General features: G+C 48.5%; 1 protein-coding gene across 1 annotated transcript; it reads right to left on the reverse strand.

Annotated features, from left to right (window-relative positions):
- Positions 1-10,268: 10,268 nt before the first annotated feature.
- Positions 10,269-29,182, reverse strand: Nr2e1 (nuclear receptor subfamily 2 group E member 1). Its single transcript, XM_051175633.1, has 9 exons — positions 28,871-29,182; positions 24,148-24,293; positions 20,879-20,966; positions 19,379-19,620; positions 18,087-18,233; positions 15,809-15,905; positions 15,267-15,416; positions 14,883-14,988; positions 10,269-10,505 (listed from the first exon to the last, which is right to left on the reverse strand). Exons 1-9 carry the CDS (start codon positions 28,893-28,895, stop codon positions 10,343-10,345), a joined length of 1,164 nt encoding a protein of 387 aa, XP_051031590.1. The 5' UTR covers positions 28,896-29,182; the 3' UTR covers positions 10,269-10,342.
- Positions 29,183-68,720: the final 39,538 nt, after the last annotated feature.

Genomic DNA, 68,720 nt, shown 5'->3' on the forward strand with positions numbered 1-68,720 from the left:
GCAAAAATCTTCACATAGGGTTTAATGCAATCAATGGGAAATGAGGCAGATATTTTGCTCCTCAAGATCTATTACTGAGGCAAGGCCTTGGTTCTGGTTTCTATTGCTGTGACGAAACACCATGACTGAAGAAACTTGTGGAGGATAGGGTTTATTTGGCTTACATATCCTGAATTATAGTCCACTGAGGGAAGCCAAGGCAGAAACCCAAACAAGGCAGGAACTGTTGTAGAGGCCACGGAAGAGTGATGCTTACTGGCTTACTCCTTAAGGCTTGCTCAACCTGCTTTCTTATAGAAAGGGATGGCCCCGTCCACAATGGGAGCCCTCCTCCCACCAATCACTAATTAGGAAAATGCTCTGTAGGCTTGTCTACAGCCTGATCTTATGGAGGCATTTTCTCAGTTGGGGTTCTCTTATCTTAAGATAACTCTAGCCTGTGTCAAGTTGACATAAAACTAGCCAGATCAGGAGACCCTCATGGTGTGGTGAGAGAGAGAGAGAGAGAGAGAGAGAGAGAGAGAGAGAGAGAGAGAGAGAGAGAGAGAGAGAGAGGAAGCTGGAAGCTGACGTGAAGAGCTTGTGTAGACATGGAAAGTGCTATGCCTCCAGGAGCCATAATGTCTTAAATAACTTTTCTATCACTGTGGCAAGATACCATGATCAAGGTCACTTACAGGAGGAAGGTTTTGAAGATGTTTGTGCTGTCAGAGGTTTAGAGCCCACAGTGGGGTGAAGGCAGCAGGCAGCTCCAACAGCAACTGCGATCTCACATCTGCCGGCAGGCAGGGAACAGAGCACACTGGGAGGCAGTCTTCTTAAACCCCAGAGCCCACCCCCAGAGCCACGCCTCCTCCCACAGGACTACACTTCCTGGTCTCCCTAAATAGCCCCACCAATCGAGTCCCAACCATCAAACGTATGAGTCTGTGGAGGCGGTCTCATCATGCACGGTTGAGCCACACCCTTCTTCACTGACCCTTTGGCTGGGTGAGCTCTTACTTCCCCCTGGTAGACCAGATGGAAGGAAAACCGATATCATCCACCAGCCCATCACAGGAACGCTGAGTTCCTGCAACCGTGCACCGGGAACAATGTTCTTGGCTTCTGCTGAGGAGGACCTGATCAATGTCAACACACCCTCGGGTTACACTGCCTGCCAGGAGAACCCATGTACGGCAGATACACAAACAGCCAGTGATGGAGGAGTTCCAACATGGCCCACTCTCTGTTTCCTTCTTGTTCTTTTGAGGCAGGGTCTCATGTAGGCCTGACTAGACCTCCAATTCCTGATTTTCTCACTTCCATCTCCCAAGAGCTGGGATTACAGTCTGCACACCAGCACCCAGCGTGGTTCCCATTCTTTTTCATGGCTGTATGGGTGTACATGTGTTATACCAAGTGTGTGAGGTTAGAAGGCAAGTTTTGAAGGTGGTTCTTAGCTTCTACCATGTGGATCCTGGGGTGGGGGTCACACTCAGGTGGTCAGACTTCAGGCTTCAGGGCAAGCATCTTTACCCTCTGAGCTATCTCACCAGCCATGACCCATCTCTTCAAAGAGTCGTTCCCTGCCCGATCTTGTCACCAATGGGAAGAGCTCGAAAGTGAAAGCAATGTGTCTTGGTGATGGGAGATGTCATTCTGTAAATATGTTTCTCATACTGGTTAATGAGTAAAGCACTGTTGGCCAATAGGAAAGGAAGATAGGAGGGACTAGGAGACAAGGAGGAAAGAGGCAGTAGGGAGGAGAGTCAAGATGGAGAGTCTGGAAAGAGCAGGAGGAACAGCGGGCTCTCGGTAAGATGAAAGCACGTGGAAATACGTAGATCAACAGAAATGGGTTAATACTTAAGACAAAGCTAGCTGATAAGAAACTAGTACCTGGCCAACAGCATTATATCAAATACAGAGTCTTCGTGTATTATATTGGGGCTGGCGCGGTCTCGGGACCAGACCAGCGGCGGAGGAAAAACGGTACTCCTTACATCTTGGTGTTTGTGGCTCCAGAAGAAACTCAGATGAAGCATCAAACAGTGTTTCGGGGAGGCGTGGGACCGAGGACAGCTGTTGGAGGGTTGCTAAATGCACATCCCCAGAGCCTGCTTTCCACTTGAGTCCTCATTTCAGGAAGGGAGAGCCAGGAAACCTCAGTTTTGTTTTGTTTAAGATTTTATTTGTTAAACTACATCACGTGCATTGGTGTTTTCTGTGGGTGATGGGTTCCCTGGAACCGGAGTCACAGACGGTTGTGAGCTGCCATGTGGTGCTGGAATCGAACCTGAGTCCTCTGGAAGAGCAGCCAGTGCTCTTAAACACCGAGCCATCTCTCCAGCCCTGAAATGTTTTTATTTTTATATTATGGGTGTGGCTGTTTTGCCTGTGTGTGTGTCTATGTGCCACTTGTATACCTGGTGCCTCCCTGGTACTGGGGTCACGCTGTGGACTACCAGCTGGGTACGGAAAATTGAACCCAAGTCCTCTGGAGGGCAGGATACAGAACGAGTCCACAATTTACACACCATCCAGGGTAGGCTTTGTGCATGTCATTTCAAATGCTCTGCATTTGTTTTATTAAGCAGTGGCAAATGCATCCTGGCACACACCGATAACAGACTCATTGTGCAAACAGCAGCAGGAGCTCTGAAAGCCTGTAAACTGCAAGTGGGCAATGTAAGGGCTAGGACAGCGAGGGCATAGGAATGCCAAGTGTGTTCGCTGGTTGCAGCTATGGTAACGTATGTAGGTGTGTGTGCAGCAGTGGCAAATGAAGCAACCACTGTGTTGTGCCTAAAGAGGGGGATTAGAAGGAGAAGGAAAAAGGTGTTTCATGCTCTCGGGGTGATGCATTTGATTTCTTATTGCTGTCGTCGTTTCTTGTTTGTTTTGAGTCAGGGCCCTCTGTAGCCCAGGCTGCCCTTGAACTTGTGTAGCTGAGGATGGCCTTGAACTCTGGATCTTCTTGCCACTACTTCCCTATTACCGCACAGTGTATCTGAAATAGCTGGCCCACATGCCGCTTACGTATCATGCCATGTATGTATCGAGTGTTCTGCAAGGCACTGCACAGGTTTAGAATTGAAACCAGACACCCAAGCCCTCCCAGGAAGAACTCAGCTCTTCTGATCCACAGTTTCCCATACACAGAGGCAGCCTGGAGTTACCTGGGTCAGGAGGAAGAGGCCCAACACATGTTGCCATTGCTTTGGGCTCAGCTGTAGTGTCTGGGGTCCTGAGGTAGCAGGGGCAAGACCGTGCCAGCCTTTTGGATCTGACAGCCTCAACCCCACTTTGAACTGTGGGTAATCTGGACTCACTGCTCCTCCCAAGCCAGGCTGGAGTTGTCCATTTTGTATGAAGAATGTATTCATCTTCCTTATCTCAGGGTGCTAGAGACCAGCTACACTTCCTAGAGGCGTGGCGGGCGGGAAGACCTGACTCCTTCGTTTCAGCACCCATAGAAGATGGAGAGCACAGCTCCCTAGCTCCAAGGGGGAAGCAAGCTCTGGGAGTCAGTTCAGGGGTGCAGCTCTATTCTACATACCAGCTCCCCCTTCCTCCAACCTCCCCACAGACCATGAATGCTGTGCTCAGGATCCCAGGCTGCTGCCAATTACAAAAGGACTCTTAACTCCGTTCCGCAGCCCCTTGATTGATAGCACTGGTGAGTGAAATTATAAGCCTTAATGATCACGTTAATTTTGGGGGAAAGGGAATCGGTCAGAAGAGGCCCTCAATCACAAGCTCGGCAATCAGCTGGGTGAACTCTGTGACAGGCGGGAGCAGAGAAGACAGGGAGAATTAACTTTTTAAAAGGTCACCAGAGAAAGGGGAGCAACCAGGAACAAGGGTGAGACTCCCCACAACCCTGGAGGAAGATGCACCTCTCCCCCGGGCTGGGCATCTGGCCTTAGCTGCAGCCCAGTCACTTGGTAGTTTCACACTTGTATCAGGCTGGGGTCTGTCTAGATCAATGGCTAGGTACCCGGCATAAGGTCCTGGGTTACACACACACACACACCATACACACACACACACCATACACACATACCACACATATACACACATCACACACACAGCATACACATCACACACAGCACACACACACACACACACAGCATATACACACACCATACACACATATCACACACATACCATACACATCACACATCATACACATCACACACACACCATACACATCACACACACAGTATACACACATATACCATACACACATATCACACCATACACACACATACCATACACACCACAAACTACACACACACCACATACACACATATCACACACACAGTATACACACACACACCATACACGCACACATCATACACACATACCACACATACACACACATCACACACACACCATACACATCACGCGCGCACACACACACCATACACAACACACACACAGCATACACATCACACACACACACATCATACATACCACACATATATACACATCACACACACATACCATACACATCACACATCATACACACCATACACATCACACACAGCATACACACACATATATCACACACACAGCATACACACACACACCATACACACCACAAACTACATACACACACATACCACATACACACATATTACACACACAGTATACGCACACACACACACACATACACACACCTGATGCCTGGGCGCTCCCTCCAGGGGCTGATGTATGATTGGCCTGGGCTGCAGCCAGAGTACTGAGATTTTCAAAGCTCCCAGATGTTCCTATGAGCAGCTAAAATAGAGGCCGACTTGTCTAAATGGAAGGATTTGGGAGGCCGGTAACCAAGGTTAAGCACATTTGGAAACGGGCTTAACACGATTGGTGTTCTTTTGGCCACTTGAAGATAATGACCATGGGACATCAGAGTAGAAGGAGGCCAATTAGGCCTTGCTCAGCTGAATGCTCCTTTCACAGATGGAACCCAGAGGATGGAGAAGGCAGCTGATGTGCCCAGCATCACATGGACATAACTAGAAGCCCAGCCTCTTGACCTTGGCCCATGCTCCTTCCCCAGGCTCGTGGCTGAGGAGACATCTAGACTGACTGTTGGTGGAGACAAGGACTCTGCCTGTCTTCCAGCCTTCCTGAAGAAGGGGCCTGCATCTCCCTGACTCTGGCTCAGTGTGCTGGGACACAGAAATCAAGATATTAGTGACAGCAGTACCATGGAAGTAGGCCACCCTGCTGGTCTAAAGAGCAAAGCTAGGACCTTGGTGTCCTGATGACATTGACTGCACTGGCCGTTTCCAATTAGAGCATTGTAGCACTCCGGCGTTACAGAGATGTGGCAGCACTCGGTCTGAGTGTGTGTCTGATGCCACACTCCTGATGGGCCAGCTGGCTGTGTGTAGCTGGGTACTGAGGGCCTCCCCAGCAGGCCCTGTGGAGGTTAGCAGTATTTGGAGACAAAGACTCAGCACAGGTTCCCGAAACCTACAAGCACCGCTAAAAATGCACACCGTGTGGGGAATAAGCCATTTGTCACTTGTGATAAGGGTACTGGAGTTAACTCAGTTTAAGGAGAGTTACTGCCCAGCCTGCTGTCGCTAAAGTCTACTCAACAATTTCATTCCCTCCCTCCCTCTTCTGTTCCTCTCCCCTGCAAGAAAGAGAGTACTTCAGAAGTGATTACGTTTTTAGTGTTCTTTTTTCAGTTGTTTCAAGATACACTTTTTATGCACACAGGTGCTCTATCTGCACTCATTGCCCACAGACTAGAAGAAGGCATCGGATTGTGAGCTGCCATGTGGGTGCTGGGAACTGAACTCCTGTCTTCTGCAGGAGCACTCAGTGAGTGCTCTTAACCACTGAACCGTCTCTCCAGCTCCTTAAACGCTCTTTCTAAATGAGAATCTGTTCTTTTGGCGTTCTCTGGGGGATTGTTTGTTGCAATGCTGAGGATTGAACCCAGGGCCTTTCATACAGTATATTTTTCCACTAAGTGACGTTCCAGCCCCACGTAGCTTGGCTTGTGTAGCAAGACCCGAGCCTTCATCTTTACTCACCCACTGTCTCCCGGCCTTTATTGTGACATGGGAAGTGGCCTAGCAATGCAGCTCTGGCCGTGGGGGCCAGGCAGGGTCCACTTCCCCAGGCAACGGCATCACATCAGAAGCATATTCATGATGGGAACATATGCATTTTCTGTATTTTTCTAACAGCTTCTGAAGTGTTCATCAAGCCTTTGTCTGATTAAGCACTTTTAAATTCTGAGCAGAGAAATGGGCCCTCTCAGACCCTCTTGGCAGGAGTGCAAATTGATACAACCCTTTGGAGAGCCATTTGGCTGGATCCATCAAAATTAAAAATGCATATAATCTTTGACCCAGAAACACCACTCAAAGACTTTATCCTGCGGGAATACCCTGCAAGGCCACAAAAAGTATGCATAGAAATTTGGTTCTTTGCAGTTTAGTTTGGTGTAAATCTGCAAACAACCCAGGGCAGTGGACAAAGAGGGAGGCGGAGAGCCATCAGCGATATGGGATACGCAGTTTGCTTGCTGTCTTAGGTCAGCATGACACAAGCTACAGTCACTTGGGGAGAGGGAACCCCATTTGGAAAAATGCCCCCACCCGATGGCCGGTGGGACATTCTTGATTGGTGATGGCACTGAAGGGCCCTGCTCACTGTGGCCGGTGCTGCCCTTGGGCAGGTAATCCTGGTCCCTTCATGGCATCTGCTTCAGTTCCTGCCTTGAGTTCCTGCTCTGCCTTCCTTCAGTGATGGAGTTGTAACCTGGGAGTCCTAAGATGAAGTAAGCCCTTTCCTTTCCTCTGCAGGTTGCTCTTGGTGATGGTGTTTCATCACAGCCATAGAAACCCAAGACACCGAAGCATCTACACTGAGTGAGCTCCAACTAGGTGGATAGTCAGAGGGCAGCCAGGGGACAGTGAGACATGAGAAAGAAAGGTGTTCCTGTTTCAATAAAGATTATGACGGGCCAGGCATGGCAGGGCGGGCCTGCAATCCCAGCGTTCAAGAAGGTGAGAAAGGAGGATCAGAGGTCTGAGGCCAGCCTGGGCTACATGGGAAGTTGTTTGAGGCCAGCCTGGGCTACATGGGAAGTTTGAGGCCAGCCTGGGCTATATAGAAAGCCCCTCTTGAAAATGAAGAAAAGGAGCTCAAGGGAGACAGTAATGGGTTCCATTCATATCTTCTTAAATTAGACTTAAAACCTCGAGCTATCAATGAAATAATCTGAGAATCTTGGGCCAGTTTACTTTCCATGGGCCAAAGCTAGACCTGTGGTCAAATCTAAGCTCGGGGGAGAATGAGCTTCCTCCCAGGTGGGTGGGAGTAACATTAAAGAGAAACAGCGTTTAAAACAGGAACAAAATCTGTGTGACAAGCCACAGAACACCGGTCCTCACTGGAATGTCTTTGTTTCAGTCACCTCTGCTATTACAAATGAGAATCAAACCGGACTTCTGCAAAAGTCCTGAGCTAAAACGTCAGTACGGAGAGCAGCGTCTCTTCTTTCGCTTTGGAATGTCTGTGGGGACAGCCTCAAGATGGGAAGAGAACACTGGCCTCTTTATATACTTCCTTTCTCACAGAGCCCGGAATGGCCTCCAACCTGCTGTGTAGTGGAGAATTGCCCCCCCCCCTTTCCTCCTGCATCCACCTCCCAGGGCTGGAGTTTTCATGTACTAGAAGACTTCTGCCCTATGCAGGGCTGGGGACCACACCCAGGGATCTGTGCATGCTAGGCAAGCAGCGTATGAACTGAGATCGATCCAGACCCAACGCCCTCTGCTTTCGTGCCTGAAAGCACAGACTTGGGGAGGCCGAGGCAGGAGGATTGTGAGTTCAAGGCTAGCCAGGGCTTCACAGAAAGGCCTCACCTCGAATAAACATAGTAACAACAAAAACCCAGCTCAAGTCAAATCTGCAGTGCCTCTCACCCAACACATAGTATTTTTAAAATCTGTGATGGTTATTTTTGTCTTCAGACCTATCACTTACATCCGATGACAAAGGTTGGACCTTTGATTTATTTGTGCTTTGGGAATTGTCACCTAGCTGCACTGAAGCAAAAACTGACCAAGTCATGAATGAACAACCCAGACCCATCCGCCAGTCTTGTAGCGTCTTGTCTTTGACCTCACAGCTGTTTCTGATTTTGTTTCTTAATAATTAAGCAATTACACAGATGTTTTGAAGGTTCTCTTGTTACTCCTTACCCATCTTATCCCTTCCCAAGCCTGACCTCTGTCTACAAATAGTATTTAATCTGCCCATGCTTGCATTAAATGTTCACTCTCACATTTAAACCGTTACAAAGAATATCTGGTCTGGAGGTTGCAAAGTTATATAAATGACACCAAGTCACATGTGTCCCATGCAATTAATTTCTTTCTACTCTATAATTTTTTGATCATTTACCCCCAATGAAACATGGGCCCTAGCCACTCCCTGTCTGCCACAGCATGTCTATTCTGTTGATGGACACTTGAGTTGTGAAGCATAAAGAGAGTCAAAGGAATGTTCTTACATACTTATTTGAGGACCTTTGTCCTTGTATGGTCCTGAGACTAAAACCAGAGCCGCGCGCACAATAGGCAAATCCAACTGCTCAAGATAGACTTCCCAGTCTCTGAAGAATCAGAAGACAAGGTGTGGATGGTTGAGCTTCCAAGCATTCTCTCTGCACGGCCACTTGAGCCAGGAACAGAGGCACACCTACTCTTGCTTGGCTTGCCCCCGAAAAGTGCATGCTGCTCACGCTGGGGACTTCCTATTGTTCTCTCCTGGTCAGGATTGGCGAGAGCCTGAAACCGAGCAGGGAATGAAGGCGCTTCATCCTCAGGCAGCCATTTTCCTAACAGATGCAATTACATCTGAGTGTCATAGAGAATGAGACCTTGTGTTTTATTTCTTTATTCATCATTCTACAAATGGGCTTCACTGTAAAAAGGAAATTGCCTTTGTAGCTCAGTTCTTTCTGCTCCATGCTGGAGGGCTCCGAGCTTTGGATTTGATACCAGCTGGGGCCTCCGCCATCTTATTGCTGATGGGAAGGAATGAGCCAGGGAAATGGGAAGGAAATCAGGCAGAGTTTACTTAAATTCAATATATTTTTATTCTTTGTAAATACAATGAGTACAACCTTTTGACTTCACAAATCAGTTAATTCACTTTGTACAAGAGAAGTTTGACTCATCCTACGCTAGTCCAAGTGCTGAATTCTGCGCCCCCCCCCCCTTGGTGCTAGTACCTAATAAATCAAAATGTGGAAAGTACGGCAGCTATTTAAAAATGTTTGCATCTACATTTTCATAAGTATAGATTCATACCCAAGGAGCAGCTTAGAGTATAGGACGGTGTGTGTGTGTGTGTGTGTGTGTGTGTGCGCATTCAAGGCTTTATTTATTAGAGTTCTCTGAAAGGCATTCGAGAGCCCCAGGCTGTTAGCAACGGAAGGATCAGGGTCCTGTTGAGCATGCATCTCCTTGAACTTCCTGCTGGCTTGCATATTCATGTACCATCGGGTGTGACCCGCTGACCATACGGCCTTTGGCTTCAGCACTGTGATGAGGGACAGCGATCAGCATCCTGCGGTCAAGGGTTCCACTTTATTTGGTTTTGCTGTTTGGATTCATCTTCTCGACATCTTCCAGCAGAGCTCTTGTGGTTTGAGATGCTATCCAACCCGAAGTCTTGGCGAGAAATTCCTTTTTGTCATCAGCTCCTTTGATGAGGTTGCCTGGCCTGTGGTGCTAAGAGAAAGAAGAACGGAAAAAAAAAAAAAAAAAAATGGGGGGGGGGATTACACAGCATAAACTACATTTCACTTACTTGGTTCTGAAGGCCACTTAATGAAGTATTATGATAGAAGGGAAACTTTTGATAATAATACTTTTGATTTAAGAACCTAAGCATTATTTTTGAAGTTAATGCTCCAACCCGACCGAGCTCCGACGGCTTCAGTATGATGGATGATACACAAAGCTATGGTTGATCAACTGACTTGTGCTAAAAAAGGGACAGAAAGTGGGACTTGGCTTGCAACTTTGAATGGTTCAGCCGGATCTTCCAGGCCAGGGGCCGAATGGCTGGCTCGGCCTGTGGTGGCCCCAGATCACCTATCCCAGAGCAGGGCGACGATGACAGTTATACCATCTGACTTTCCAGCCGTGGAGCAGTGGGTCATCGCTATGGTTGAATGCCCACTGGCATTTTTCCTGAAGGCAACTCATTCCCAGGATTCTCTTTCCAGGAGGGTTTGTTAGTTGAGGCTCTGTCCTGCGTGGTAGAAGTCTGTCCGCTACTGCCCCGTTTTGGAGCGTGGGCGCTGGGGACCTTAGATGTCACTGGATTTGTACATATCTGAAAGCAGTCTTGTAATCGGCACGTTGCCAATGGTTTTTTTGAAAAACACTTCTTCTATGGTGGATGGGCTAATTGAACGTAAAGCTGGTAAAAGCAACAGGAGTTTCCCAAACCGGCAGGGTTGAGTGGGGTATCTGCAACAGGAGAAGCCATGAAAGCAATGTCAGAGCCCCACAAGCACAGACTAACACCTTACACTTGGACCCACATCAGCCCCAAGGCAACGTGCTATAGACTGCTGCGGTAACCTCCCGGGCAGGTGCCTCTGCCCCTGCCTCATGGGGTAACGACTGGAATCCCTGAAAACGGGGAAGTCGCACACACATGCCTCTCTCCCTCTCAGTAGCGGCAAGGGGAGTACATTTTTACTTCTAGACAAATCAGCTTTAAGACACCTGACGCTAATTTTAAACCAGAGAACAAATGTAACATTATCACTGTGGGGGAGTGGCCATGGGGATAGATTATGAAGCTGGCACTGGAATTCACAGTTTTAAATTCTCAACGCTCTTGAACAGACCATTCCTCTCAAATAAAACGGCTTCTTTCTCTCAGCCGTTCTCCCGATTATTATTCAGGCATTATACTTTGTCACTCTCGGGAATAATTCCACCCTTATTACACTGCAAATTAAGACTAAGTCCTGTTGGGCGGCAGTGCTACCCAGCTTTCATGTCAATGAAATTGGCACATAATTAAAGATGGGAGAAATTGCTTAACAATTTCCTTACTTGATGCCCAACACACACTTGTACTCAGATGTACGTGTTCAGGCCTTCTGTCTTTGGATGCTGTACCCCACCTCTCCTCCAGCCAATGACTTGGAGTTGGGCATCCATACCCTCTGCAGGAAAGCAACCCTGCACCTAGAAAAAGCCACCCATGCGTGTGACTGTGCATTGTTCTACCTAGGCCACAGGTGCCAGAAACTGAGAGACACCAAATTCCTCCGCAGGAAGTTAACTGTGTTTAACTGCCCGATAGCCCCACTCTACAGAGAGAGCCTAGCAGAACAACTTCCATGTTTGTGTCTCAGCTCTGGATGAAGATCTACCCTGTTTGACTCCCACATAATCAAGTCTCATAGGAACTCTTGGACAGGGCACCAGGCGACACTTAATAAGGTGGGGTGGAAATGATGATGCTTATCTACAGTAAAAATAAAGAATGTTGGATGTGGCGATTCATACCTATAATCCTAGGACTCAGGAAGTTGAGACAGGAGGGTTGCCATGAGTTCAGAATTAGCTTGGACTACATAGTAATAGTGGATCCAGGCCAGCTTGGCGTATAGAATGAGACTCTCTCAAACAAACATCAAAAACAACCAGACAGAAACACCAGCCAATCACATTAACAGATAGAAAAGCAAAACACCTAAATGTCACCTCTTGTTCTCTGTGCTGAGTGATAAGCCAGACCTCCTTTAGCTTCAGCCACCCTCTCTCCAGTGGCTGTTTCCCTTCCCAGGACTGGACACAGAGCGCTCTGTAGGGCTCAGGGAGTGAGGAAAGCCTACACAGTCTCTACTGTGTCTGTCGCATCCAGCCAGCATGCTAAACCTTTCCCATGATGAGAAGCTGTTGTAGGAAATGACCTGTGCTGGAAAGGTTGGATTTGGGAGAGTCCAGAAACCACAGACAATTTAACCGCCTTGTGTGAGTTCTGGGATGAACTCGGGGTATTGTGCACTCGAGGCAATCAAGGACTTTGCCACTAAGCTGTACCCAAGCCCAAGAGTTAACTTCTGATTGTCTGCAAGTGGATTATCCACTCGTCTCTCCTACCTCTTTTATTCTCCAGTTGGGAAAGAACTGTTCACTCAGTCAACAAGAACGGCTTATTATTCGTGGAGTAGTGTGCCACCCGGGAACAATAACAACATGTTGTGTCAGTGTGTCTGACTGCTCAAGGTTATTCTGTAGTGGATTTAAGGGCGGCTCCACAAGATGAACTTATGCCCGGTGCTGTTTACTGGGGCTAAGAACCTGTGGCTGAGACTGAGTAGGTCACAGGCCTTAAGGGAGCACCTACTAGCATTATGCTGTGAATGGCACAGTGTCAAATGGCTTTGTAAATACTTATCTGTGTAGCCGTAGAGTAGGGTAGCTCCCACCCTCATCAGGGAGCCTGCTTTTTTCAGTATGTGATACTTAATGCAGAGACCCTCACAACTGATCACACTGTAGCAAGTCAGAGGCTGTGGAGCAGTCAAGCCACCAACAGGGCAGCTGTGACACACACACACACACACACACACACACACACACACACACACACACACCACACGCTCAGAGCTCAGTTTAGGTGTGGGGTGGAATGATAAAAAGTGGAGGTTTCGGGAGACCGCTCTGAAACTGCGTTCTAGACACACAGGCCCACTGAACACATGAACTCAGAGACTGGGCTGCACAAGCAAGACCTGCATCAATTCAAATCGATCGAAATTCCAGCATGAATGAGGAGGGGCTCATGAAGTCTCAGCCCTAGATGAAGAGGCTTTGGGAGGCAGTGAGCATCAGTTTCCTACAGGGATGCAGGCCCAGGTAGGTTGTCTATTGCTCTAGTAGATGGCCTTGGTACATGCAGGGAGCACCAATTGGACTCGGTGGGTTGGGCTTTTTTTTTTTTTTTTAAGTATACACAAAGTTGGGATGGAGATGTGGGTGGGGATGGGGATGAAATTCATAAGGAATAAAGATATATTTTTAATTATTTTGTAGGACATGTACTCCTGACTTTATCTATTAGCATGAATAATTAGAAATTTCTTCTTCGGTTCTAAATGTTTTGTGCCTGCCTATCACAGATTCATGAGCGTCAGCTCTAACATAGCACTGTGACATGCCAGTTCCTAGCCAGCTCCATATATCCTAGATGACTAGAGAAGTCAATTACAGGGCACTAACAGATGCATGTTAGCTTTTCAGCTCACTTTCACATTTTGTTTTTCCAGACCAGGACACACTTAGAGTGTCCACTGATTTGAAAGAGCTAAGACAAAAAGTAATAGTTATTTTGTCACATACCTGACTCTAGAGCATTAAGCTATAATTCCAGCTGATATGAGCTAGGGCATGACAAAGCAGACATCTGCCAGCCATTTCCAGAGTCTAGGGAGTAGGAAGAGATGCAGTGCCCTTACCATGTCTCCAAAATAGACTGTGGTCATCTGTCCTGGGATCCTCCCAGACCACCCTGTCAGCAGCTCCTGGAGTGCCAGGCCGTCTCAGAGCCCCCCTGTGCATCTCTGCACAGCTTCACAGACACCTCCAGCAGCCCACACACGCAGGAACTTCACCCACCCTTCCCTACTGAAACCCCTCCAGGGTGTAAGACCCTTCTCACGCCACCCCTGTCATTGGTCAGTCGTCCTGGACTGTTCTCACTCTTTCCCAATTAGAATTTATTTCTCCCACTTCCCGCCCGTCCTGTGTGAAGTGACGTTCCCGCCCGTCCTGGTCACACAAGAGCAAGTGCAGTCCCTTCTTCTTTCTGATGCTTTGCCCGGCCTGCCTGGACTTGGTGACTGCCTAGCAAAGGGCTGGCTGAGTCAGTAACTGGGTTCCATGTTCTCCATTTAGTGTTCTGAATGTTCTCCTGGCTCTGAGCGACAAAGTTTAGCTGTGGCACGCAGTCAGCTTTCGTGGGGGAAATGTGTCCAGAGTATACGTGGTTCCATTCTGTAACTTCGAGCTACAAAACTAAGTGCCTACAGTTTATATTCCATAGTTCAATGTGGGTTTTAAATTCCCCCACCATTGCAGTTTTGGGAAAGCATACTTACATGGCAATGCCATTCCAGTGACATTTTATAAACACAGAGCAGTTTTACTCATTCAGCATCCAAAGGGTGATTTATGACAGAAATAAGGAGCTCCTAACACCCATGGGTACTGCTGACTTGGGACTTCTCTGACCCCTCAGGCGAGGGGTGGCCTCTGTCCGTATAGTTAACTCCACCATGGTGTCTATGGCTAACTCTGAGGTAGGCGATGGAGACAGGGCTCCCTGGGTCCCTCTTGATTCTATTCCAACCTCAGGTCCATCACAGAAGCTAGAGAGGTCTCGTTACTCTTTTAAAAGCCCGCCTTGCTGCTTCTGTAAATAGAGTCAGATAGTCCACACTGGGGAACTTCACTTGAGCTCCTGCTTTGGAGTTTCTACCAAAATCCAGTGTCAGTCAGAAGACCCCAGACAGCCCAGCAGACAGCAGTCACCAAACCCAAACAACAGTCATGGCCAGCGTAAAGATGGCCCGGTGCTTCATGAACTTGGGGCTGGCCTCTGAAGAAGGACACCTGCCCAGGGATAGTCTGGTTCACCCTACTCACCTAATTCCATTTGCCCTTCCCGCCCTCCCCCCAGAGACAGGTGAGAACACGGATTCTGACTAAATTAACTGGCAGGATAATTAGCCAGGACGTCTGATCTGGCTTCTCACTGCCTGCTGGAGCATTCACAAAGGAGGCAATTTTCTAAAGTACGTGATCACAGCAAACAGCGGTCACCTGGTGTGGATGTAGCTGTTGAGAGTTAGCTGGGCTTCATCCTGAAGAGCTGCGATGGCCGCGGCGTTCCGGAAACTTCTCAGTTCAGAACCGCTGTGAGTGGGAACTAGAAATGAAGATCCACCGAGAAACCATGAGAGTCAGGAAAGGGAGGACTGGGGGCTCACAGGGTACCGGAAGTGGATGGCAACCTGGAAACCATGCAAGCCTGCACAGCTATGGAAGCCCAGGCCGAGCTCAGAGTACCAGCCCCATGGAAACGCCACTGCCCCCCCCCAGCCCTCCACAGGCCACTCTAGAGCTAAACATTCAAGTAGCTGACCTAAGGGTGTGGCAAAAGGAGACGGGGAAGGCACTGAGGTCTGTCTGTCTGTGTCTGCTTACCAGCTTTGAAAGTGACGATGCATTTCAGACAGGCAAATTCAGTGGCATCTAATCGGAGCTGTCTGAACCCAGCCACCGCCTCCCGCAAAGCCTGTATTTCAGATATGATCTTGTTCAGCTTCTGGGAGTCTGTGTTGTCGCTGTTCATGCCTAGAATTGAAAAATATGGGATAAATACTCTAATATAAAGAAGGCATTTTCATGTTTTAATATTGATTTTTGACAAAATTCTGCATATCAATATCTACTCAATTGTCACTCTGAGATATCTGATTCCATGTAAACTGGCTATATTGTATGAAAGTTAATATAAAATCTTCTCTTGGATGATAACAAACACAGTAATTTGCATTTAAATAACAATGCAAGCAGTCATGAATACAACAAAACAACATTATTTGCATTTAAATATAGATTTATAAATGACAGGTATACTCTATTGTTCAGTAGGAATTTGTTATTCTTTACATGTTGTTCTTTTTTCAGTAATGTATTTTTATGGTAATTTCTACAACAAAGTCATTAAATTGTGCAATTCTTACCAGATACAGCCAGTAGAGTGTTAGCATCAACCGGAATGGCCCATTGTGCTATTCCTAGAACAAACAGTTCTCTCCAAGCATCTTCCAAAAGCATCAGCTGTCATACAATAGATGTATAATATAATATAGTGTGTAATTTATAAATTTATAAACAATTTCCATATGTAAATTTCCTTTAAAGTGTTTTAAATGCCTGTCTTGGTTTAAAAAAAAAAAATCCAAATAATCTATTTCCCCCTTATTTCCCACATTTTCTCTTTCTGAAGCTGTGCCTATAGACACATACATTTCACACTCAGCCATTCCAGTTCCACAAAGTGCCCTTCCCTCAGGAAAGGTTTACCTCTCAGGTCCTTGCCATGCCCTTGCCTGGTCACCTAGAAACTTCTCTAGAGATCCAAAATCCATAAAATGCCACCAGCAACTGAGCAGGTGGTACCCTCTGCTGTAAAGCACTGGAGACTCTGACTAAGCTTGTAGGTCAGGGTCCCCATCTTCCTGGAGAGTTGAGGGGGCTGGGAGATGGGGGGGAGGGAGAGGGAGAGATCACTAATTCCCAAGAGGCATGAGGGAAAATCAGGGTGTAATTATGTTAATCGGGTTTTGCTGAGTTTACCTCATCTCCCAGCCTGATTTTTCTGCGACTCATAAGTGGACAGCATCAAGGTGCTTGTCATTTTCATCCTAATAAAATGTGCTATTGAATATTTAAAATGAAAATCTAGCTCCTTTTTCCAAATTAATATACTGGATTCCACTTCACTGTAGTTTGCTTATTGTTGAAGGGTTTCCAGCAAAAGGCTAAGTGGCAGACAGAAAGTGAATTTTATTTGGATTAGAGTCTACAAATTCTTGTTTTCAGGAAAAAAAACCCAGCAAATTTATACATATATATGCATGTGAGAGAGAGTGAGTGGGTGTATGTGCATACAGAGAGGGGAAGTGAGAGAGAGAGAGAGAGAGAGAGAGAGAGAGAGAGAGCACAGAAAAGATTAAAGGGCGTCCAGTAACTCTAGTCAAAGACATTGCCTATTACCTTGAAGACAGTTCTCTATGCTTAAAAAAATTTTCAAATCCGGCAATGCTGGCTGGCTTGTATGAGATAATTTACTTAGAAAAGCTAAGAATGATGAGGGTTTGCAACTAAATTCACAATTAGGCTAAAATGTATAATTTTTAAAATGCTTCATTTTTTTATTTCAAGCTAGGATCTCAATGTGTGTTTGTCCCCTGTAGGGAGCATCTGGAAGGATGCTCTTATGATTAGTTAGGGATGAAAAGACTCAAACCCTTTGCTTTTAGAACTCTGTGTGGAATGCATACTCTCTGAGCATATGACCACCACTATCCAAATAAGAAAAAGAAGCAAAAAATTGCTTATTAGGCTTTTGAAAAAAATCATTAATTTCTGTGAGTGTCCTTAGCAGCCAGTAGCCATGGCTTCTCTGTTTCTTCCTTCCTCTTAAGATTAAAAAAAAAAAAAAATACATTGACAAGGACAACTTTTAATATTCCTAGCAAGACATTTTATGAGGTTTTTTGATGCACATGGTTTTCTTACTTCTGAACATCATTTATAACTAAAGAATTGTATAAAATCACTTTTTGTTGTTGTTGCCATTTCCAAAAGGTCTAAAAGAGGAAAGAATTGAGGGATGTCACATGGTGTCAGCATACTCTCCTCACATGTGAGGTCCTGGATCCAATTCCCCAGCAGACCAACAAGACACTAGTCCACAAGACATTGAGCCTCTTGGGTCTTCATGGTGATTAGCCACTAGCCCAAGCTGTGCACATCACAGTGGAGAATACAAATAAAATCTCACATGTAAACCCACTTTTCCTCAGCTTGAATGTCGTAAGAAAGCATCATTTTATCAATAGTTTTCCTTGTAGCCCAGGCTGACTTCACACTCCAGGTTCCCCTGTCTCAGCCTCCTAAATACTAGGGTTACAGCTGTGCATCCTTCCTCATACCTGGCTTATCTCCAGATTTTTAAAATTTTGATGCTTCAACTAAACTTTAAAAAGAGATAATGTACTTCCATACATGGTTTACATACAGCACATACAGCTACCCTGAAACAACATGGTTACGTTTCTAACAAATGACTCATTGGTAGATATTTTGAACCCCTAAAATGATGTTGACAAAGATAAATGGTTTCCCCGGGCTCAGAAAGTACTCCTGCATTGCCTATACCTACAGGCGACGTCCAACCTACATCGCTTGCTTCCTTTACAGCCCCCCCCCCCCCCCGTGCGCCATTGGTCATACCTGGTCTTGCAGAGACAATGTGGAAAAGGCCGGCACACTCTTAGCCCACTTGATGCTCATAAAGAGAAGCCTGGCAGCCGATTCGCACACTGACTCAGTGGCCACTTCATAGAGATACATTGGGGTCCCATTCACTTCGTGGGGATACTGGGAGGAGGGAGAAAAAATGTACACATGAGGGGAACTTAGCTCCGCCCGAACAGCTGACATCGCAGCCATTGCAGCGCTCCGCTCTGGCCAAACAGGGTGGGGGTGAAGGGAATCTGAGCTCCGCTTAGGATTCATTCGCCTCCAAACATCTCTATTTACAGGCTCTAGGTAGGGATTGCTGTTTACTGAGGGAGGCACGTTTCTGCTCTTTGGGGGTTCCTGGCTATTCTGTCCCCTGTGGTAAACTTTCCTTGGACCAAACCAAGTCCCAGGCCTGGCTCCCAATTTAGACAAGAAGTGCTTGCATTTGTGTAAATAAAAATAGAAGTGAAAAAAGTATAAATTAATAGGCATCCCAAACACAAATATGCATATGAGTATTTTTAGAAAGGATTAGTATATTATGGAAATATTTCAATTAGACATCTTAATCATTCACAGAGCTTTCCCATTCATAACTGACAACATATTCATAACACTACTTTCCAGAGCTTATTATACACATCAAGGGTAAGAAAGCAATATTAAATATTGTGCCTGTGCATGTGCCCAGGTGTTTGGCTTCCCTGCAGTGTGAGTGGCAGCTGGCCTCCTCTGGAGGGGAAATCCTAGCTTCTCCTTCAGTGGGGGCCTTGGGAGGAATCAGCTCCAGGGCCTAGGTGGCAACCTTCCCAGGTACTTGAGGCTGTGCTCCTGCTGGTAGGGCCAATCCTCCTGGGGGGGTCAGCCCCCCTAAGAGTGATCTCTACATTTTTCTCTCTCACTGAAATCGTCCAAGATTATAGATCCCAGGCACCTTGGGAGGCCCCTTCCCCCAGGTGGAAATAACTATTGTTCTGTTCAGTTCTGGCTTCTGGAAGCGTCTAAGGCTGCACTCTGGGATTAGACACCAAATCTGACCAGTTCGGCCTTCCCTAAAGGTGAGGTTTCTGGCCTCCACCCAGTGTTCTCGGGAGTGCGCGTTTGTAGCGGCCTGGAGTGTGATCTAGTGTGCTCCTTCGACTCAACAAGGAGCAGGAGACTTGGGGCATCTGGGAATGACTCCACCGTGCCTGCCTCAGCTCAGAACAGAGTGGGTCTGCTCCCTCCCCCGCATTGCTCAAGGAACAGTTTCTTTGGATCCGGCAAAGCCACTGACTGACCTTGGGCGTGGGTTGAGCCAGGCTCACGAGGGCCTGCCGTTCAGGGGTGGCAGATACAGCGGCCAACTCCAGGCTGTGGGGTTCCAGCTGTGTGACCGCAGTGAAGAAAGCGGGAGCCGGCAGCGGCAGAGCTGCGGAGGGAAAGTGTGCATTGGCCCCGTTGTCTTCCTTGTGCCCACGGAAGTAGAGGGCCACCTGCTTGCGGATGGTCGATGTCCGAGGCCCCCGCTCGTGCTGCACAGCTATGGAGACAAACATGGACACGGACCAGGGATCAGAGGCGCAGTGACACCTGGATGCAGCCCACAAGGTCACCCAGGAGCGAGAGGACAGAGCGCTTAGGCACTTCCTCCCCCTCCCCCCCACACCGGCACGGGTGGGAAGCAGGCATCCTTTCCACCCAGGGACCCCAGGGAAACCAGCGACCCTACAGACCTCTGAAGGAACAAGCCACCCTCGCTCCCACCACCAAAGAAAGAGAACATCATACACAACCAGGTCCTCAGAGATGGACTCCCTCCACCTCCAAGTCTCCCCCACAACTGGCTTTGGCCTCCAAGGCCCCAAGAGAAAAGAACCCCAGCCCATGGATCCTGACTGATGGGACAAGGGAGAGCCATCTCCGAGTGAGTGTGTGAGTGTCTGAGTGTCGGGAGGAAGGCAAAGGAGATGTGACAATTACCACCAACAGTTTAAACAAACAACTTAATTCAGGGCAATCTTCCTCTGCAGTACAGAGCATGACAAGTTGTCAACACACAAGTTCAACAGGTTGGATGCTCCCTCCTGCTTCCAGAGCAGCAGGAGGGGACATTCCAGACAAGCTCTCTGCCTCAGAGGAACCACTACTCCAAGGCTCACTCTGCACCCCAGGCTTTCTCTCATCCATCTTTGCCTATGCCCTGGCTGCCCTTGCCAAGTCCTAACCCTGGGAGGAGCAGGGAGTGTAGCTTGGACCACTTTGTAGGCCCTGGAACTTCTCAAATTTGGGGCTCAGAGGAGTGGGATGTTGGCAGTACCCTAAAGGTATCTCCAACCTGCCTCTCCAACCCCCTTTCTCTCTCTTCTGGTCCACCCAGAAAGGGCCAACTCAACAGGCATAATGAATTTGCCAACGAAGACTTGAAATCTTGTCTCTGTACTTGGAGAGTTCCAGAAAGACTTAAGAGATTGTGAGATCTTAGGGAGGTTGCTAACGACTCCAAGGAGAGGTGTGAAACCGGGTTAGGACCCTAAGCTGCAAGTCCACACCACCTGGGTGTTAGATCCCTGCCTTAGTGAGTGTGGTTTGGGGATTCCCATGTGGGCGTGGGGCTTGTTCTGGGAATACAGGTCAGCTGGGGACTGCTGCCTGTGGGAGGGAGGCCAGTTCCCAGCATCTGGAGAGAAGGGTTCTGTGGGAGAGTGATTTACATGCATAGGAGGACCATCTATGTTCTGTACATATAATTTAGTTACTACTCAATCAACATTAGGAGAATAAAGGCATGCACTGATTACCATCTTTGTTCATGTTGACTTCCAAACACTTCTTCAGTCGACAAGCCCTGCACTGGTTTCTGTGTGTCTTGTCTACCGGGCATCCTCCCTGGAACAGATCGCAGGCAGTCAGAGACCCCAGAGCCCTTAGGTGGGCACTGGAACCCAGTCCTGGGGTGGGAGGCCCAGCGTGGGAACTTTGGCCAGCCACCTACCCAGGGCACAGGTCCAGACCTAGTGAAATGGGAGGTCCTCGGGCATTCGCAGGGCCAGGTAAGTAAGAGTTGGGACAAGAAGACCAGCCCTTGGCCTCAGGGAGGTGGCCAAAGAGAACGGTCCGTCCTGATTTTCCAGATCTTCCTGGGACTAGGAGAGGAAGCTAAAGAGGGAGGTACTCAATAGTCACCCACCTGAGAGTACAGACGTTGCTTTTCAGGACCTAAGACAGCAACCTGGCCCTCTGCTCCACAAGAAGCTGGCCTGCCGGTTGGTGCTGGCACTGCCTTTGCTATCCTTTGCCTTAATGGCCTTGAGTCTATTGTCATGTTCTGAGAGAGCCCATTGCTCTGAAAGATAAACCCGGACCACTTAGGCTTCACTGCCCCATGCCCTTTCCTTTGCTTTTTGTGGTTAAACCATCCTTACATAACCCTGAGGTCCTAAGGTCTAGCCTCAACCTAGGTCAATGGGCCCAGCCATTCCTGGAATATGAGCCATCAGCCAGGGTTTTTAGAAGGGCAAGGCCTGCAGAAACAGTATTGGGGCAGAACTGAAGGCCTGAGGGAAACTCAGGAAGGCACAGGAGACACTGCCTAACAAGAGGACTATATACAATTAGCAATTAGCAAGATAAAGGGTAAAAAAGACAGTTCTGCTTTACAAATATTTATCTGGCAGGGATAAGCAATCAGATGTCTAATGTGTTATCTGTGAGGAAAGGGGGAGTATGAAAGTATTAGTCACTGGGCAGGATAGCAAGCCAAAGCTGTTTCACAGAGAAACCCTGTCTGGAAAAAAGAAAGCATTTGGCTAGTGTGGTGGTGCATGCATACCTTTAACTGAAGCACTCAGGAGACAGATAGATCTTGGTGAGTTCCAGGTCAGCCTGGAACTCAGCCTATTAGCCTGTTGGAAGCAGCCTTGCACAACATTGAGCTGCACTCCCAGACAGTGGGCTTTGGGGACAGTGTTCCTGTCCTACAGCAAGGGAGACATGGAATTTACTGTGTAGTCTTACATATGTGATTCTTCCACCTGGCTATCACAGATGGCTCAGATAATTTTCTTTCAGTGTTTGTTTGTGTTGGATGGAGCCATGTGACACTCCTAGCCTTATACACAGGAAAAGATTTTTATTTTGCTTCACAGTTTTAAATATTCAAAAACACTGAAGTGGGAATGAGTAATTTCCTCCCTGAAATATCCATCAGATAAACGACATGTACAGCTTCACGCAACCTTCTTCACCAACTAAAAGCAGGTCGGCTTGGGGTAGGGATATAACCCACAGCTCATACCCAGTGTGGAGCCACACCCAACCAAACCAAAAGCAAGATATGTTCATTTGTTTAAAGTAACGGTAGATGGATGCTCATAATGACTTCTAAATGTCAGCATGGCTGTTAATAAGAAAGTGAAATGGTCTTTACTTAGTTTTAGAACAAGAGAAGGACATACATTTTTAGTTCCTGGAAGAAAGTTAGAGTGTATTTGGCCATCAGCAACATAGTTCACTGCTAAGAGTTTCAAATTATTTATTATTACATGTCGTTGAATGCCCAATTGGAATATCTTCCCCAGTATTTTAATAAACATGTAAAAACAAAATGTCTCAAGTGGGTTTTCAAATCATATCAAATGTATATAAGTATCTGGGGCTGGTGAGACAGAGCAAGGGCCTCGGGTTTGACTCCTTTATTTATTTTATTTTATTTGTCTGGGAAGGGACACGGGCCTGATGGATCTGCTTTCAGCCCTTTGCAAGCACTTCCAGACTGATAAAATTTGTCTCTGAGTTGACAGCCAACGCCTCAAAAAGCATAACATCTCAGAGTTCCCGATTCTGTCTGTTGCATACAAGTATAAGATAATGTGGCCTGGTTGGTGGCCCATAGCTGAGGTTGAGGCAAGAAGGTCAAGAGTTTCAAACCAGCCAAGGCCACAGACCAAGGCCCTCCTCAAACAACAACAACAATCTAAGTAGATACCTGTTCCAATCTGGTGTTCTAATGTGACATCGATGAGTTAGACCCTGAGAACCCATGCTAACCAGTCATAACCACCTATCAGAACTGACTAAGAGCAGGTGTTACAACAGAGAGAGAACTCACTGTAAATCACTAGCACCGATGACTATGTGAGTTGATATGAATCCTGTACACAGTCAGTGGGTGTTTACATTATCTGGTTGCCAGAGGATGCCTCTTGACTAAAAGGCACTCTTGGGCATCTTCCCAGAACGATGAGGCCTCTCCAAAAGATGAGCAAAGTGTGGGACCAGAAGGCTGATCTCCTGGGTTGCCATGAGCCACTGAACTGGGAATGGAGTCACAGGTGGCTCCTGCTCACTCTGTTGGAAGCTATAGCTGGGCTCAGCTCACTCCCTAACTGCCCTGTCTCTGAGCCTGTGCCAGACTGAACCAGTACTCCGTAATCTTGTAAGCAGAAAGGAGTCTGAGAACTTGATGGGGTCCTAACTTTCTCTGAGCACCCCCCCCTTCTTGCTCACGCGGAGCTTTCTGAGTCACTCATACCTGCCCACTTCCAGAGCAGCCCCACAGCTGCAGAGCTGAAGGGACCCAGCGGCTGGCAAGCACCATGGCTTTCAAGTAGCCAGCGTTTACTTTGGAGTCTTAGCTAAAGGTAGTCTTGGCCCTGGCTCCCAGGCACCATCCGTGGTTGCACACTGAGCTTGGCTGCTGCCAAGAATGGGACTGTGGAGGGTGGGCAGCCCAGTGGGGTCCTTTCTTCTGTTTGCTCCTTGTTCCTTCGTTTCTAAAGTTCCTTGAGTTTTCATGCCGGCAGGGCCTTACTCAGTGTCAAAATGTGACCAACCAAGGAATTAAAAAAAAAAAAAAAAAAGTGTAGGAAAGCGAGGGCTTTCTGACTCTCCCGTAAACTCATCCGCCTTCCTTAACCCTAAGTGGCATTTCCAGAGTCAAAGGGGTCACCCAAAGTCGAGGCAGGGAGGAGGGAAGAGGACCCAGGTCAGGGAATTCGGAGGAAGTCTTGGCAGAAATGGGATGGGTGGGGCGCCGAGGGGAGCCGGGCAGCTCAACCCTGGGGAGTACCTGGTTTCCAGACTTGCAGACATAGGTCCTATTCCTCCGGATGCTCCTCTTGAAGAACCCAGAGCAGCCATCGCAAGCGTAGACCCCATAGTGCTTCCCGGAGCTGCGGTCACCACACACTTTGCAGGGGATATCTAAAATGCGGCCTGAAACCGCAGGAAAGACAGTGTAGACGGGAAGGGGTGAGAGGGAGCGCAGGGAGTAGAAGGGGGGAAGGGGAGAGGGGGAGAGAGATGCTAAGCAATCTGACCTCTGAGGGGATTAGCATCGGAGCTGCGGTAAAAGCAAATAATGAAGAGATTTTATAGCCAAACTTTTTTTTTTTCTTGAGCAAGTGTCAGCTTCCTACAATGAGCGTTATTCATGCACCGCTACGTGTATTTGGGTCTCCTCTAATCGCCAAGACCCATTTTGGAATAAAAGATTACAGCAGGCCCGGGCAGCAGCTCAGCCCGCCGCTGCCTTTCTGCTCTGCTGAAAGTTTGGCCGACTCCCTCCTCCGCTCTTGCATTTAACAGAGAGAGAGAGAGAGAGAGAGAGAGAGAGAGAGAGAGAGAGAGAGAGAGAGAGAGAGAGAGAGAGAGAGAGAGAATGAGAGAGAGAGAATGAGAGAGAGAGAATGAGAGGAGAGGTTGTTAGTAAGCGCACAAGGAGACAAACTTGAAATGTAAAAGGGAAAAAAGAAGAAAATCAAACACTGCTGGAGCGGTGGATGGCAGCTGGAAGGCAATCGAGTTTTCTCTGAGCTGAGCCCGGAAGGCAATCGAGTTTTCTCTGAGCTGAGCCCGGCGCTTGTTATTATTAGGATTATTATTGTGATGCTAATCCCCAGATTATTAATGATAATAAGGGTAGTGGTAATTGCCCAACTTTCTCTTTACCTATGGAAAAATGCTCAGTACTTCACGTTTGAGAATTATTTCTTTTAGGAGAAAGTTGAGGGGGAGGGAAGTAATCAAGGGTCTAGGAGGAAGAGCTACCCAATTTGTGGCTTCGAGGTGGGGTAGCAGGGGGATAGTCACCTCTGCGTCCTCTCCTTCAAGTCCTTTCCCCCACCCCCTTTCCTGGGGAGTCTTTCTCTGCATTTTTTCTGCTGCATTTTGAGGAGGGAGGAGTGCTTTTGTTTTTTGGGTTTTGTTTGTTTGTTTTGTTTTTTGTTTTTTTGAATGACACCAGCTTTTCTGGACTTGCTACCCCACACACGAGAACTTTGCTTGGACTCTCTGAGTCTGGAGAAGCCTCGGCCCGGGAGGAGTGTTAGGTAGAGGAGAATGGAAAGGGGTGTGTGTGCGTGTTTTCTCTCAGGTTCTAGTCCAACAAGTGCCTGAAGCAATTTACCGACGTAGAAATTCTTCCGAAAACAAAGGGACTATTTGTAAAAAGTGTTAAAGTCATTAAAAAAAAAAACACCCTTAATGACAATTATCACCACCTGATTTTCCTTCCCACCGCTGCGGGCCAAAGGCGTTTCAGTCCGGGCCAGGCAGTTTCGGGCCTCGTGGGAGCTCGGCAGCCGCTCTGGGGAGGAGAGGCGCTGCCTGTGGAGCCTGGGAGGCGACGCTGGGTAGGAACTTACTCCCGGGTCGCGGGGCGCCTGGGCGGGCTTGCACGCGGGGCCCTGGCCTCAACCTCAGGTGGAGGGGGGAGAGTACGGGGGACCCGGCCGGCAGGGGGAGGTCGGTGAGGACCCGGCTCAGCCGGGGTAATTACAACCCTGCCGCAGCACCTGCCTATAGAGCCACCAGTGACCCGTCAAAAAGAGTAGCATGGGAATTCGGACGGCGACAAAGGCTGGCGGGGGGAGGCATTCGGCGTTGCGGCCACCGCTTCGGCGCTCCCTCTCCCGCAGGGCAGGAGCGGAGATTGTTGGGGGGGAGAGGGAGGGGTTGGAGAGAACCGAGTGTAGGTCTTGTCCTCCACCCCCTGGGGCCCGTCACCACTCCCCAAACAACGCGCGGTCGCGCCTGAACCTCGGTCACGAGCTCTGCTGCATTGCACTCAGTCTCGCTCTGGAAACAGTAGACGAGGACCTCACTTCTTCAACCGTTCTCCCTGGCGGCGAAACCCAGGCTCTCTGGGCCCAGCTACCCTCCTCTTCCCCGCGATGCCTAGGCAGCCCTTAGGGAGCAGTGGCAGGCCCTCCGGTCCAGGGTTCCCATCCAGCCTGGAGGCTAAAGTCATACGTATATTTCTGGAGGCGAGCGAATAGACCAGTGCCGGGTGGGTGACACTTAACTGGCTCAAGGGCCAGGATGCTCGGCTGTCACCGCTTGCGCTTGCTGGCCGGCCCTGTTTAAGGACTGACCAGGCAGAGGAGGAACTGGGGGGGGGGGGGATGCGCTGGGGCGGAACACGGAAGGGAGAGAAGCGAAAATTCCAGGGCATGGAGGGTCGACGCCTCAGACTTCGCCACCCAGCCACGTTAAGGTGACTTGGGGTCACGGACAAGCTGGCTGACTGCTGCAAAGCTCCTCTCTTTTAGCAAGCCGAGCGAGCTCAGACGTGAGTCAAGCCGAGTTTCCTGAGGCTGGAAAACGGTTCTTAACTTCCCTCCCCAGGGGGTCCCCTCGGGGCTTTTTGTGTGTCATAATTGCCTAAAGATATATGGCAGCTTCGATTACTGTAATTACCATCACAGGCTGTTGAAAGAAGTTAGTCTGGACTGCAAGGGTGACTGGCCAGGGTCTTGTTACCACCCAGGCGGGGATCCGGGTGACAACGCTGTGCTCTCCAGAAGATGAAGACCTCCCTGCCCCGCAGGGTCCAGACCCTCCCCGCTGCTCGCAGACCCCCTCACCGCCTAGGCCACTGGGCCGCAAGTTCCCTGCTGGCGGCAGCCACAGCCTGAGAACCTCCTCGATGAAGCGGCGCTTTTAGCAGGGACTTGCCGCCTTTCCCGGAGAGCCATCGCGACCTAAATGGAGGCTCGAGGCCTTCAAGGCCAAACTCGGACTTAGCAAGTCAGAAAACTCAGGTTTCCCTAGAAAATGCCCTCGCACATCATGTACGCACTGTGACCCCTGCCCCCCGCCCCCTCCCAGCCCCAGTCCGGAGAGTCTGCTGCGTCTGTCTAGTTTACTAGTTTACGAGCCGGGGTGCTGGGCTGGGAGCTGGGCTTCTCTCCTACTCCTCCCCACTTTTCACGTTCTCTGGAAGCTCCAAAACGGCAAAAGTATCAAAACTATCTTTACTGTCAGAGACACTGCCCCAGAGTGAACGTGCCAGGAGACCAGCCTAGGCCCTCCAACGTCAGTTTTTGCAATGAGATTTGTGATGCAACCGGAGTGGTCTCCTCCTCTGCTTCTCTTGGGAAAACACCTAGGAAAACATTTCGTGTGTGTGTGTGTGTGTGTGTGTGTGTGTGTGTGCCTGCATTACTTCTGGGAGATCCGAACAGCTAGGGCATGGATAGGCCAAGGCTAAGGGGAACCGCGGTCCTGTCACAGAGTGGTGGTACCCTGAAGCTATGGATTTGGTTCCTTCTCTTGGCCCTAGCTCTGAACACTTCCTTTCTTCTGTTTTGTTGACGTTCACTTTATTCTATTTTTTAAACTCAGCACTCAGACCAAAACAAATGCACAGAAAGAGGGAGGGAGGTGGAGGCTGGAATTGCTCCCATGCTAAGTGAGACTTCATCATCAGTCCTCAGGAGTAGCGAGGACTCTCCCAACTTTTCAAAGACTCGGGACAATGAGGGCAAGTGAAGGGGGAGGAGGCGGGAAGGAACTCACAGAGAGCGAGCGCCAAAAAATGCTATCGGAGAAAACAACACGGGTGGTTGGAGATCTCCGGGGTGTGGGCACTCTGCACAGACCCTAGAACTCACAGCCTCGGGCCTGCAGAAGGCGGGAACTGAAAAGCCGCGGGGAAATCGGAGCACCCTATAGGCACCTTCCCAACGCCGGATCAGGCCTAGGCAATCTCAGGTTCAGCCGATTCTGTGCTCGCAAATGCCCTAGCACAGCGGAGTAGATCTGCATTCCTGTCTCGGGAAGTCGGCAGAGATCAGCTGCAGCTGGCCGTTCCACCGGAGAGGAAGTTGGCGGAAGGGAAAGAGTGCCCCAGTGAGCAGGCCGCGGACTCCCGCCAGTGCTGGGCTCCTGCTCGGAAAGTCCCTGGGATTAGGGATTTGGTCCTTTCTTTGCTAGAGTAGCTCTCCATACTTTACATTCCCCAGTTATGACCTACGCGGATTTAGGATTAAGGAAAATGTGACTTTTAAATGGTTTTCTGCTTCCCAGTTTTGCAGGATTATTTGAAATAGCTAGAAATGGGGTGCAAAGCATTCCATTCAAAATCCGCTTTGCAGAGTTGTTTTGCGCTCTGGAGCTCCGAGTTCTGAGCGGCTGCGTTATTATGCGGCCGGCTGGAGATGCGGCCCAGTTCCCGCCCCCGGCTCACCCTTTCCCACCCTCAGCACCTGGCAGCTAAATAGAACCCACTCGCTGGACCGGTGGGCTGCAGCGGGTCGCGACTTTCCCCACACGCCAGGAGACGGGGGGAAGCTAGCATCCAGAAGCAACGAAATTGCTCTCTCGGTTTCACGAAAACGCTCCAACGCAACAGTCTGAGGGGAGCTAGGCCAACCGACTCACACGCCCGACAGAGTCCCACCCTGGGGCTCAAATTCACAGAGCTCGGGGAAGGACCTCCCCGGCCTCCCAGCCTGCCCTCCCCAGGCCACGCGCCGGGCCCCCCCCCAGGCTGCTGGAGAGGTACCCACTTGTTGATCCGGCGGGCTTGCTCATGCTGGCGGTCCCTGGGCGCAGCGGTTGGTGGGCACTGCTGGAGTCCCGGCCCACAGCACCCACGTCGCCGCCGGGCGCCGCCGCCGCTCTCCAGCCGCCCTCCAGCCTGCAAGGCTCCCGGGCGGGCGGGACAGGTGGCTATTGGTCGCGCGCCGCCCTGCTCTCCCGGCGCTCAGAATTCGTTCCACAGTGGAAATGGAAGCATCCTGAAGTTTCTTCCCGGCTCTAGCAAAACCTCAGCCGCTCGGGATGAGGCTTGATACGGACACAGGCTCGGACAGACAGATGGAGAGATGGACAGGCAGGCTGAAGGGGGAGGTCAGCACGACGGGACACTAAAGGACAGAGATGGAGACGCGGAGATGGTCTTCCTATGGAGCAAAGGGGGCAGGGTTCCTCTCCTTCCCCATTCCTGATACTCAGTTTCCAATCTCTCCCTCCACGCAGGCGTGCGGGGTGGGCAGATCTCTACAGACCGCTGCTCTTCTATCGGAAGACGAAAATCACAGCCTTGGTCTCAGACGCAGATGAGCTCCGCGCTGCCGATCCCGGGCGCCGACCGGGGAAACTAGATTGCTGGGAGATCCTCCAAGGGAAGAGGTGGCCAGGTCCGAGTTTCCGGGGACAGCCGCGCACTCAGCGGCGAAGGGTCCCCGAAGTTCATTACCCTGTGACTTTGTGCCTGTGGCTGCGGGCCGGGTCTCGGGTAATATCTCCAGAAGCGCTCTGACAGGCAGCCGCGGGGAGGGGAATAGGGCGTCCCTGGCCCACTTAGCTTTTCCCCCAACTCCTGGCGGGGTCTGACGTCAGCCATGTGCGGGGAGGAGATGGGAAGAGGGAGGGGGTTAAATGCTAATGATATTAATGAACCTCCAAGCGGCTTCCAAAGAAAATGCAGGCGCTCTGGGAGCTGACGAGTTAGAGTGTGAATACGCGAGTGCGGCTCCGTGCGTGCGTGATGGTGAGGACGGCGCCGCTCTTGCAATAAAAATGAATTTTTATATTTCACGGCAAGGGAGAAGGGGAGGGGTGACGGGGCTCTCTCAAAACGCGTCCCCCACCCCTCTCTCCAGAGTGCCAGACAGATAGATTCGTGGAAGAAATTGGGTGGCTGTGTCTATGTGTGATTGTGCGCGCCCGGACATGGTCATGTGAGTTAGTTCATTGTTGGTCCCGCGCCCCTTCTGTTGGGTAAAACTTGGATCTGGCCCGAGGTGAGTAATTTATTCCTTTTGCAACTATCTGTGGAAAGCCAGAGCTGAGGACGCGGACTTGGGGCCTGGGCTGGGTGGGGTCTTGCAGTCCCTCGGCCTTGGCGTGGCGGGTTTGGGCACGGCGGCGGCGGGGAGGCCTTCTCCAGCTTCTTGCAAGCAAAACTGGCCCACCCGGAGCTGGCGGAGTCCTCTTGCCTCCATTACGTGCACTGGAGCTACTGGGAAGCGAAGCCTTCCCTCCAGCAGTCGGTCCCCAGCGGGCAGCTCTGGCTTCTCCTTGCAGGCCTGGAGACGCCCGAGAGCTCCGCCACCTTCCTGCCCACCGGGATCGCCTATCCGGAATTCCAGAGCTCTCTGGCGTCCCGGTCGTGGCGCGGCGCGGGGACAGCGCGCGCCGAGGGAGCGGTGACCCCCGTTCTCTAAGAGATTAATTCTATTTAAGCTCCCTCAGCAGCTTGAACTTGTCGAACAAGAGCTTGCCAGCCTCTTCTCGGGGCGTGGGCCCGGCCAGGGATCAGAGGTCACGCCTCCAGCTCGGCCCAGAGTTGGGGGAGGGGAGCGGTGGTCAGCGGTCCTCAGGGTGCTGGCTCACCCTCGCTGCAACTCCCTACCCTCAGCGCCGCGGAGTGCTTCCAGTGCCTGCTGGTGTCCCCCGAGTGCCCGCCGGGCGCAGCAGGTCCAAGGCCCGGGTCCCAACCCACGAGGGCCGTGCCCTGAGGTCGCCGGCTGCAGCACGTGATCCCAACTTTCCCCGGCTACTGGAGCCCCCAGGCAAGGGACTCTGAGCACCACACACAGCAGCCGCCCCGCACGGGGCGCGGCCACCCCAACAACTGAGAGAGAGAGAGAGAGAGGCGGGTGACGGTTTCCCTTGCCACCTCTCCCCTGTGGTCTTACAAACCAGGACGAGTTTAGTAGGTACGTGGCAGGCGAGAAAATTACCTTCCCCACCCCGCCCCCGACACTTTGGGCTGCCAGCCAGTCCTGCTCTAACCCCAGCTTAAACTCGAACTCGGTACCCAGAGGAGAAAGGCATTTCCGGCTAGAGACAGGGTACCAGACTTCAGCTTTGGGTCCTCTGGTCTGGCTCTTGCCAGAAATCCAATAGTTGCTGCCGCCAAAACCACCATCGCGATGTGGTGGCAGAAGGGGGCGCTTGGTCAAGGACAAAGAGCTTCAAGTGGAACTAATTTGTCCCAGGCAAAGATGAGGGCAGATGGTGGTGTGGATGGACCTGGACCTGTCTTCAGGGAGAAATGTTAGGATGTGTGGGCGAGAAGAGAACGAGGGGTTTTCAGGTGCCCAGGCTGGGACCTGGTAGAAGGACACACGGCTCTCCTGGATTTCAAATGACCTCTCTTGCCTGAGATATGAGCCTGATGACTCAGTTGCAGACACCAAAACTTATGTGTGGGGAAATACCCCCAAGCTCTTCAAAACTGTCCCCCAACCAAAATTGGAATGTTCTTTCTCTAGGCACTAACTCTTAATCAAATTAGGTGCCAAGAAACCCACTGAACAGGCAAGGGTGCACACCCCACCCCCACCCCACACAGAGAACTATTCAATTCTGGCAAACACCATAGGGGCTACCCACCCTGCAGCATATGCATTCTGTGTTCTGGGCGTCCGACTGTAATTATCCCCGTGCTTTGCATAATTCACAATACAGTTCTGAAATCATAGTGATGACTTTCTGGCATGATTGGTTTGGTGATAAAGGCAGCAACTAGCTCCAGAATAGGCTGGCGGGCCTGAGCTTCAACCCCCAGATCGGCAGAGAAGCCTGGAGCTCAGAGGCTGCCTGGCCTCTGCTCACGCCAACCGGCTGAAGGCCACAGGGACCCTGGCTCTAAACTGTGGAAATCTGGAGCTAATTGGGACACAGCTCAAAGAACAGAATCTTTAGTAGAGCAAAGACTGACTTCATTTCCCATCCACTGGCCTCAACACGCTGCCCGCCCCATAGGAGGTGCTACAGGATGTGGCAAAGAAAGGAGTCATTGGCAGACTTCCCGAGGGGCCTGCTTCAGGCACTGCAAGGAAACCAGGAGATAGGAATCTGCCCCAGCTCACCTTGGACAAGCGACTAGACCTCTCTGGTCTCCAGATTGAAATTTATAAAAAGGATTGTGACTTTGTTCAACTTTCAGTCACAAAAATTTTCCGCTATGAGAGTCTTAAGGGAAACGATTGACAAAGGCAAGCACCGCCCATCCCAGAGACATCTTTAACAGGGACAAAGATAAGTTTACAGGTTGGCAAAGGGAAAAAGCCAAACCTAGATGTCCTCCAGGACCAGGTCCAAAGCTAGTCTCTCATTTCCTCTCTCAACCCTTTGTTTGGGAGACCAGGTCTTACTCACTAGGTAGCCCCTGCCAGTGTAGAACAGGCTGGCCTCACAGAGATCCGCCTGCCTCTGCCAGCCCTGCCCATACCCACTAGCGCTCTGGGCTCTGGTTCCTCCCTCCCTCCCTGTGAGTCTGTTGCCTTCAACCTAAGCAAAAGCTGGCAAGTCCAGCCAGACATATTATATCGCAAGAGAAACATAAGAGGGAGAATCCACCAGTCCACCAAATTCATCAGTGAGCTCCCACTATGTGCCACCTGGGGATGGAGGAGATTAATAGCCTGGGCCTTTTCTTATCAAAGAGACTATGGGGGCAGACACACCAAAAATAGTGTTGGTGGGCTGGGAGTGTGTGTGGCTCAATGGTTAAGAATACTTCCTCTTCCAGAGGACCTGGGTTTGAGTCCTTGCACGCACCTGGAAGCTCACAACCATCTGTAACTCCAGTCCTAGGAGATCTGACGCCCTCTTCTGGGCTCCATGGGCACCAGGCATGCATGCAGGCCAAACACCCATACGCCCAAAATGGTATTTTTAAACATGGTCTTTAGATTGAGGTAAATGTAGGAAATGCTGGGGAAGAAGTATACAAAAGTCCCCAGATCAGAGAGCAGCACCATGGGTCACACGAGGTCCGGGAAAGCTGCCCTAGGGTTCAGCACAGTCTCTGAATATACTTCCTCGCTCTTTCCTCCAATAGAGAGCCCTGTTCAGCCAGTTTAAAGCAGGTTCAATTCCTGCTAACTAGCAGGTGAGAGGAAGAGTCTGAGGCCTGGGGTGTGATGCTAGCTCTGATGCCATCCACTGGCCTTTCCCTAGGTGGTGCCATGTTCTCCCATCTCTCAGGCTTCTTAATGAAAAAGACCCACAGAGCACGGAAAGGCTGCTTCCCTAGCAAGCAGATCTGTTGAAGTTGGTGGGGGAACTCAGAGCCCTTTCTTTATTTCCTGGATGCTTGTTTGCAAGAAAGAGGAAGGTGTTTTTCATCATGTCTAAGTTGTACTGAGAGTCAGCCCCTGGCTGCGGCTTGCCCAGTAGTCATGGTGCAGCAGGTGTCCAGTAAGGTTTTGTTAAGTTGCAGGCTGAAAGACCTTTTGCCAGGCTCTTCACGCGTTGCTCGGCTGCAGACTCTACTAAGGAAAGAAACACTGAGGACAATCCAGAAAGCAACTCCAGCTCCTCCAGAGCACAATGAGCACTGAGTTGTGGACTTTTTCTCAACACAATCCAGAACAGTGCTGCTTAGGGCGCCCCGTTACTTTGCACTAATGGGAAGACATGTGTATCTGGCCTCTGTGACAGACCTGTTCTCTCAACAAATTCTGTCTCTGCATTTACACACACACACACATTACACACACACACTCACCACTTGGTGGAAGAAATTCAGTTCTAGTGTCAAAGAGATGTGGCAGCTGGGTCTCACTGCACCTTGCACTAACGATATTCAAATAGAATCAGCTGCAGCCAGGCTCACCGCAGTGGGACTTACAGAATGGGATACATAAGTGAACTTATTTGGTGGGAGTCCCAAAGCCACTACTATGAAACAGGCTTGGGTGAAAAGGTGTAGGAACAGGCTTAAGGTTTCCAAACCTCCTGAGGCTCAGCAGAGTTTGACTTCTGAGGCAAAAGTCCCAACTCCCTGGGAGGCTCCCTGGGAGGGAGAGATTGGCTACCCGTCCTTCTTCAACCTCTTCACTTTCTACAACTTACCCGTCAAGTTGGTTTTCTTGTACCTCAGACTCCAGGGGCACACAAGACAGAAAAGGACTGTGGTGCTCCTTCATTTCACTGATGAGGAGACTGGGAGGCTTCAAAAGACAAACCCTGTCCTTAGTCACTCATCTGAAAATATTAGACCACCCAAGAATCAGATCTCTTGATGTGTCTCAATACCCATTCCATAGCAGGAAGCCACCCCTCATCTCCCAGGAAGGCTTCTAGAAATTCCAATTAAAACAGCTTCACTCGGTTCCCACTGAAGCCCTGAGAATCAGGAGCAATCTCAAGCCGCTTCACACATGTCTTCAGATTTCTTCTCTATGGCACGTAGTTTGTTTTTGTCCTAAGGGAAATTAAGGTTGGGAGGTCTTTTTCTGTTATGTGGATGGACTGATGTAATCTACAAGAGAAAACACTGAAATGGGTATTCTGAAAAAGCCAATGATTAGGATAAGCAATTAATCACTAAATTTGATCAATGTAGATTAACAAACTGGGTCTCTTAGCTTAAAACAAAAACAAAACAAAACAAAAACCTCATTTAAGCACTAACAGAAACAACAGTTGTGTTAAAACTGGCAGCTTAGTTTAAATGTGGCTAACTCATTGGAGAATACTTACAGTCTTTAATAGCAATCTCAGTGAGACATCCAACACCCTAGTATGCTTTGTTTCCAAGAGATGCAGTTCACCCAGCACTCTGTTGTCCTCAGTAATTTCAGAATCCACATCACTTACAAAGATGCAGAGTGGCTATTTAAGGAAGTCTGCTTGGAAAAATCCACCCTCCAAAACAAAACAAACCTCCCTCTCTCCTCTCCCTCCCCCCAAACCCAAGTGCTTTGAGAGAGATGGAGTCAGCCTGTGGGATTCACAGGAGGTCCCCAAGTCAAACGCTGCAGCTGCGCTTTAAAAAAGGGTTGGCTAAACTACAGCCGTTAATAACATCTGTATCTAGGCAAGCCAAGATGATGATAGGGGTAATCAGATCTCATGCTTCAGGGCTTGCAAGGATTGCTTGCTGGGAGAACAGGATTTGGCCTTTCAGGTATGGGAGTTCACAACTCAAGAACTGGATTGCAAGACTTTCTTCTCTGTCTGGAAAATTTTACATGACCCACACGAAATCTGGGGTATGGGAAACAGTGACTTGAAGTCTAACATTTCTGTCAGATCAGAATACTAACCAATGAAATACTTTGAAACACCAGATTTCTTCACTCACACCTACCCTCACCACATGCAATTCATGTGTATCTCTGCAAGACAGGATACAAATGTTCAGGTGCCCCTTTCTTAAGGTTGAGGTTTTTGATGTTTTGATGTCTTTTAGTGCCTAGTGGATACCAAATAACTATGCAAAAGGATGGTGAAAGCAATGGAGGTACTTAAATTTACTCCCTGAATTTATGCCTAGTTACAGTAATGTAACTTAAATTTACTCCCTGAATTTATGCCTACTTAAAGTAATGTAACTTAAATTTACTCCCTGAATTTATGCCTAGTTACAGTAATGTAACTTGGCCAATTTTCTATACCTCACAGGCATTTCCAGTTGCTTTAGTTAAATAGTGGTTTGAATTATATGTCTATATGGGCTACACAAACAAGGAATTAATTCATTCCAAAGGCCCTCATCACTAAAGTAGTTTCTGCTGATGGATTGGCAATCAAAACCAGGGCCTAGCATCTTCTACCACTGAGCTAAACCCCAGTTCTATCATGAATTTTGAGTTGAGTATTTGAAAGAAGGAGAAAAAAATATACATAATAATCTTATTTTTTCCTTTTGATTTCTCTCTAGTATCTTCAAACTGCTTTGGTGCAGTTAGGCAACTTAAATTTAACCAGTTTTGAAAACAACCGTGGAAGTATGAGCAGGGTTTTATCACTCTGCGCAAGCATGCAGCTGTCAACCTGTATTGGAAGTCACGGACTGACAGCTGCCAGCGTTGCAGAGGTTTTTATTTATTTATTTATTTTCTTTTTCTTCCAGCAGAGAGCTTACACTCTCTTGGGCATGGAGGACATCCCTACTGCTGGTTCCTTCGCTTCTGCTAAGCAGTTCACTTTGGTTGCTCTCAAAGGGCTGTTCTGGAACATATGATTGCTAATGAGATGTTTAAATGATGCGCTGAAACAGGTTGGTTCCCCCCCCCCCCGCAGCGGGGATGGGGTGGGGTGGGGTGGGGTGGGCTGACTTGCAGCTGCTGGGTAGCAGACAACCACAGGAAATTTGTCAGGAGCTCAGAGCATCATCGTTAATAAGCATTATTCTGTTGTCTGGGATGTTTGTTTAAATAGTGTTGACACTGTGTGCGTATTGTCATCGTCTCTAAATTGTAGCTCTTAACCGTTGAAATGTTGTCGGAGACCACCTAGGGTTTCCTCCGCATGGTGCTGACGCGTGAATTCACCTGATGGGTAAACAAAAACCGGATTTTTGTTTGTTTGCTATTTCAGTGCAAACTCTCAAGTGCAGCAAGCAAGAAATTTTCTGGAAGCGAGGAAATACAGTTGAAAAAGATACCGTGGAGAATCCACGTTTGCTTTTTGCTTTTTTTTTTTTTTTTTTCTTCCCACGGGGAGATAGAAAACGGGCATCTGTCCCCGAATTATACAGCTCGTGTCTTTGGGGCTCTCGCAGATCTGTGCCGTGCATATTTTAAGGCTCGAGGTTGCCATTAAGTGAAGAAATCAGTAACTATTCTTCTCACAAACAGCGTGTTACCCCCACTTAAATTTTGCTTATTAGTGAGGTCGTTTGGTAGGAGCCGGTCTTCGGTGGGTGGGGGTGGGAAATCTGATAAGTTGAGAGCTGCAGATCATGGCCGAGCAGTACAAAGCGTTTTCTATCTTGACTTATGAGGAGACAATAGCCGGACTTACAAAGGCACCACCACCTGTGACTTAACTCGGTTGACATCTCTGTTAAGAAGGGCAGAAGAGGAGCAGCACGTGCACGGCCTGGGGACGTCAGCGTGACCCACCTTTCGGGCTGCGGCGTGCGCGGTGGCCGGGGCCTGGCTGGGGCTTTGGCCTTCAGCTGCAGACAGACGTGGGCTGGGGAGGAGCGGAAACCCGAGTGCTGGGCGGCTGCGGAGCCGAGCTCCGGGCTGCGGGCGGGCACAGCGCCCGCTGCCCCATTTCACGGATGGGGAAAAGCGCGGCGCCGGTGCGCGGGGTCCCGGGTGGGGCGGCGAGTCCTGGTCTGGGGGCCCAACCTTCAGGCCGGTGGCTTTTTGCTTCCTTCCCGAAGGTCGCTGCTGACAAATCTATCTATTTGGGGCAAATTGTCAGTGAGAAACTTCCGCTCGAACTGCGCCGGACAAAACCCGCCGTTTGAAAAGGGTAAATCCCGCGGCCGGCGCGGCCGAACAATGCCGCGGGCTGAGCGCCGGGGGCGGCGCGGGCCGCACAAAGGGCGGATTAATTGGGGCCTCGGCGGAGCGCGGCGCTCAGCCCCACTCAGCCCGCGCCGCGGGGCGCCCCATTGACTGGGCCCCGAGCCCCACTTTTCACAAACTCCAAACAAAAGTCAATTTCTTTTTTATAAGGCGGGGGAGGGGGCGGCCGCCGAGCTCTTGCACGGGGTTGGGGAGGGGGTGCTGGAGGGATGGGGGACCGGGCTGGAAGGATGGGGATCCTGGAGGGACGGGGACTGGTGTGGGCAATCCCAGAGGAACGTACCCAGGAGGGACAGGGACCCTTAAAGGATGAGGACCCCCAAAGAATGGCGACCCTAGAGGGATGGGAACCTCTGAGGAATGGGAACTCGGCAGGGACCCCGAAGGGGCAGGAAGTCTAAAGGGACAAGGGACGTGGACCCTGGGAGGAAGAGGAAAGGGGTCTCAAAGGACTGGGACCCTGGGGGGCAGGGGAACCGGGATGGTGAGGGACGTGGGTGTGGCCCTCGGACCTCTGTCTCCTCCCCCGCTGCCTCTTCTGGAAGCCGGGGTTGGTGCAGCCTCCCTGCCACACCCACCAGCGCCAGGTCTTGTGAGCAGGGGAGGAAAGGCGTGGGGTTGTGGCGCTGACCCTGGAGCAGAGTGACCCCTGGGTTGGGAGGAGTACGCGAAGGCCACTAGGGAGACACAGAGAGGAACGCCCCAATTGGTGCCCTAGACCTGGCAGATTTGGTCACTCTTGTGGCTCCTGTATTGAGCAGCTACTATGTGCCTGGCTGGAGGACAGAAGGGGCCTTTAGCCTTCTCTGTGAAGTCTGGGACAGTAGACTTCAACTGTTGTCTGCAGACAGCATACTGAGAGTTCGAAGCCAGCCTGAGCTACTGAGACAAACTGTCTAACAGAGAATGGGACAGGAGGGGAGGAGAGAGAGAGAGAGGGAGAGGGAGAGGGAGAGGGAGAGGGAGAGGGAGAGGGAGGGAGGGAAGGGGTAGCAAGAGGGAGGGGAGGGGGCTGGGGTGGGGAGTAGCCTGGGAGGTTGAACCTCTAACCGATGACATGGACTGGAAAGAGTGACATGGGAAAAGATACCTAATTACTCTGTTCAACACACATACTTGGAGAAGTGATAATGATTTAAAACAAACATCAATTAGAGACTCAACTCTGTCCATAGCTAAACACTGCAGAGGACAGTCCAGGATTGGATTCTCAGCATCCTCCCTCTCAGGATGAGAGGTCAAGGAGGGATGCGAGGCCTCTTCAGCTGATACTGAGATAGCGAAGAACTTCCTTTGACAACAGATGCTTTCCTCAGCTTGCAGGCCTCTGCTGAGCATGGAGGTGGGATTGCCTACAAAAGATACCCCAGCCCTGGTCAAGAGGCAGAGACCTCCTTCCTCAGCCAGAACTGACTTCTAGCTGGGCAGGAGCTACCTGTGTTGTATGAGGGAAGTGGCCATTTGGATAGAGGGCTGCAGCCAACAGCTAACAAGAGGGATTATTTTAGGGAATTGCTTCTGCTCTTTGTGTCTTTGGGGGAGCAATCTGTCCTACAGTGACTTTCTAAGTTTAGATGGCATTAACAATCTTCCGTGAGGCATCCTTCATAAGGCATCGGGCCACCTCCTCCGGACGGGCACAGAAGGAGAGGAATTCCGATAACTGGGTACCAAATCCATGGTATTAAGGGGTAAAAGGGATCTTCAGGACCAGGCTGAAGGTGGCAGGAGGCAGAAGCCGGACCTGGTGGTGCCAAACAAGAGTGGTGGGCAGACCCGCTGCCAAAATCCAGCCTAGGCTCTGTTTCAACCACATTTTAGAACTGTTGGTTTAAAAAGATCTTCTCTGGGCCAGACAGCGAAGCCTTCCAGATTTCTGTTGAATCCGAGGCTGTGAAAAATCAAGGACAAATATTTATCTAAAGATGTCACAACTTTGAATTTCAATGGTAACTTATCTGCTAATTTCTGGTGGGAATCTAGAGCAGCTGTGGCTATTGTGTATTTTGAATTCCCAAAAGAGGAATCTGGGAATCAACGTGTTTCCTCCACTAGTTCTCAGCATGCTTTCTTTTGGTTTGTTGGTGCCTTTTGCAAGTGCAAACAAATAAATGACAAGCATCTCAGCTTATTGTGAAAGCTATTAACTCCTGCCAAAAATTAATATAGTATTCGACCTTTATCGCCAAGTGCGCGAGTGCCGAGTGTCTGTTCTCCAACAGAAGTAGAGGGAGGGTGTAAAGCCTGCCACTGTGAATTATGGGATGAATGTAAGAACAAGCCCATCTGGTGAACCTCCAAACTGAAGTGATGTGTGGGTTAGATAGTGTGTACCGGCTTCTCACAGGAGGTTCAAGCCCAGCATCGGAGTAGCTTATTTTACAGGTGCAGGCCTGCCGATTGAGGGAGTTTGGAGAGGTTCAGTCACACTGAGGGTAACTGACATACCTATACCAGGCCTTTCTGTCGTTCCCTGGTTGACATTTTTTCCATTTTTAAGATATTTATTTTATTATTTTTTTAAAAAAACATTTATGTGTTTATTATATATACAGTCTTCTGCCTACATGTGTCCCAGAAGAGGGTACAGAATCTCATTACAGATGGCTGTGAGCCACCATGTGGGATGCTGGGAATTGAACTCAGGACCTCTGGAAGAGCAGTCAGTGCTCTTAAGCTGTGAACCGTCTCTCCAGCCCTGTTTTACTGTTTTTACTTATGTAAATGTGTGCGGGCCTGTGTGCACTGGTGTCCCTGAAGGACAGAGGTGTCAGATCAGTCGTGGAACTGTGGTTACAGGCAGTTGCGAGCCACCGGAAATGGGTGCTAGAACCTAACTCCAGTCTGCTCTTCTGTTTTCCTTTTTTTCCCCCCAAGTCAGGGTTTCTCTTATAGCCCTGGCTGTCCCAGAACTCTCTGTAGACCAGGCTGGCCTCAGACTCATACCTCTGCTTCTCAAGTACTGGGATTAAAGGGCGAGCCACCACGCTTGATACAGCGCCTGCTCCTAACAGTTACGCCATCTCTCCAGCCTTCCTTAGTTATCGTTCAAACCAAGTCTGAACTACTTTTAGAAAAACAAAAAACACACATTATTTTGGAGTTACTCAATGTGGATATCATTAGAAGGTTCTGAAAGTTGAACCCCGCAGGCAAGGAAGGGGCAGGTCTTTGAAGTGCAGGCTCAGGTTGGCAGAGATGTACAGGAATGGTGGTGGGGGGGGCAAGCACAGCATCAGGTCTGGAACACCATAGTGAGGAGCCATAAGGAAAGCCCTGCATCTCAAGGTTCTCTAGACTGAACCAGTAGCAGAATGGGCCGGTGGCTGTGGGGGGTCAGACTGCAGTCCTAGCTAGCTATTGGGAGGTAGAGGCAGGAGGCTTATCAGTTCATGGTCACCTTCAGCAACAGAGTGAGTTTGAGGACAGCCTAGTCTCCATGAGACTATCTGAAGACCAAACCAAGGGAGCAAACAGAGGATGGGGCGCCGTTATGTTTCCAAGGCCTTGCACTTTTGAGGCAGTCAACCCTCTGAGCTCTGCCTCTGCCCAAGAGGGAAGCAAAGCAGAGGCAGTCAGAGCCTCGGCACACTAGCCAAGATCATTGAAATAAGAGAGATGTAACGGCTGATACTGAAATGTGTCAGATAATAAAATACTTCCTGAATATCTGCACAGTTACGGTAATGAAAGCAAAGAGTGAGAAGGGAGGTTGAAAAGAAACACACGCTCGCATTGCGTAGTTATGTTAAAAATGAGAATGTCAGTGTCCACAAGGAGGCCCCTTCGGGACGGCATCACCCCGTTGCTTGCGTTATAGTTATATTTACACACACCCATCCCTAACACACTTTGGTGTTTACTTTTCATCAGCTTTATATGAAAAGAAGCAAACATCATACTGTCTTCAGTGGGTTTTGTTCTCCTCCCTCCTAACAGGTTTAATATTGGCATCAAGTTAACTGGGGCAATTCCCACTGTGTGGTGTCACCATTCTCTTTGTTGTATAGATAGATGTCCACTGTGGGGGTTTGACACAACTGATTAATCTCCACTACTGTTAGTGCCATCGGGGTTCTGCCTTCTCCAGCTGCCCTTCCTCTTCCTGGTCCACTACCTCCCCAGCTACTCCTCTCCCTGCTGCTTCTCTCCTAGTTCTCCCCAGCTACTCCTCTCCCTCCTGCTTCTCTTCTAGTTCTCCTCCCCCAGCTACTCCTCTCCCTCCTGCTTCTCTTCTAGTTCTCCTCCCCCAGCTACTACTCTCCCTGCTGCTTCTCTCCTAGTTCTCCTCCCCAGCTACTCCTCTCCCTCCTGCTTCTCTTCTAGTTCTCCTCCCCCAGCTACTCCTCTCCCTCCTGCTTCTCTTCTAGTTCTCCTCCCCCAGCTACTCCTCTCCCTCCTGCTTCTCTTCTAGTTCTCCTCCCCCCAGCTACTCCTCTCCCTCCTGCTTCTCTTCTAGTTCTCCTCCTCCAGCTACTCCTCTCCCTCCTGCTTCTCTTCTAGTTCTCCTCCCCCAGCTACTCCTCTCCCTCCTGCTTCTCTTCTAGTTCTCCTCCCCCAGCTACTCCTCTCCCTCCTGCTTCTCTCCTAGTTCTCCTCCAGCTACTCCTCTCCCTCCTGCTTCTCTTCTAGTTCTCCTCCTCCAGCTACTCCTCTCCCTCCTGCTTCTCTTCTAGTTCTCCTCCCCCAGCTACTCCTCTCCCTCCTGCTTCTCTTCTAGTTCTCCTCCTCCAGCTACTCCTCTCCCTCCTGCTTCTCTTCTAGTTCTCCTCCTCCAGCTACTCCTCTCCCTGCTGCTTCTCTAGTTTCCCTCACCCAGCTACTCCTCTCCCTCCTGCTCCTCTAGTTTCCCTCACCCAGCTACTTCTCTTCCTGCTGCTTCTCCTCCTGTTTCTGTCTCATAGACTTTGTCAACTTTTTCCTTGCTGAATTGGTCTTTTTGTCTCTGCCTCCTGAGTGCTGAGACTAAAGGCGTGTGCCACCACACCTGTTTTTTTCTTCTTAATTTTTATTTATTATTATTTATATACTATTATTTCCTACGCGCGCATGCGTGCATGTGCAAGCACGCGTGTGCACGCACACACACACACGCACGCACACACACACACGGCACTGGTGTGCTGAGTTCAGGTTTCCTCTGCTTGGTGAGTGCCTGTTCTCTTGCATCGGAGGATGGTGTATAGATAGAAGAGTAAAATCAAGCTTTGTGTAAATTACTGGGACAGTAGAAGCAGAGACTGCTCTGCACGCAGTGCCAGCACAGCATGGGGACATGGGGTGACTATCTCGTGACACTGCTGTCTTCAGCCACACTGGCAAACTGTCAACTATTACCTCTTTTGCAACATCTCTCCAGCTTACCATTCCTGGATCTGATTAGATCAAACTCAACCTCTTTTTCCCACTTTAACACTATTTCTAGACTGCTTTCTGGGAAATACTCTTGCACTGTTTGCTTCTGAACTGTATTCTGGCAAATCTCTACCTGTTTCCAGTTCACTAATCTTCTCTCCTGTCTAAATGGAAAATGACTTCCATTTTAAAGATTATTCACTTACATTTTCACTCTCTGGAGTATTATTTAGATCCATTTCAGAGCTTTTCTTGTTTGTTTGTTTTGTCTTGTTTTTTGTTTGTTTGTTTTTGGAGACAGAGTTTCTCAGTGGCTTTGGAGGCTGTCCTTGAACTTGCTCTTGTAGACCAGGCTGGCCTTGAACTCACAGAGATCCGCCTGCCTCTGCCTCCCCAATACTGGGATTAAAGGTGTGTGGCACCACCACCTGGCTTCCACTGCAGAGCATATAAAATGCTTTTTATAGACTGTTTCTTGCTAATGCTTTATTTTCTATGTATGAGCGTTTGCCTACATGCAACATGTGTATACCGTGTGTGTGTGTGTGTGTGTGTGTGTGTGTGTGTGTTGGTGACCTCAGAGGCCGGAAGTGGGGTTTTGTGTCCCTTGAAACTTGAGTTAGGGGTGGTTGTGAGCTGTCATGTGGGTGGCAAGGGTGATGGGAGCTGAACCCAAGTCTTCTGAAAGAGTAATACAAGCTCTTAACCGCTGAGCCAGCTCTCCAGCCACATCCTGCTAAGGTTTTAAATTTTATCGTCATCGCTGTCGTCGTCGTCATCGTGTTAGCGGGCATGCATACTGTGATATACCTGTGGAGGTCAGAAGACGACTTGAGGGGTGAAATGTCTTCTGCGTGTTTATGGGGTCTGGGAATCCAACCCAGGCTTGCACAACACACACGAGCCCTCTTGCTGACCCCACTCACTAACATGAGCTCCTATAGAGGCTGCGGGTTTTGTAGAGGAGAGCTCTGGTGGCTGGCTGCTCTGCTTCTCTGATCTTTCAGCTTTCACCCCCTACTCTTCACCCTGTACTCTTGTTGTGTGTGTTACCTAATAATGCCTTTGTTTATGTGGGGGAGGATCTTGCTTTATGGTCCTGGCTGGTCTTGAACTCTCCACCCTCTATCCTCCCCGTTCTGAGTGCTAGGATTGTGGGCGTGTACCACCACACTTGGCTAAAATGTCAGTGTTTGATGTCCTTAAGGACCGTTTTTTTTTTTTTTTTTTTTTTTTTTTGTTGACACACTTGCCCCTCCTTCGTGCCCTCCCCCTCCCCTCCTTCCCCTAATCTCCCCGTCTCTTCCCACCAGTCTCCTTCCCTTCCCACTTTCCCTTCTGATTTCCTGTCATATGTCAGTCACTTCTCTCAAGGGCTTGAATGGACGGGACTCGCCCACACAATGGAGGGTGCCCTGTTATCCTCAAGGGTGCTCTGCTGCAAAGTCTCTTTAAGTGTTCAAGAGTTGTCCACATCCAAAGGCACCATGGGAGCCTGCATAAAAAAGCTTGAGCTTGCCATAAACTATGAATGGGACAGAGTGCAAAATGTTCTTGCCACACACGAGGTGGCCTTCTAAAAAGTTACATAAACTATGATGGTAAGTAGATACACTTAAAAATGAGAACGGAAGAAAATGTCCTATCTCCGTGGGAGCGACAACCGCCTAAAAACTACTCCTGACCCTTTTCACATGACCAGAGATGGCAAGATGATGTAAGAGCAGGAGAATTCCCTCACTGCACTTACATTTGCTTAAGTTCACTGTAAATGTCACCACGAGCCAGGCATGGTGGTGCACACCTGTAATGCCAGCACTCGGGAGGCAGAGGCAGTCCATCTCCGTGGGTTCTAAGGGGTGGCTCCGCAGTTAACAGCACTGGTAGCTCTTCCATAGGACCCAGGTTGGATTCCTGTAGCCCACACGATGGCTCACAACCTTCTGTGACTCCAGTCCCAACAGATCTGACCCCGTCTTCTGGCCTCTGCAGGTACTGCCTGCTTGGTGATGTCTTAACCCTGCGAATGCCCTTCTGTTTTCTGTCCTCTGTCACACAGGATGAGGTGATGGGGACAGTTACGGTGTGAACACAGACTTCCTGGTCTCTGCCTATTTACTAAGCGTGAGAAGGAACACTCTAGGCCGAACATGCTGACCTAGAAACCCATGGAGACACAAACGGCCCCACCTAGAAGAACTTTTCTCTCTGTCATGCCTGTCCCATCTCCTGAAGCGGTGGCTGGGGGGGGGGCCACACCGCACTGTGGCTGTTCCTACACCACTCATCCTCCCCACGGAGGGGGTTCTCTGGGCTCTCTCAAAGCCCTGTTAGCAAGTTGCGTGCTGCCGAAGCTCTTCTCTGAGTGACATGGTGCACTCTGCCTATCCTCATACAAGTGTCCACTCAGTCTGAAGCCATGCCGTTAAGTGTTACATTTATGAAGGTAGAAAGTTTTACACTCCGATAAAGTACATTTGTAAGCCCATAAGTGGGAGTAAATAGCAAGAGAGGCCGATGGCAGTGTTTGAAGCTTTTAAAACTTTTTATTTGTACCGAACCTCCGATGACTCAGGTTCAATATTATGCTTTGCTTCTTTCCGTGAAAATATTTTCACTGAAACAAATTTTCAGTAGCTTTTTAACTATTTATCGATCTTGCTGTTTTGATTTAAATATTTTTTATTATTTTTTGAGCTGTTTATTTATTTATTTTATGTGCATTGGTGTTTTGCCTGCATGCATGTCTGTGTGAGGGTGTCGGATCCCCTGGAACTAGAGACCAGACTGGCCTTGAATTCACAGAGATCCACCTGCCTCTGCCTCCCAAATGCCACTACTGCCTGGTTAGTTTAAACTTCTTAAAGTTTCTTTTTATTTTTTGTCAGTGTCATGCTATGTTCATGCAAGAGACATTAACATTGGAAACGACAAAAATCTCTAAAAGGTTCCATCCTAATTCTAACACCAGAAACACAAATTACCATCTCCAGTGACTCACAGTAAATCAACATTTTTGAAAACATGAATTATTTAGGTAGAGTTAAGTCTACTTTGCCACATTATCCAGGCCATTGCATCCCAGTTGCTAAAAAAGAAGGGCTTGCTTCACAGACCATTGTGACCAGTGAAGGGCAGCGACCCTTACTCAGTTTGAACTTGGAGCTCTCCATCTAAGTATGTGAGCCTGAGCTCTTGTTAGTATGTGAGTCTGTGTTCTGGTTAGCATGTGAGCCTGTGTTCTGGTTAGCATGTGAGCCTTGTTCTGGCTAGCATGTGAGCCTGTGTTCTGGTTAGCATGTGAGTCTGTGTTCTGGTTAGCATGTGAGCCTTGTTCTGGCTAGCATGTGAGCCTGTGTTCTGGCTAGCATGTGAGCCTGTGTTCTGGCTAGCATGTGAGCCTGTGTTCTGGCTAGCATGTGAGCCTGTGTTCTGGCTAGCATGTGAGCCTGTGTTCTGGCTAGCATATGAGCCTGTGTTCTGGTTAGTATGTGAGCCTGTGCTCTGGTTAGTATGTGAACCTGTGTTCTGGCTAGCATGTGAGCCTGTGTTGTGGTTAGTATGTGAACCTGTGTTCTGGTTAGTATTGTGAGCCTGTGTTCTGGTTAGTATGTGAGCCTGCCTGAGTTCTTGTTAGTATGTGAGCCTGTGTTCTGGTTAGTATGTGAGCCTGTGTTCTGGTTAGTATGTGAGCCTGTGATCTGGTTAGTATGTGAGCCTGTGTTGTGGTTAGCATGTGAGCCTGTGTTCTGTTTAGTATGTGAGCCTGTGCTCTAGTTAGTATGTGAACCTGTGTTCTGGTTAGTATTGTGAGCCTGTGTTCTGGTTAGTATGTGAGCCTGTGTTCTGGTTAGTATGTGAGCCTGTGTTCTGGTTAGTATGTGAGCCTATGTTCTGTCTGGTTAGTGTGTGAGCCTGTGTTCTGGTTAGCGTGTGAGCCTGTGTTCTGGTTAGGATGTGAATCTGTGTTCTTGTTAGTATGTGAGCCTGTGTTCTGGTTAGTATGTGAGCCTGTGTTCTGGTTAGTATGTGAGCCTGTGCTCTGGTTAGCATGTGAGCCTGTGTCCTGTTCAGCTCCTGCAGTGTTGCTGTGATAAACCACTCTGATCAAACACAAGTTGCAGAGGAAACAAATGGCTTATTTTATCTTATTGGCTACAGTTCTTTAGCAGGGAAGCCAGGGCAGGAGCCCAAAGCTGAGACCATGGAAGGGTGCTGTTTACTGGCTTGCTCCCAGGCTCACTTTAGCAACCATTCTAATGCATACAACCCAGGCCTACCTGCCTAAGGATGATACTGCCCACAGTGGGCGGGGCTCTCCTACATCAATCAGCAACTAAGAAAATGATTTGTAGACATGCCCACCAGCCAGTCTGATGGAGTCAGTTTCACAATGGAGATTCTTTCTTGCCAAGTGTGTCAAGTTGACAACCAAATTATTTAACACAGGCTGCCTCACTTTGGGGACCTGAGTTAAAGACTCATGAACTAAGAAGTGATTGTACAATAAAGAGACAGAGTTACCCAACCTGAAGATTTCTCTCAGCTCCTACAGATTCCATGGTCCTGCTGGTTTTAAGTTCAAACAGAATTGTCAGCATGATTATTACAAATTTATCTCATTTTTATTCTAAATATTCCCTTATAACCTCTATAGTTTTCATTATTTTTCAATATCCAGCTCTAATTACTGCCAGTTACTACATTTGAAATTAATGATGTTGCACTAGTTCAATTAGCAGTTTATGTTTCAGGTGTTATAGAAAGTCTCCTGAGTGTAGTTTTTAATATAGCAATGTTTGAAAGTACATCTTCCTTAAAGAGCTTAGTATTTTAATTTTAAATACTTTTAAAATTCATTCATTTGTTTATTCATTCATTCAGTCAGTCACTCATTCATTCATTTAATGCAGGGGGGGATGCCGTCATCCACAGGCATGCCACAGTACTCCTGTATGGCCCTCTCTCCTTTCTGCCATGCATAAATCCTGGAAACCAAACTCAGTCTTTAGGCTTGCCATCAGGTAACTCTACCCACTAAGTCATCTCACTGGTCCAGGCTTTAGTATGTTAAACAGTAATTAAATAAAGTTAGGCATTGGGGAAATGGCACTGCAGACTAAATTATTTACAAAAATTAGACCGATAGTTTATATATTCTCACAAACTTGTAAATTGTTAAGAAACCTTCAGATTGTTCAAGAGTCAATCTGAATTTCCAATTTTTTTTTGTATCAAAATATGAAAGTTGCTAATACTGGAGAGATGACTTGGTGGTTAAGAGACTGGAGATGTTTCCAGAACACTGGAGTTCAGTTCCCAGCACCCAGGTAGCAGATCAAAACTGTTTCATCTCCGGTTCTGGAATCCAGCGCCCTCTTCTGGCCACCACAGGCACTGCCCAAAAGTGGTGCAGAGACATACATGCAGTCAAACAAACATTCATATAAAAATTGTGTAATAAAACAAGTATTGAGAGAGGGGAGTGGAGGGGAGGGGAGAGGGAGGTTTGTCTGACCTGGGACTCGATATGTAGACTAGGATGGCCTCAAGCTCTGAGACATCGTCTGCCTCTGCCTCCCAAGTACTGGCACTAAAAGCATTTGCCACTATGCCCAGCCTACAAGTGTCTCTTTTTAAACCAACACCTGTGTCTGCATTTGCTAACTGGTGGTAAGAATTTCTGTCACTTGTGATAAGTACATATGAGATCCCAGGCATAATACGACAAGGTGTTTTCTGTTTATTTTGACACGGAGCCTTGTTGTGAAGCTCTGGCTAGCCTGGAGCTGGCCTCCAGCTCACTGAGGTCTTCTTGTTTCTGCTTCCTGAGTGCTGGGACTCAAGGTGTGGGCTTTGCTTGGCCTCTTACCGACTCTTGTGTGCTGGGAACAGTGCAGAGCTTTAGCTATGCTACACGAACCTACTCACGCTCTCTGGAAAAAAACAGATAACGAGAACACAGGCTTGTGTTAGAGATTAAACCCAGATGCCTGTTAAGATGTGTTAAGGCCCATTCGTTCACTTACGGTACAAAATGTGTAAGGCAACATATGAGCGGTAGTGGTGTGGCTTTCAGTCCCAGCACTCGGGAGGCAGAGACACATGAATCTCTGTGAGTTCCAGACCAGCCTGGTCTATAAAATGAGTTTCAGGGCAGCCAGGGATACACAGAGAAACCCTACTTTGAAGAACAAAACAAAACAAAAAGACAGTGCATGAAATGTGCAGAATGCTTGTACCAAGACAGAGATGAACATGAATTTTATAAGACATATAGTCTTCTGAGGAATTGAATCTTTTTGTTCATGTTTGCTTAAATGACTGCACTCATGTGTGTGTGTGTGAGAGAGAGTGTGTGTGAGTGTGTGTGTGTGTCAGAGTGTTTGTGTGAGAGTGTGTGTGAGTGTGTGTGTGTGTCAGAGTGTTTGTGTGAGAGTGTGTGTGAGTGTGTATGAGAGAGTGTGTGTGTGTGTGTGAGAGTGTGTATGAGAGAGAGAGAGTGTGTGTGTGTGTGTGTCAGAGTGTTTGTGTGAGAGTGTGTATGAGAGAGAGTGTGTGTGTGTGTGTGTGAGTGTGTGTGTGTGTGAGTGTGTGTGTGTGTGTCAGAGTGTTTGTGTGTGTGTGTGAGTGTGTATGAGAGAGAGTGTGTGTGTGTGTGTGAGTGTGTGTGTGTTGGGGATAAAACCCAGGGACTGTCACACACTAGGTAAGGTCTTTCCCCCTAAGCTACACTACTACTTTTCCTTTATGAGATGGGGGGGTCTCTCTGTGTTGTTCTACCTGGCTTCGGAGTGATATTTCTGCTCTCACAGCCTCCCAGACAGCTGGAATTGCAAGCACACACTACCATGGCTGTCAAAATCCAAAACAAAGCATTCTTTTATTAATTTGGCCATAATTCTTTTTAAAGCCTGGCTCTTGGTCATACCTTGCTTTTATTCTTTTCTGTACAGGCCCCTGTGCCCAGTCTACACCCTGCTGGGGATTACTTCAGGGCTTCCTCCACACAAGGCAAGAACTGGATGGAGCTACATCCAGTGCTAATTACCATGCCATCTTTTGAGGCATCACCTTAAAATTTGTTACAAGGTTTATTTTGGGTAAGGGTTTCTCTATGTAGCCCTGTCTGGCCTAGAATTTGCTATGTAGACAAGACTGGTCTTGGACTTCCAGATAACCATTTCTTCTGCCCCCTGAGTGCTGAGATTAAAGGAATGGGTCATCATGCCTGACCCCAGGTCATTTTCCCCTTGTGTATTATGTGTGTGTCTGTGTGAGCATGTGTTGGGGTCACAGGGATGTGCTTGGAAGCTAGAAGAGGTACATGCAGTTTGGAGCCACCAGCATGGCTGCTGGGAGGTATTAGCTCTTAATGATGAGCTCTCTCTCCAGGCCACAGACCACAACTTTAAAGGTTGTTTGTAGGGCTTTGTATGTGGCAGGCAGGCCAGGGCCTAACAGATGAACTCCACCTTCAACCTTCTTTGCATGCTTCACTATGTAGGACAGAGCTCCATTAAAAATCCCTGACAGATTTCTGGGGTGTGATTTTTAATTCTCTTGGGCATACTGCTGGGGTCCTGGAAAACTCCTTGTTTACCTTTCTGGGGAAACGGCCAAACTATATTCAAAGTGACCACACCATTTTCCATTTTCAAGTAACAAAGTGTGAGCAGGCCAACACTGGCTATTGCCCATCTTCTGCAATGTAACGATGTGTAACCAATAACATTTGTTTACTTACTTGTGCTCATTTTATTTTATGTGTTTGGGTATTTTGCCTGTCCATCCTGTGAGTGCCAGGTACCCAGGGAGTTCAGAAGAGAGCCTTGGATTCCCCAGAACTGGAGTTACAGATAGTTGTGAGCCACCCTGCTTAGTCATCTCTCTAGCCCTAAGGCATTGCTTTTTGACTTAAAACTATCTTGACTAGAGGAGTACCATACAGACACTTGAGAGTTTTTGGCATATACTCCCTGGGTGTCACACCGTTCAGCATAGTGAAAACATTTGTCAGACTGGTCACAGACAACTCAAAATGTCGTGAACAATAAGGAAACCTACTATTTTACATGGTGAGAAGACCAGGCTCAGAGCTGTTCAACGCAGAGACACCACAGCGTCACTGAGCTCCAGGTTCCTTCCTTCACTGCCGTACCTCACTGCGCACACTTTTGTTCGTATATTTACAGCTCTGTCATAGTCAGGTGGCTGCTGGAGTTCTGGTCAACCCAGCTGGACCAGAGAATGTCCAGTGGGAGGAAAATCTCTCCTAGGAACTTCTGCTGTTCCTTTCTTACATCTCAGTGGCCAAGAACTATATGCATGCTCAAATCTAGTCTAATCCAATCATTGGTAAAAGAAATAGGAATTCCCTAACTCTGAAGTAAGATGCGCTACCTCCTTAAACGGAGCCAAAGGACTGTTCCGCTAACAGAGGAGGGGCAGGCCCAGGCAACTGACAGTGTCCTCACTACAGGATAAGCATCCTGAGAAGGGAAGGATTAGATGTTGTCTCAAGATGGCTTCCCTTGAACCATTGACACAACACTAATTTCCAATGGCCCAACCTACTAATTCCCAGCTCCATTTAGACAGACAGATTTGATGAAGGGACGGGGAAAATAATATTTGCCCAGGTTTAGTTCAATCACTTACAATAGCTGGAGAAGGGTGAATCACTCAGAATGATTGATACAAGTAAATCAGGCCCCAGTGGGTGAGAAGAATTTGCATAACACAAGATCTTAACTGATGTCTATTCTTTTTGTTTTTCAGTCCCTTTCTTTGCCTGTCTCAAATGCTAGGCAATGTTCAGCCTGGCCCCCTCACCCCTTCCAAAGTCCAAAGAACCTGGCCTCACACACATGCTGACCAAGGTGGTCACTGTTGTATTTATGCAGGCTTAATGGTTAGCTGAGTTTTATTTTTGAAAAGTTAAATCAGAGAATGCACTATTTTGTTTTCATTTAAAATTGTTAAAGATTTGAGAGAGAAAAATGACTATGCGCCTTCCATTTTAGAAGTCTTATATTCTAGGCATACTTTGAAAAGTCCAATACAAATTATTTATACATATGGCATTGGCAGGTTCTTAAGATTGGGCCATCTTTGAATTGTGCTGAACTATGCACAAACCCATTGGAGACTGGTAGCCATGTTCTCTTTTTAAAAGGTTGATTCCATGATGTGTGTGTGTGTGTGTGTGTGTGTGTGTGTGTGTGTGTGTGTGTGTATGTAGGTCCAACAACAACATCAGGTGTCCATCCTTGCCTTCCATCTTGCCTGAAACAAGGTCTCTTGTTTACTTCTGCATAAGGCAGGCTGGCTGCCCCAGATAGCTTCCAGGAAGCCCCTGTGTCTGCCCCCTAGCTTTCACGGTAGCTCTGGGCTCTCACTGTAGTCCTAGGCTTGCACAGTAGCCCTCGGCTTACAGATGTGCATTGCAGTATCCTGCTTTATGTTGGTGCTGGGGACTCAATCTCATCTCCTCATGCCCAAACAGCAAGCACTTTGCCTAAACCCTCTTCTATTTATTTAATTAGACACAGTGTTTTTTGCTGTGTATCTCAAGCTGTCCTTGAACTTGAGATCTTCAAAGTCTCTGCCCTTCTACCTATATAACCTACCTACCTAATCCACCTACTTATCTATTTGCCTATTTGTGGCAATGCTGGCATTGACTCAAGGGTCTTACATGCTAGGCAAGCACCCTGCCATTGAGCTAACTGTACCCTCAACCCTCGGATCATTCAATCTACTGAAGTATTATGTTTTCTTAACCAAACTCCTATTGGTAGATACTTAATTTTTGGCTTTTCATGCTTATGAACAAGGCTAGAAAGAATAATGAATGCATATACTATTTTGACCGTGTAAAAATACAGCTACTTTATTGATTGTACTTTCCCCCCAATGTTGTGGATGGAACCCAAGATTTCATGACTACTACCATTCTAACATGAGCCCCTAACTTTGAGTGTATGCATTTGGATAGTGGGTTCTAACCATCGACAGGGAGACAGACATTTAAACCCCCAGTGCAGTATATAGGTCTTCAGCTTGTCACTTGTGGGTGGGATTCCAAAAGGAGCATGCTCCTGCTTGTAAAAAGAATTTTTAAAAATTTTACACTTATTTCCTAATTCTTTTGTTTGTTTGGTTGTTGGTTGGTTTTGTTGTTGTTTTGTTTTGAGACAGGGTTTCTCTGTGTTGCCCTGGCTATCCTAGAACTTGCACTGTAGACCAGTCTGGCCTCAAACTCACAGAAATGCTTCTGCCTCTGCTGAGATTAAATGCATGTGCTACCACTGCCTGGCTACTTTTCTTTCTTTCTTTCTTTTTTATATTTTGATTTCATTTTACCACAGTTATCCCTCCTACCCCTCCTCCCACCCCCTTGCCTCCTCCAACCTCCCTCACCTTCCCCTAGACTACCCCAGCCCATTCCTCCTCATGGGTAAGGGCTCCCACAAGGGGTCAACACAGTCTGGCACAATAGGTTGGGGCAGGACCAGGACCCTCTCCTAGGCATTAAGACTGAGCATGGCATCCCACCATAGGGAATGCGCTCCAACAAGCTACCAGGATTATATCGCGCTCTTGCTGCCAGGGCTAGGCCTTCGGTCCCGGGGCAAAACCCAGGGCCGCTACCCCACACTACAGTTATTTCTTAGTTATTAGTCCTATTGCACAGTGTGTGTGTGTGGTCAGATGGAAGCAATCGGGCTTGGTTCTCTCCTTCTACCATGGGCTTCCTCCAAAGATCGAATTTAGGTTGCCCAAATTTGGTTGACTTTACTTGATGAGCAGTCTTACCAGCCTATATGTTCTCTCTCTGGATTTGTTTTGTTTTACATGTGTGGGTGTTTTGCCTGCCTGCATGGCTGTGTACCGTGCATGCCTGGTGCCCTTGAAGATCAGAAGAGAGCTGGAGGAATAAATGGTTGTGAGCTATCTCCTGGGTGATAGACACCAAACCCAGGTCCTTCAACCCAAGGTCCTACGCAAGAACAAATATTCTCAACCACTGAGCCATTGCTCCAGCCCCCGTGTTTCCAGAAAATGGTCATGATACAGTGTTGAATTTTATGTTGTTGTTTTAGACACAAACGTCAATTGTATAAAACTTTGAGGCACGTGAAGAAAAAACAATTCCTTCCTTTCTCTGTCTTTCAATCTCTCTGGAGATCAAACTGGGAGTCTTGCACATGTGTGGTTGGCGGGTGTATCACTGAGTACCCCCCCCTCCCCGTCCTAGTTACCTATGTTCACAGTTCCGTTTCATCTTCCCGTTTGGCACTCAGTATGGTCTGCTCTTCACTCACGCTGTCCAAACTATTTCTGGTAGAGCTGTAGCTTGAATGTTTAGCTTGCAGAACCGAAAAGAGCAGGCGGAGGAAGAGGGGTGGGAGAGGCAGCTGCCCACCCTGCTGTAGAGGAGGCTGTGTGGCCATGCCCATTGCCCAGCTAAGGAGAGGCTGAGGCAGGAGGATGCCCAGGCATCATAGGCCAGCCTAAACAGACCTATTTCAAAGAGAACAAAACGAAACCGTAAAAGCTCAACCCCGCATCAGAAAAAGTCCGGTTAGCCTGCTGAGACAGGCGAGTCAGAAGGCAGCCTCTGCAAGGGTGGCGCGTTTGGAGCGGTCCCTGGGGAGGTGACCGTGAAGTACCCAAGCCCCTAGCTGGCCTGTCTTGCAGTCCCTCCTCATAAAGGCTGGGAGCTGTTGCAGTTGCAAATTTTCACTAAACCCAACTGCCTTTTGTTGTCTTGCAGAGGCTTACATTCCAAAAAAAGGTAATTTGAAAGTGCTGCTGAATTTAGATGCATTTTTGCTAATTTGTTTTTATTATGCATAGAAATATTGGTATAAAAGGTGTTTCAATTATTTTCTGAGGGAGGGGCCTATGTATTCTCTGCAGCCACAAAGCTTTTAAATGGAGTTATTTTTCTCAGCCTATAATCGGTCTCCCTTTTAAGTACCCTACCAGCAAAAGTAAGTTTACTGCTCCCGGCACAATGGGCCTCTTCACTTTTTAGGTTTGGGAGACCTGGGTGACCTACGAAAGTTAATTAGAAGGTTAACAAAGACGAAGACAGAGTCGAATCCATCGCCTCTCCTTCAGCCAAAGATGTCATCCATTAATTAGGGAAATCATTCAGGTGGCCTCTATAGAATCCATAGAGAATCTGTCGGTGGCGGCGCACAGTTTTGATCAGATTTTCCTCTCCCCCAGAATGCTACCCTTACTGGTACGAAAAGCAGCGGGCCCGGGTGGGGAGAGGGCGCGGGAGGGGGCGGGAAGGATGGGTTTCAGGCGCGGGGCAGTTAACCAGCCGCCCAGCGCCGGCTTTGGTTCACAGGCTGCCCCGCATACTTGCGGCATGATGTAATCCTCATTGAACCCGAGGGCCCAGAGGGCCGAGCGAGCGGGAGGAGGCGGGTGCAGCGGCTGCCAGGGCTCTGCAGCCTGCTCCCCAGAGCTGGGCGGTGGCGGGGACCCGGGCACGGTGGGGGGCCCGGCCTTCCCATCCTCGTGGGCCACTCCTCCCCAGACTGCCGCCCCTTCCCGTGCAGCTCAGGACTGCGAAGTAGCTAGCAGCTCCAGGCAGGGAAAACCCAGTCCTGCTGGGCCCCCCTCGTCACCTTTTTCTCGCCATAGTCATCTAGAGTTTCTGATTTGGACAGTCAAGCCTGCACGCTTTCAGTCTGGGTACTGCGGATGTAGGTGGGATGCCCTTATTATTTTTTCTATGTAGATTTAAGAAATATTTTAAAACACTTGGAGTCTGTTCTGTGTTTGTGGTTCAGCCTTTTCATCTTCCCAAATAGTAAGTGTGTGCTCTCTGGGGAATTTGATTTGGATTGGTTTGATTTGTCATCATCCTCAGCAGCAGCAGCATCGTTTCTCCAGACAGTTTCTCATTGCTTTGCTCTGGCTTCAAGCTCACTATGTGGTCCAGGCTGGCCTAGAACTTCCCAAGTTCTGAGATTACAAGAGTGTGGTGCCAGGAAATGTATTTCACTTGCAGGAGCCGAGCCACACACAGTGCCTGTGTGGCTTCTCTGCCCTAACCTTGCTTGCTGAGGTCTGGCTTCTCTTGGCATCCTGAAATGCTCCTGAGGAGGGCTTTGTATTGGAAGGAGAATGTGCGACTTTTCTGGGTAGAACTGGTAGAGTGAGGTGCATTAAAACAACAACAAAAAAATAAAATAAAATAAAACAAAAACCTCACAGCTCCCTGGTGATTCCAGTTCAGACTTGTGACTCTAAGCCATGATTGGGAATTGGGACAGTTAATTTTATATAGCACCCTGACTGGCCATTGGATGCCCAGATACTGAGTCAAGACATTGTTCTTGTGTGTGCTTGTGTGATTAGTTGTTTGTCAACCTAACACAGGCTAGAGTCAAATGGGAAGAACTTCAACTGAGAAGACCCCTCCGTCAAATGCCCACTGGCAAGTTTGTAGAGCATTTTCCTGAGGGCCCGGTCACTGTGCTGGGTACCACCCCTGGGCAGGTGGTGCTGGGTTGTATCAAAAAACATGAGCAAGCCCTGAGGAGCAGGGAGTAGGCAGGAGCAGGCCAGTAGGCAGGGTCCCTCCATGGCCTTCCCCTCAGTTCCGGTCCTCAGTTACTACCTGAAGCTCCTCAATGGTGGACTGCAACCTGTGAGTCTAAGGAAGCCCTTTCCTTCCCAAGGTCATGTATTTATTAGGGCACTGGGAACACTAATCGATATACTTCTGTACGGGTCAGCATGTATGTTGGTGGATGGAATAGAACAGGGAAAACACTAGCAGACCCTCCTAAGAGTAAGAGACAAGACATGTTAGCTTCACTGCCTTTGAGATGAGACAATGGTGTCCCCTCTCTCCCTGCCTTGAACTCAAACTTAAAGCCTTGCCTGTGTTGACACTTGTTATTCTGAATAATTTTGATAACCAACCTCATCTCTGCCCATCCGTCTGTCCATCCACCCTCCTGTCCCTGTTGCTTGTCTTTCTCTGGAGAGCCTTCCTTGACGAATACAGATTTTGGTATTGTGCAGTAAGGGTCCCTGGGACAGTTACCTGGCATGCGCAAGTGTCTTTGGGATTGGACCGTGAGTAGTAGCTAGGGGAGTTTTTAGATGCTTGCTAAAATTAGTCTAGAGTACGGCTCCTAAAACTGACCCCCCCCCCCCGTATGGGGCTGCATTTTTGTGAAACTGGCAAGAGTAAAACCTTTTTAATGAAAAACAAAACAGTAAAAACAGTGAAAAGATGTAGCTACCAAAAAGAAACTCAAAATAAAGCACACAATGAATCCAGAGCGTTTCTGGGAGAGCTTGTCTGTGTTGTATGTAGCTCATGACTTCCTGAAGTCTTGGTTCTAAACACATGACATGTACAGGCTGTCACTCATGCAGTGCCAAAGAATACACTGTCAAACACTCAGATCTTCTGCTATGAGCTGCAGTGTTTTTAACTGCAGTGCACATAAAGCTTTCCACTCCTGTGGCAACAACATAAGGGCTTATTACCAAAAACAAAGACATTCAGTATTTTCCAACTATATTGCTCAGCATGTAAGTATTGAATTAATATATCTTTGGATTGTTCTGTTAGGTTATTTGATTTTTAAAATTCTCATTGGAGTTTCTGAACCCCCCCCCACCATTATTAATGAACTTTTGACTTGAGATTAGGACAGAATTTCAAAAGTTTCTGAGATGGCTCTAATCATACTCAGGCTACTTTGTTACCATGTGTTTGTGTAAAGCAGCTCTCTGAGCACCGATGGCTATAAAAATCAAAATATCAGTCAACTCTGAAAAAATGTTGAAGACTCTCTGGCTTCTGAAGAGTCAAACATCTGACAAGATTTCATTTTTTTTTATGATAATATTTTTTAATTTAAATTTGAAACAAGCGTGTTTTACATGTCAATCCCAGTTTCTTCACCCTCCCCTCCTCTCCTGTTCCCTCTCCCAACACCCAGCCCATCCCCTTTCTGCTCCCCAGGGAGGATGAGCCCTTCATGGGGGAGGGAACTTCAAAGCCTGTCATATCATTTGGAGCAAGGCCTAGGCCCTCCCCATGTGTCTGGGCTGAGAGAGTGTCCCTCTATGTGGAATGGGCTCCCAAAGTCCATTCATATACTAGGGATAAATACTGACCCCACAAACTGCCCAGACCTCCTAACTAACACCACATTCAGGGGTTCTGGGTTGGTTCTATGCTGGTTTCCCAGCTATCAGACTGGGATCCATGAGCTCCTCCTTGTTCAGGTCAGCAGTTTCTGTGGGTTTCTCCAGCCTGGTCTTGCTTGACCCCTTTGTTCATCACTCCTCCCTCTCCGCAACTAGATTCCGGGAGTTATTTGTGTGTATATAAGTATGTCTGGATGAGGGTAGTCATGTGAGTGCAGATGTGAATGGAGGCTAGCAGGGGGTGTCAGACCCCTTGGAGCTGGAGTTAAGATGCTGGGAATTAAGCACCCATCCTCTGGAAAAGCAGCAAGTAATTAATTACTGAGCTGTTAATTCCTTGTGTAGAACTAATTATGCACAGATGGGGGGTGGCATCGGAGGCAGTGCAGGCCTTTAATCCAGCACTTGGGAAGCAGAGGCAGGAGGGATCTCTGTGAATTTGAGGTCTGTAGTGAGATAGTCCATCTGTGGCACTGACCACGCCCATTGGGGGTGGAGCCACGGGCGGAGTGACCTGGGGAAGGAGGTCGGAGGGGGCCAGGAGAGGCTCTCTTTCTGGCGTGACTCGGACAGGAGAGGATCGGGTTGAATTTCCTGGTGTTCATCTGTCTAGGTTGTAAGTTATTTCTCCCTGAATAAACATCTATTCGGCCTATTTGTTTATCCTGATCCTTATTTACCGCAATAGAGGTCCGCTTGGTCTACAAAGCAAGATTCAGGATAGTCAGGGCTGAATACAGTGTTTCCATCTGCATGCATGCCTGCAGACCAGAAGAGAACATCAGATCTCATTATAGATGGTTATGAGCTGCCATGCGGTTGCTGGGAATTGTACTCAGGTCCTCTGAAAGAACAACCAGTGCCCTTAACCTCTGAGCCATCTCTCCAGCCCCCATTGTTTTAAATAAATTGGGGAGGGTGTCTGGCAAGATGGCTCAGCTGGTAAAGGTATTTGCTATAAGCCTGACAACCTGAGTTTGGTGGAGAGAGAGAGAACCGACTCCTTCAAGTTGTCTGTTGATGTCCACACGTGTAATGTACGTGTCTAACCTCTCCCACCACAGGTATAGAAACAAATAAATAAACATGAAACTTTAAAATTTTCTTTATGATTTGTTATCAGTCAATGTGCGATATATACATCTATTTTTCATATACCCAGAGTCATGTAAAAGTTTCTCTGATGAAAAACAGCTGTGAATGGAAAATTAAAAACAAACAAACAAACAAAACTTTGGTTTAAGGAGCTGGAAAGATGCCTCAGTGGTTAAGAGCACTGGCTGCTCCTGCAGAGGACCTGGGTTCAGGTCCCAGCACCTTATGATGACTCACAACATCTGTAACGCCAGCTCCATGGTGTCCAACACCCTCTTCCAGCCTCTGCAGGTACTTTTGTGCAGGTGACACACACACACACATGCAGGTAAAACATTCATACACATAAAAAATAAAATTGGAAAAAACATCAGAGCACAGTCTAGGATAATTTGGACTGTACCTTCCCTCCCACCCCCAAAACCCCTTGGGTCTAGTCTACATGACTTCAATGGAACTGATGGAAATACGGGCTTTACAGGAGAAAGTCCCCATCTTTTCAGAGGGAACGAGGAAAAGACAGACACACTGACACATGAACGGACAAGTCTGGTTAGGTGCGCTGGGCTCCGTGATGGCGATGCTGAGGCAGGCAGGAGCTCAGCGTGTTTACTATAGGCAGCTGAACAGGGACACCGTGTCTTTACATACAGATAAATGAGGCAGCAGACTTACTATCTATAGCTGAACAAAGAAGTAGGTGCAGCCAGTGTGGGCAGGAGCAGTAGAGGAGCAATCTGCGGGCTGTAAACGTCCTGGGGGAAACAGCTATGGTGGACATTTTCTGTGCACACTGTCGCCATCCACACATGTCGCCAGAGGAAGGCTTTGCCAGTGGCTCTGTGATTTGCTTTGTGAGGAAAGGCATTGCCACGCCCATGGCCATGCCCATGTCAACAATATCTATTCACTCAGGACTTAAGTCACTCAAGGCTTCCTACTCTTCCCAAAGTGACTGAACTGTGTTCTCCTGTGTTTGGAAGGCAGATCTAGTAAGCAGTGAGATAGGATGCTCAGCAGTGAAGAACATCTCTCTCTCTCTCTCTCTCTCTCCCTCCCTCCCTTCCCCACCCCCAGAATCTCAGGTACCCTTTGAATTTTCTTTGACCTCTGATCCTTCCTCCTCCTGGGATTACAGGCATCTACCACCACTCCTGGTTCAGAGCTGGGCTGCATGTGTGCTAGGCAAGCACTCTAGCAATCAATCCCTCTTCATTCCCGGCAGAGGAGATGTCTGAGGAATATATGTAAAGTAACCGAGGACTCCTTGCTGTTGCTAATGGATCATAAGGGGAGAGAGAAACTGAAGAAGGAACACTCAACATAAAGGAACCAGAATTAGAAGATGTGGGAAACCCTCAGCCTGTCCTCATGGGGAAAATGGAAGAAGCAGAGAACAGTAAGGTGAGGCCAGGAGGGCCGTGAGTGAGGACATTAGTGTGGTTAATGAAAACCGTGGATCTGACCTGCTATCTGCAACAGCTGCCCCAAAATGCACTGCCATGCCCCGGGTACCCTCCCCCTCACCATATCTCTCTGTGGACCAGGACGACCGTGGTGGCAAGCGCATGGTGGCTTTGAGGGCTCGAAGTGAGACAGGAATGTGTCATTAGCTTGTGTCTCACCCCCCCCCCTCATTATCTGAGGTCTACTCGGGTGACAGATGAGACTTAAGACTGTGAACTTTAGTAATGAGGCTGGAATTGTTGCTATCATGTTCTGTCCCTTCAGCCAGCTCCCAAATAACCACACAGAGACGCAGCTGACAGCTTAGGCTTGCTTCTAAGTAGCCCTTAGAACTTAAATTAACCCATTCCTGTTCATTTACTCTCTGCCTTGTGGCTTTATTACCCGTATCCCATTTCGTGTGTCCGACCCTTTTCACATCTGGCTGACTTCTCATCTTTCTCCTGGAGACTCTGCCCCTCTTCTTTCCAGCACTCTCTTCCTGTGTTCAAGTCCTCCTGCCCAACCTCTTCCTGCCTAGTTATTGGCCACTTAGCCCTTTATTTAACCAATGAGAGTAACGCATATTCACAGTGTACAAAAAGGTTATTCCACCATGCGGAGTGAGTCAGACTTTTGGAAGCAGAATAAGAGAGGGCATGGCCTGGGATGGCAAAGGGGAAGTATTACACACTAAAGTTTGCACAGCATCAGAATTCCTATGAAGCCCTAGACCCCCGTGATCCTAACACTCAGGGCTGTGGTGTTCAGGACCATCCCGGGCCACATCAAGCCCTAGGCAACATAGACTATGTTGTGATACCCTGACAGTAAAAGTATATAATGTCCCAGGTGAAGCCAGGGAGGTCTCTGCCCTGACAGGAAGAGACATCAAGCCTTCCCTGCTCTTTCATCCTTACGAAGACTCAGAAGGCAGCTACTCACCACCCGGGAGGAGAGGCTTCTCCAGAAACCCAATAACCAGGTCCTTTGACTCTGCACCTTGGCCTCCCGATCTGAATTGTTTCTGGGCTCAAATGCCTCTCCGTGGTATTGCTGTGGCAAACTTCAGACTGATTGGAGGGGACACTCATCTGCCCCACCCAGGCCCCTGGTGCCGGGCTCAGGTGCTCCGAGGTCACGTGCTCCTGTACTCTCAGCTGAGTGTGAACGCTGAGCCTGGGCCAGGACACTCCTTCATGGTTCCTGAAACATTTTTCTTACAAAATCCACCAGTTCAAGTTATCTGTGTATGAGTGAGATTTTTTTTTTTTTTGGACTGGATTCTCTCTGGGGAAACACCACATTACGCTGAGGCGACTTGGCTGGACAGCCATGATGCCTGTCCGCAAAGCTGGTTGCAATAGCGATTTTCTTGGGTGCTCTGCCAAGGAGCTTGGGACACAGGTCAACATGGAGTGTAGAACCCCGTGGAGGAAGACTGGGAAGTAGGTGTGTGAGGGAGAGAGGCAAAGCACATTCCAGGATAACTGGGTTTGCATAGCACCCCTACCCACAACACACAGCAGAGACTTCATCCTCCTCTCTTCCTCCTCCTCCTCCTCCTTCTTTTTTGAGACAGGGTTTCTTTTTATAGCCCTGGATGTCCTGGAACTCATTCTATAGACCAGGGTGGTCTCAAACTCAGAGATCCATCTGCCTCTGTGCTGGGATTAAAGGTGTGAGCCACCATCAGCAGGCCCACTTTGGGAACTTCTTACTGAAAAAATTCTTTAAGCATCCCCTTCCCTGACTGTCCTTTTCAAAGTACATTTGATGGTAAGGGCAAAACACCCACTCAGACCCCCGCATTGCTGACAGGATGGTGATGCTTGGGTGGGAATTACGGCTGAAGTGTTTTTTGGTTTTTGTTTGTTTTTTCAAGACAGGGTTTCTCTGCCCATACACATAAAATTAATAATAATAAAATTATTATTATTGTAATAAACCAGTAGTTCTTGGCTGGATATGGTGTGGGGAATCTCGTTGGCTGAGTGCTTGCCTAGTGTATAGGAGACTCTGGGCTCAGTCCCTTACACTGCAAATTTTCAAGCCCAACTATTCTTCCCCAGGAAATACATCACTGGGAAAACTGAACAGTGCTGGCATTTAGGGTCAGATACCCTTCATCCAGCTACCCCACCAAAGGAACCTCAAGAGGTTTCTAAAACTCACTGAGTCCCACTATTCCTGTGATAAGGGGTAATGGGTGACTCATCTTCTTTAGGCAGGGGAGATGGAAATTATATGTGAAAATTGATAAGCACACCGGAGTCTCCATTTTTATTTCAGTCTCTGGCATTTGCCCTGTTATATTTGTGGGGAGGTTTTTACAGTGCTAGTGGCCACCAGGTAAAAGACATAGAAGATCAGGATTGTCTCTGTAAGTCCTAGGCCACTGAGCTGAGTAAGAGTCAAGGTGCCTGAGGCCAGCTATCAATCTGTCTGTCTATCCATCTATTTATCTCCTATCTATCTATCTATCTATCTATCTATCTATCTATCTATCTATATCTATCAATCATCTATCTACCATCTATCTATCTATCTATCTTCTATCTATCTATCATCTATCCATCCATCCATCCATCCATCCATCCATCCATCCGCCTACTGTCTATTGGGGCAGGACATGCACATACCATGGTCTGTATGTGGAGGGAAAGGGCAACCTCGGGAGTTTGGTTTCCTCCTACCATGTGGGTTCCAGGTGTATCGATTGGGTTGTGAGGTTTGGAGGCAAGTGATTCAGCTACTAAGCCATCTCGTCCACCCACTTTCTGTTTCCTCACGTTGCTAACATAAAGATCTCTAGCATGGGGGAAATACCTGTCCTCACCTCTTCTCACTTGCGCAAAGCAGGTGGTGTGATTCCGTTTGCAGCCAGTGTGAGTGTTGTAGCTGTGACCCTCATTTCCAGCACGTTACCTAAAGTGCACGATGTGCTCTATATCTGAGTGGCTTCTGTTCCCAAATACAAGGCATTTTCCACAGACAGAATTTTCTCATTCTTTGGGAGGAAGAATTAAAGAAACTGGGAAACATTTCCTCTACAGATGGGTAAAAAACCTTTCAAAAGTGGCTTCACATGAGCATGGTAACACAAGACTCTGGAGTTTCAGCCTTTGGATAGTAGAGGCAGGAGGGCCAGGAGCCTGGGCTCCATAGCAAGACCCCCTTAGAAAACACAGATCTGTAAAGGGAAGATTAGGGTAGGGACTGGGGAGGCTGTTCAGTTGTCAGGGTGCTTGCCTGGTGTGTACAAAGCTCTGGGCTCCATTCCCAGCACCACATAACAGGAGAGCAAGTCATCCTGGCACTTGGGAAGTGGAGGCAAGAATATCAGACACATAATGCTGTTCTCAGCTACTTAGCAAGTTCAACAGTGGACTAGGATACTGGAGACCAAGACTCAAAAAAATGTTTTAAATGCGAGGTTACCCCGGCACACTTTTAGTTCTAGAACTCAGGAGTCAGGGCAGGAAGATCTCTGTGAGTTTGAAGCTAGCCTGATCTACATAACAAGTTCTAGGACAGCCAGGAATACATATCTCAAAAAAAAATTAAAAATCAATTAAAACATGAGGTTTTCGGTCTCCAGTCCTGTTGACAGTGGGCAGAGGTGTTACTGGCTGTGTACCAACTTCAGGGGCTTGCTTATCTGGGGGACTGGCTGAGGAAGCAGAGGGCAGGAATATGGTGGTTATTCCCAGCCTTGTTTGAGGCATCCTGGGGAACTGTCCTTTCCATACCACAGAGACACCCAGGAAGAGCTCTCAAGCACATTCTCAGCATGAGCATAGCTTACACTTTAGTGGCTACAAACCACTAAAGGCTTTTGGTAGCTAAGTGACTTAATTGGCTAAAATCTAATTATGACTGTCCTACCTTCCCCAGACTTTGCTGTACCATAGGAAAAAGTCTCCATGACAATCAGACTGAAAAAAAAGTAAACCCCAAAATTAAATTAAGAGGTCACATGCTAGTCTCAAAGACCAAATCAAGAAAAACATTTTCCAATCAGAAACTGCAAAGAAATAGAGGATTGAACATAATAGCAAAATTAGGGTTTGCATGTGGTATTTTTTTTTTCATCTAACTTTGCACAAATATTTCCGGAATGGACCCAAGGGATGAATGCTGATTTAGCCTCGTTTTCCTTAGATGACACTGAATTCACGACGTAGGTTACTGTCTCCCATTTGTCATCTGGTGGCAACATGTGGCTCTCACAGGATAGAGCCTGGACCCCACGCTCGACCCCTCTTTTTCAGGGATGCCCACAGGTCTCCAAGGCTCTTCTTATCTTCTGCAACCAGGGTCTTGTCCAGTCCTGAAAAACCCCCGTTGACCCCCCTGCTCCAGCAGCAAACCCTCCACTGCTCTGCTTCCTCTGGAACCTTCCTTGGGGGATGAAGGGCAGTGACATCGGATCAGGTGAACAATGCTGTCTGGGATGAAGGTGGTAAGGAAGAATTTAAAGAAAGGTCTAGACTCCCTAATGGACTGATTCGGGTGGTGCTGGCTCACACAGAGTGCAGCCCTCTGAGGGGCTCCAAGCATCACAGGTACCATGTTGGAGAGAAAAGGTCCCTAAGGGTGCTGTGACACTCTTATCGGGCAGTCTGGCTAGCCAGCCTTGTCTGACTTATTGGGTTGTCATTGTTTGTTTTTTAAAGGTTTACTTAGCGCAGGAGTGTTTGGTCATCTATCGGTGTACCCCATGCTTACCATGTCTGTGAAGGTGACACGAGGGAGTGCTTTTGCTGACCCCTGTGGGGGCTGAGGACTGAACCTGGGCCCTCTGGAAGAGCAGCCAGGGCTCTCCATCACTGTGCCACCCTTTCAGCCTTGCTTTTCATTTATTTATTTTTGCTTTGAGAAAAAGCCTCGTGGAACCAGCTGCACAGCTAAGGTGTACCTTAGACTACAGAAGGACATGTACATACCACCACATCCACACAATTCCTCATTGTGTGCGTGTGTCATATGTACATATATGTTCAAGGCATCCAGGTGTCCTGTCCTATCACTGCCCATCTCCTTATTCCCTAGGGGCAAAGTCTCTTACTGGATTTGGAGTGATATTGGCAGCCAGAGAGTGCTCATGGTCTCCTGTCTCTAAGGCACAGCAGTACCAGGCTCAGAAGAGCACAAAGCTGTGCTTGGCTTTCCCGTGGGTTCTGGGAATTCATACTCAGGTCCCCACATTTGCACAGCCAGCACTCACATGCCCTGAGCTGCCTCCCCATCTGCATTTTGCTTTGATTGCTCCCCCTGAAGCACTGCAGATGGAATCCAGGCCCTCTCTCATGCTACATAAGGGCCGTGATCTGTCTCTGGCTGAAGGTAGATATAGTTTGCAAGAGGAATTTATTTTAAACTCATATTTTTTAATTTATATTTTGTTTGTGTGTGTGTTGGGGGTACCTCACATCCACATGAGCCACACTGCATGCATAAAGACAACTTACAGGAGTGGACACTCTTTTTTTACCTTGCAAGTTCCAGGGATTGAACTCTGGTCATCAGGCTTGGTGGCAGATGCCACCATTATCCTCCAAGAGTCATTTCACCAGCATTGAATGAAGAGCCCTAAAAAGTCTTTTGCCGAGTGGTGGTGGCGCACACCTTTAATCTCACAGGTGGATCTCTGTGAGTTCAAGGCCAGCCTGGTCTATGGAGTTAGTTTCAGGACAGGTTCCAAAGCTACAGAGAAACCCTGTCTCAGAAAAAAAGAAAGAAAGAAAAAAAAAAAAAAGTCTTCCTTTCACTCTGTTTTTATGGCATCTCTTAGATGATCAACTGTGTCTTTTCCATGGCACCTCTTTGGTGGTCAGCTGTGTCAAGACAGAGCTGAGTATCTCCTTTCTGGCCGCCAGCTGTCAGGAATTCACTGAAGACGGTGATGGATGTAAACTTTGTACTTCCCATCTGATGTACACGGTGATGGAACTAGCTGCTCATGTGTTGGGGTGGGAGGGTTATGTGTCCCAATGAGCGGTGGGAGCCACAAACAAGGTTTTTCCATGAAGCATGGTGTCTTGACCCACAGCAGAGTGGGCCTGCTGCTGAGTAAGGGGCATTCTTGTTATAGACCCAGGAGAACTGGAGAGAGGAAGCAGATGCCAATCTGAGTGTTCTTAACTTGGTTATTTAAAACATAAATAAAAAGGAGGGGGCTGGAGAGATGGCTCAGTGGTTAAGAGCAATGGCTGCTCTTTCAGAGGACCCAGGTTCAATTCCCAGCACCCACATGGCAGCTCACAACTGTCTGTAATCTAGCTCAAAGTGATCTGACACCCTCATACAGACACAAATGCAGGAAAAATACAAATGCACATAAAATAAAAATGTAAAAAAGAAGGATATTCCTGGACTGACAGATTTGACTACTTTTTCTTGGAGGGTTGGTGCCAAAAGGGAGCAAAATCTGACAGCTTTTCAATCTCATTAAAGAAGATGTTATCTTCCAATATGTTGTCAGAAGCTCTTAAACAAAGAAGGTAAGAAACTCAGGACCAAAGTGCCCACGATTCAGCATCCTGCAACACAAACCCTGGAGCATTGCTCTGAAGAGACAATACACTAAGGAAATCAAGGAGGAGGCTGTACAATATGCTAAGCTTTTTGCCAAGAGAATTAGGGAGCCAAAGAAAAATGCCAAAAACAGATTGCCAAGAGACATAGGCTGTCCTCAATGAATGCCACTTCTAACTCTGAATCCAATTTTTTTTTTAAGTCTTTAAGAGTGCCCATTCTCATGCACACTCACACATGCACGCATGCACACTGGGCACAGAGGCACACAGACACACAACCTAGCTTCTCAACTGGCTGGCTGCCTTCGACTCAGGAGTCTTATAGTCACAGACTATAAAGCTCAGCGAGGGGCCAGGATACTCTTGCCATGAGTGGTTGCTCAGCCTGGTTTGTCACAGCAGCAGCAGCAGCAGCAATCAGAGTCTGTGTGATTTCCACCATGCCTTCCCAGAACCTACGGCCCTGCTTCTACGTGCAACATGAGAGCTCTTCCTGGAAGCAGGCTCCTTAGAGCAGGACATAGGCAGCCAAGTGTGAAGGATGTCAGCAGTCCTGGCTAGCCCTGCCGCAGGGCAGAGGATGGAGGGGAGGATGTGGAAGTGGCCAGCTGTAAACCAACTGGATAAAGGAAGCCCCCTCCCCCTCCCAGGAGTTCCAGAGATCTGCTTGCTCCTGACTGCCACCTAAGTGCTGGGATTAAAGCTGGGAAGCCGGGTCTGCGTTGTTTAAAAGTCCTTGGCTTGGCTGTCTGTGTTCTGTCAAAATCAGATCCTTCTCAACAACTATTTGCTACAACAAAACAGCATCATCTCCATTCTGCTGATGGAGAAATGGAGGTGTTGGGGCTCTCCAGTCATGTTACCCGAGAAGGGGCTCCCAGTACTGAGGAGGCAGGAAATGTCCCCCCCCCCCACTTGCACACCTGTCAGCAAGGAAAGAGCGTCACTGTGTTCCTAGCACAGAAGTAGTCTCTTTCGGGTGTCATTGAGAGTTCAAACACTGTGACATGTGACACAGTCCCTGTCACCCTGCCACTCACCCCCTGGACTTGACACTGAGTGGGAGGACTTGCAGTGAGCTGGTTCCCTGGCTCTTAGATGCCGGGAAGAGGGTGCAGGGGGGGTGGGGGGTGAACACACAGCGCCACTCCTCTTGAGAACAAATCAAGGAGGGTTCCTTCTTGCTTCCAGGAGCTGTCCAGCACCATTCTGACGTAGCCTGACCTTTACCCTCTCACCAGCCTGACTCTGCTCCAGCTTGCTTAGCTCCTCTATGTGGGGTCTCTGCACCCTGGGGCGGCTTCAGAAAGTCTTGAACTAGGTACTGAAGAAGGAGCAGGCTTCTGAGCAGAGAGTGGGGGTGATGGGGGGGAAGGAAACGGCGCTTTGTGAAGAGCCTCTGGGGAAGTTTCACAGAATGGGCTGGTAAGGTGAGGCGGCTCAGTGAGTAGGTGAGCCAGAGGAGCAGAGGTCCAGTCCCTAGGACC

This window comes from Phodopus roborovskii, unplaced genomic scaffold (assembly GCF_943737965.1).
Source record: "Phodopus roborovskii unplaced genomic scaffold, PHOROB, whole genome shotgun sequence".
NCBI classification, from domain to species: Eukaryota; Metazoa; Chordata; class Mammalia; order Rodentia; family Cricetidae; genus Phodopus; species Phodopus roborovskii.

What these genes read in the sequence shown, in the direction of transcription:
- Nr2e1 (XM_051175633.1), bottom strand. Translation starts at nt 28,895, where the DNA reads ATGAGCAAGCCCGCCGGATCAACAA. An exon ending in TCTGCAAGTCTGGAAACCAG is followed by an intron (nt 20,967 to 24,147) that starts GTACTCCCCAGG and finishes GATCTGTTCCAG; the next exon opens with GGAGGATGCCCGGTAGACAA. An exon ending in AGTCAACATGAACAAAGATG is followed by an intron (nt 19,621 to 20,878) that starts GTAATCAGTGCA and finishes TTGTCTCCATAG; the next exon opens with CTGTGCAGCACGAGCGGGGG.